At 36.8% G+C, this 72,089-nt stretch overlaps 1 protein-coding gene and 1 long non-coding RNA gene across 2 annotated transcripts in view; both read right to left on the bottom strand.

Annotated features, from left to right (window-relative positions):
• adamts3 (ADAM metallopeptidase with thrombospondin type 1 motif, 3) overlaps positions 1–5,905 on the bottom strand; it is a 270,315-nt gene extending 264,410 nt beyond the window's left edge. The window contains exons 1-2 of the mRNA XM_059338163.1: positions 5,611–5,905; positions 5,205–5,226 (exon numbers count right to left, since the gene is read on the bottom strand). Coding sequence (XP_059194146.1) covers positions 5,205–5,226; positions 5,611–5,670 — 82 coding nt within the window. The 5' untranslated portion in view covers positions 5,671–5,905. The remainder of the gene's footprint in view (positions 1–5,204; positions 5,227–5,610) is intronic.
• Positions 5,906–18,041: 12,136 nt separating this feature from the next.
• Positions 18,042–43,002, bottom strand: LOC131975044 (uncharacterized). The gene is made up of 4 exons (XR_009394689.1): positions 42,876–43,002; positions 21,336–21,426; positions 19,572–19,643; positions 18,042–18,650 (listed from the first exon to the last, which is right to left on the bottom strand). It is a non-coding gene; the product is annotated as an uncharacterized LOC131975044 (long non-coding RNA).
• Between the last annotated feature and the right edge of the window lie 29,087 nt (positions 43,003–72,089).

Genomic DNA, 72,089 nt, shown 5'->3' with positions numbered 1-72,089 from the left:
TAAAATAAAATGGCTAAAATGAAAGATGGAGTCATATTTATCTCCTTAAAGGTTATCAGTCCTTAAAGTTCATGTTTGTTTGTTTTCTTGTCTGTTTGTTAGAGAAGTTTCTGTTCAATTTAAGAAAGGAATATATGATTAGTTTTCGGTGCTGACAGCGCCACCATGTGGCCATTTATCAAGAATATTGGCTATAATGACTCCAAAACTATAAAGTGTGGATGCAAAACTTTTTTTCCCTGGATTCTTTGTAAAGAGACACATTTTATCATCAATTCTGGCCTGATTAGATTCTATAACATAAACCACAAAAACCATTGTTGAGGTAACCTAGTCTAGCCATTAGTATTATATATTAATCCTAATTTAGGATTAATATCTCTGGATTTCATTTCAGCCATTGTCATCCACTCAAGGGTCTTATACATTTTTTGGTAACACTTTACAATAACCATCACTTATAAATGGTAAACAGATAGTTTATTAATGTTTAATCATCATTTATAAACCGTATATAGGCCATTTAGAATGGTAAACACATAATTTATCAATGTTTAACTTACTAAATCATTTATAAATGGCTAATAGATGGTATATTAATGTACGGTTATAGTTACTCTACCAATAACAAACAATTAAATTATAATTAATAGTTCATTAATAGTTTTAGTTGCACTCATAACATTTTTAACACCATATTTAGTATTTTAATGATTTTGAAATGATTCATATACCTTCAAGAAATTGGTTGAAAACATTTAACGATTAAATATATATAGCACTTTGTAATAATTGGTTTATAAACCATCTATAAACATTACTTAGTTGGTTATTGTAAAGTGTTTTTACCCTTTTTTTTTTAAATATGGACCAAAAAATTGCTTAATTACAGACTAGAGATCCAGATACTGGCATGGAAGACTGGGTTCATTACAGGGAACTGGAAGACTATTTATAGACAGTGAATTAACATATTGGATTAATTGTACCTGTCTTGGACTTCTTATGTACTTATTTTTATTTTATTGTTTTATTTATTTATTTATTTTTATCTATGTTTTATTATCATAACATTGTGTATCTTAATTTTGCCCCTTTTTTCCCCCTTTTCTTAATTGGTTGTTAGTGCGGTCTTGTAAAAAATTGTAAAAACCCAATAAAAGTTGAATCATAAAAAAAAAAAAAGTGTTCCACATCAAAGTAATTAATGATATGATACTGACAATTAAAAGTATCAAACCAAACCATCTAGGGGGGTCCGGGGGCATGCCCCTCCAGGAGAAAATGTGTACATTTTTAAGTAAAATACATCTATTTTGTGCACTTTGAGAGCGAAATAATGGGTGATACCGTATTATAGAATCTCTAGAGGGCACATTATCATAATTTATTGTCTAAAGGGGAACCCTAGAGGGCAATCAATACGTTTTTTCATGTGTAAAGGGCAGCCAATAAGGCACTTTCTCTCGTTTTCACCACTCTAGAGGGCACTTTCGTGTGCTTTTTCAACAACGGAGGCACCAAACAGGAAAAAGGCCACTAGAAGGGCACTCATTAAGACACGTTATCGAATTTTCTTGCACTAGAGGGCACATCATCATAATTTATTGTATGGTCAATGGTAAATGGACCTGCACTTATATAGTGCTTTTCTAGTCGCTTTGTGACCACTCAAAGCGATTTACACTACAGACTGGGCTCATTCACCCATTCACACACACATTCATACTAAACGCTGCCACCTGCCACCATTGGGAATTCATTCTCACACCCATGAACGCAGCATCAGGAGCAATTTGGGGTTCAGTATCTTGCTCAAGGATACTTCAACATGTAGGCTGCGATGGTCAAGGATCGAACCACCAACCCTTTGGTTTGGGGGGCGACCCGCTCTACCAACTGAGCCACAGTATGAAGGGGAACCCTAGAGCAGTAGTTCTCAACCTTTTTGAGTCGCGACCCCCGATTTAACATGCATGTTGTCCGCGACCCCCACTCACGCACATGCACAGTTCAGATCACCCAAAAAAGAAACAAAATGACCAAAAAGAGTAAACAAATGACCAAAAAAGACACAAAATGACCAGAAAAGACACAAAATGACCAAAAAAAAGACACAAAATGAACAAACAAGGACACAAAATGACCAAAAAAAGACACAAAATGACCAAAAAAAGACACAAAATGACCAAAAAAAAGACACAAAATGAACAAACAAGGACACAAAATGACCAAAAAAAGACACAAAATGACCAAAAAAGACACAAATTGACCAAAAAGGAAACAAAATGACCAAAAAAGACACAAATTGACCACAAAATGACAAAAACAAGACACAAAATGACTAAAGAAAGACACAAAATGACTAAAAAGAACACAAAATGACCAAAAAAAGACGAAAACACATGAACACTTTAACACTGTGGAGACAGAGCTGACTTCCAAAATGATTTGGCGACCCCCAGAAATCATCTCGCGACCCCAATTGGGGTCCCGACCCCAAGGTTGAGAACAGCTGCCCTAGAGGGCACCAAATCATTTTTTGCACGTGTAAAGGGCAGACAATAAGGCACTTCCTCTCGTTTTCACCACTCTAGAGGGCACTTTAGCGTGCTTTTTCACCCCCCACAACAATTTCTCACATATACCATATATTGTAGACATTTGGTTGATGGATAGATGCCTGAGGCAGACGGAAGAGATCCTGACAAGTGACAAATTAACCTAGATAACCTTTAGAAAGCTCCATATAGAGAATGAAGGCTAACAGAAAGGTTTGAGGAGTAAAAAATGATTTGAATCATATTTTTCAGCCTTCACAGTCACTTCATCTCAACACATTTTGGAGTGACATGTGATAGCACCTTCATGAAAACACTAAATGAGGGAAAATGTCTTGGTGGAGTGCTGTTCATCCCTCCAGTAGAGCTCAGAAACCAACAGGTTGAGAGAACAGACCGACCACTTTCACGCCACCATGAACATGATTACTGAGGCTCCTCACAGGCTTAAGGTGTACAATGTGTCGCCTGAACGGTCTCAAGGCAAAAGTGTTCCCAGTGTGGACATTTGAAGGAGTGACAGAGAGAGAGAGAGCTGTCAGAGACGGATAGGGACACAAGAATTGTGCTTACAGTGATAACTGCTCACACTTCCTGACAGTCTGTCCTTGGGCGATTCATATTGGATTTTAAGCACCAAAAGTGATGGAAGCAGAAGGTATAAAAAAAAAAAGAGAGAGCTGGTGTTTAAAGCTGCCTTTCTTCCACACCTCTGCACAGCTTGGATTTTTGATTTGTGAAAATTGGGCTATAAAAATAAAATTGATTTAACATGACATGGCTAGTCTCTGTGGCTCTGTGGTTGTGTTTTTCAGGTTGTTAGTTTTTAGAAAATTGCACAAATTGACTGACTCTGCTTCTTCAGTTAAAGTTGTTGGATGAGCGGGACATTAAACACTAATCAATCATCTGACTAGTGCACTGACGTCTTCTGAACCCCCTGAAACACCAAACTTTAGAAAACAACTTCAGCTAACGACCAGCGGACCACCAGGACGGATGAAGGAGACGTGTTTGTGTGAGAGGGAAAAACTCCTCTGTGTTTCTTACTTTAAAATAGGGCTGGGCGACATGGAGCAGAAGTCATATCCTGATATATTTAGGCTGAATATCGAGATATATTTCACGATATTTTTATCACAAAGTGAGACCAAATGTTCAAAGTCAAAGCCAATATGACATAATCACAAGTAGTTTTATTGATTTATTTAAGTCAACATAAATACTGTATAACAACAGGAGTACATTTTCTTTAAATCAAAGCTCCATAAAGTGCACATTTAAATAAAAAAAATATCTTAAATAAAAGCTGCAGCTTGCCTGGAGCAAGGATCACAGTGCAAATTTGAACTATATCGATATATAGAAACCTGTAATTTAGAATGAATAATAAGTTATTTCTAGGGCAATTGTGTCTTTGTGACATTATGGTATTTCTCCATTAATTTTATATACATTTTTAAAATATTTTTACAGTTTAAGTTTTGTACTATTTCTTGATTTACGGTAATTAAGTGTCTACTACGGGGATATACAGTTGGGGTTTTTTTACGCCCTATTTCTCGATATATCTTTTATATCGATACATCGCCCAGCCCTACTTTAAAACATAAAAATCTGACTTATTTCATGTGGTTAACGGCAAAACAAAAGGTATAACGGTGATATACAGGGGGGTTTTTACGCCTAATTTCTGATACTATTTGATAGTGTTTTACTGTAATTTCTACAAACATTTTTTACAGTGTGATCAATAACCTCATTACCTCTCTATGTGGGAAGGTTTTTACCACTGTACTGTGACTGATATAAACAGGGAGCAGTTTGACATCAAGTTGCAAATTACTTAACCATATAAATAACCATGTAAATTCTCATGCCAAAATAATGCTAAAATCACAATCATAAACTCATTCAGAATATCTACTCATGATGTTCATTCTGTTTCATATCCAAGAGGAAAACTCAACATGTGAGAAAACTGTCGAAAGCGACATGTTCTCGTAAAAGCACTTGGGAACAAATTTCTGTTTGTACAAGTGGTTCCTGCGTGAGCCTCTTTGACTTTAACTTGTAAAAAGAAGGAAAGTTGGGGCTGGAAATTTAAAGAGAAACCGCACTAAATGGGTTAAATAACGGCTTTACAAGGCTGATAATGGGCCTGAGGAGAGCCAACGGTGGCAGACTACGAGCTGAAGTGCACCACGGTGCAACTGGCAGCTGTCATCTTGCTGTGTGAGGGCCCTGGAGGTGCTCAGAAGATAACGGCGGGTGTAAAAGGATCCTACGTGGACGCTGCTGCAGCTCACTTGTTTCTTAACCTCAGAATGGATAACAGATGTGCAGGATTTAGAAGTGGAATTTTCTTTCCTGTATAACAAAGCCCTTGAAGCAGTTTGCTCATGTAATATAACTGTGTGTGGAGGACAGTGTGTGCATGTGTGTGGTTGTGTGTGTGTGTAGGGGGAATAGTGGGGTGGTGTATAAGCAGGGGGGGGGGTATTACAGAGCTCCTCACACAAACTCCCCTCCCACTTTGATCTCAGTGCACCAAGGTTGCTGTGCTGTGCCGAGTTTCTTTTTCCTGCTTTCTCACAACTTAAATCTAGTTATTAAGATGAAGAGGAAATAAACAGGACTTACCCTCTTTATCTACTACACCAGCCTGTAAGAGGGAGAGAAAGAGGTCGTTAAATGCGGTAAAAGCAAGAAGGAAATCATTCTTTGACAGTGTGGGATGTGCAGCAGCAGCAGCAGCAGCAGCAACTTTACTGTGAGCTGCTTGTAAAAATTTAACAAAAATGCCTCTCTTTTACATGTCTTATGTAACAGGCTACAGTCATGCGTGTGCAGTGTCAACATGTATTTCACAGAGGAAGCAGTGTGCGCGTTCACAGCCAAATGTGAAAGTTTGGAGACTTTTTTAAAAACCTGTTGCAGTGTCGGAGGCACTTCTCCGCTGCGTTTATTTCACATTAACGGGAGAGGGAAAAGATTTCAGCGACAGAATGAGGCGACTGTGAAGCGGTGCAGACACTCAGACACTTACCTTGTCAGCTGAAGTCAATACAAATCCTACAAGTAGTACCGCTAGTGACAGGAGAGCCATCACGAGTCTTTAAATGATAAAGAAAAAATAAAAGCTTTATCCCCAACGTCAAATTAAAATAAAAGACAAAAAATCGGGAGGAAAAAAAAACTCTCTCTACGCAAGCGGCTCATTCAAAAGTTACCAAAGTGGATGTGCAGCTTCTGTTTGAGCTCAAAAGATAAAAGACATGAAGGTTCATTAAAACAGGAGTGAGGCGAGTTGCGACACTTTGTCAGTCAGTCAGTGTTTTGTTTCTGTTTGACTGAAAGTTTCTAGAAAGTTTTCTTTTTTTTTTTTTGTTGGTGGAAGTTAGTAGGACATCCCCTCTGCCGCTGGCCGGACAGAGCTGCAGTGTGAAGCTCTTGCAACCTGGCACTTGGCTCCCCTGGCTAATAAACGGCAAGACCAGCCCTGCGTGACGTCACCGCACCCTGTCCTCCAGCCCCAAACACATGGGAGGACAGAGGAGGAGGAGGAGGAGGAGAGGAGGAGATGAGGAGAGGAGGAGGAGGAACCCCCTCTGCCCCCAAACCTCATCCCAGGACAGGTCAGGATAAGACAGCATGTTAATACTTTATGTCAGGGGGCTCAAACTCTAATTACCTGGGGGCTGCTGGAGGGAAGACACTAAATTACTAAAAGAAGACACAAAATGACAGAAAAAAACCTAAATTACTTTAAAAGACAAAAAAATTACAACAAAAACAGACACAAAATGACAAAATAAGACACAAAATGACCAAAGAAAGACACAAAATAACCAAAATAAGACACAAAGACTTAAAAAAAGACACAAAATGACCAAAAATTACACAGAATTACCAAAAAGGACACAAAATGACTTAAAAAAGACACAAAATGACCAAAAAATACACAGAATTACCAAAAAAAAAGGACACAGAATTATTGAAAAAGACACAATTATTAGAAAAAGACACAACATTATATAAAAAGACACGTTACCAACAAAAAAACCCTCAAAAAAAAATACCAAAAAAGTAATTAAAGGGACCTTCCACACACAACACTGTAAAGTGCCATTCATATAAAACTCACATTAAACTTTCATATCAAGGTGGGGGCCACAAAATATCGTCACAAGGGCCACAATTGGTCCGCGGGCCGCAAGTTTGAGACCTATGCTTTATATGATAACTTTATTTTAAGTACTATATACCATTTATAAGCAGGGGTGCATCTACTCAAGTACTATACTAAAAGAGACAGTTATGACTTTTTGAAGTGGGGTTGTATGAGGTACTTATCCATAGTCAGTATATTACAGACAGTAGATGACCTGACCCTTAACCCTTTCAGGTTTATACTCTCATCAAAGCTACCAGACTCCATTGACTAAACCAGTCACTTTATCTGGCAGGACACAGGAGTTCATGGTTTACCTCTGCCTTAATTGTTTAGACTAGTGCAGGGTTTGGCAACCTTTACTAAGTAATTTTAGGCTTTTAAAACTGCCTTAAACCGAGTCTAAATTAGCCTACCATAATTACTAATAGGTCCTAATGAGCATTTATTAATATGTTTTTGTCAGAAGTGCAAATGAGAAGATTTGAATTAAAAGATATCCTAGCTAGGGAAACTCAAAACTAGACTTGAAGTTGGCATAATTTAGAGACGACAGATTGCTTTAGGCATACACCAATGATTAATGATCATTTAAATGTCAAGAAATTAAAGTTACAGCTACAGGGAGCCACTGCAAATGGCCTGAAGGGCCACAGGTTGCCTACCCCTGGACTAGTGCAGTGCCCGTAGGAAGTATGTATTCGTATAGTCGTCTGCAACTCCATAAAACACTTACTTTTCATAAGGTACCACACCATCCAGCACATACACATTGAACATTGATATTCACTGGAAACTATTTGAATATAATTGTAAAATTGAACCTTGTAGCCATTTTTAAAACTCCTAAAGATAGGTAGGCTAAATAGACTTGTGAATTGTGTTACTGACCAGGTGTAGGCCTATCACACAATGGGGCGGCGCTCCACTAAAAGGGGGCGGGGCTCCCCTAAAAAGGCGTCCGATCGGAAACAGTGCAAAGCCGCAACACGTCCATCATAAATAATGATAGCTAGCTTTAGTTTAGTATTTATTTATTTTTCAAATGCTTTAGTTTTAGTTTAGTTTTTATTAGTTTTCGTTTCTTGTAATGGGGTATTTGTTGGGTGGGAGATTAAAAGAGGTCACAGTAAATTTTGCCTTTATTTCCTTTGTCTTATTCATCTTCATTATGTATGAAAAAAGTTGACAAAGACGAAAACGAAGGACATTTCCACTATAATTTGTTAGTTTTGTAACCACACAATACAGTTTCAGTTAATTATCATTATCATGTAACCTTTAACCCTTAAAACAAATCCTTTCTTCTTGCTTTTATAGATGGATTCTTGGTGTTATTGTGTGATTTTATTGAATCTAAACCGACCCTGTAAAACACCAAGTAAAGCAATAACTCAAACAAACTCAATTATTTTGGCAGCTGTAGACCAGCAACTGCTGTTCTACGAGACAAAATGACTGTTTTCATCATTGGAGTGTGGTAGCTTTAACGAGAGCATTAATAACAGCTTCTGTTCCCCACAATAACTTAAACATGGCTGTCTGACAGCAAAGTAAAGTGGTGAAAACATTCTCTACTCCACTGCAGTAGATACTCCCAGCTGCTTCTCCAAACTAGGGGCGAGGATCTTGTTGTGAACAGGTTCATGTAGGAACTATTTTCTTCTAAAAGGTTTGGTGAAACGTTTTCATCTCTTCCTGTGAACCATCTATAACTTTTAATCAACCAATACATATTTGACAACACTGTATAGCTTCAATATTGTAGCTTTAATCATGAAGAAATCCTACAAAATATGAGTTGTTCTGTTAAAGCAGGATTTTTATTTCTCAGGTTTTTTCATGTAATGGGCTTTTAGAAGCCTGAAGAGGTCAAAGTATTTAATATTTTACTAGTAAAATACAAAAATAAATAAATAACAGCCAAAATAAACATAATATTGTGGAACAGATCTTGTTTTTTTCCTTATTTGTTCAAAGATCTTGTCGCCCCTGGGTGGCGTCCCGATCCTTGTACATGTCAAAACTGATGAACTAGCAGTAATAATGATGATGCCTACCCTTCCTCATCTGAACACATGGTGGGACAGGAGAACAAGGAGAGGCACTCAGCGTCCACAGCTCAAACTGATAAGGAAAAGAGGAGCAGATACTGGCAATAATAATTTATATACTCTGACTAACTGAGAAAAACTGCTTTAAAGTTTTTTTTTTTAACGTTTTTTAATTGGCCAGCCAAATGAGTTACAGGTAGATAAGTGATATACTTATTCCTACATGTATTGATGATGTCATTTTTAGGCTCAAAAATCATTTAAAATTACTTGAAGACACAAAATTACCACAAAAAAAGAAACAAAATGACTAAAAAAAAAGACACAAAATGACAAAAAAGACACAAAATAACCAAAATAAGACACGAAATGACCCAAAAAAGACACAAAATGACCCAAAAAAGACACAAAATGACCAAAAAAGACACAAAATTACAAAAAAAAAGACAAAAATGACTAAAAAAAGAAACAAAATGACCAAAAAAAAACAAGGAGAGGCACTCAGCATCTACAGCCCAAACTGATGAGGAAAAGAGGAGCAGATACTGGGAATAATAAGGCCATTTATACACTCTGTGAAATATACATTCATCTTTATTAAAATCAAACTGTTTTATTCTGCCCTACAAAGTCTAACTGCAGTAACTACACAAAGGGTAAAACTGAGAATAACTGCTTTAAAGTTTTTTTTAACGTTTTTTAATTGGCCAGCCAAATGAGTTACAGGTAGGTAAGTGATATTATACTTATTTCTACATGTATTGATGATGTAATTTTTAGGCTCAAAAATCATGATTTATTTGACCTTTGACCCCAAAAATGTAGTTACTGCACTCTGGTTTTGCTGTCAAAGGATCTAATAGTGATGCACAAACAGAATGTTGTCTTCTTTCAGCTTTTATATTTTGTTTTCAGTGAATAAAACATTTTCAAATTGATTTTATCAGTGTATTTAAAAATGTTTAACAACTCAATTTAAAGATTTGTGTAAGATTTGATAAATGTTATATTTTAGTCTTAATATTATTTTATCTCACTTTTTCCACTTCATCACTATCTAGATAATAATTTCCCTATCAAATAAACTTATAATTTCTATTATTTTTGTGTTTAAATTAGTATATATATCCAAAGCAGACTGAGGTAACTGCAATCACTGCTTGGTTTTGAGTTAGATTTTGTGGTTTTTATAGCATTATTTCTCTGAAATAAAGCAAAATTGAAATCTAAAACTTTGTCACAAGATAAAACAGACATCAAGGAGTTAATTTTTAGTTATAACTCAATTTCAACCAAAAATGTATTTACTGCAGTTCAGCTTTGTAGGACAGTATACTGATGCACACGTTTCATAAGAGGTGCCTTTTGTTTCATTCTACAGTTTTCTCCTCTGCTGAATTTCTCAGGTATCTTGACTGTCATAAAATATTCCAAAAAACTGAATCCATTTCACATGAACTGTGTGTGAGAGCAGCAGTCAGAGTTCCTCTGTCAGCTGAGTGAAAAGCTCCAGAGGGCAAGAACTGCATGTAAAATCAGGTTACGGGTTGGTTGGTGTAGCAATCATTTGCAATAGTCTGCACATCATCATCATCATTATTTCTCTCTCTTTTTTTCCTTGTCACTGCTCTCTCAGGTAGAAATGCCATGACTTTATAAGAACGGTTCAGTGGGAGCATTTGAATATTAATAGAGAAACTCTGCGAGACTGTCGGCCGGAGTAAGAAAGAGATGTGAGAAACTTCGGGGGGGAATACATTAGCTTAAATGTCTCCTCTGAATGTCAGCTTAACAAGCAGGAGAATGCTTCAAACCCACACTTTTTGAATGGCAATGGCTTTTATAAATATTGATGACTTGACAAGAACATGTGTAAAACATCTCCTACCTGCAAACTGAGATTCAGATGACAGCAGAGAGGTGCAGCGTGATCCGGTTTGATTTCCCAGCAGCAGGAACCCAGAGAGGTACTTAGGTCCTTTACAGGAAAAGTACCAGCTGAACAACTTAAAACACCCCACTGCAAGTAAAAGTACTCTGCTGCAGAAAATTGCCCCCTATTACTGACATTTGGTTATTTAATATGTTACTACTGGATCAGTGTTAAATCAGAACTGGACTATTGTACCTGAGAAGGAGTTTAAACTACATTAAATACAGTTAAATCATAAAGCCCAAATGCATTGTAATATATGTACTGTCTTACTTATTTACTGTACAGTAGGGCTGGGTGATATGGGCCAAAAGTCATATCCCGATATATTCAGACTGAATATCGATATACGATAAATATGACATGTCACAGGTAGTTTTATTGAAACCGTTTATTTAAGTGAACATAAATAGTGTATAGCACTGCTTATACTGTATGTATACATCAAACTGTATTATTGCACATGTATATTTGCACACTTGCTGTAACTGTTATCTATGAGTAACAGCTACTAATGCACATGGACCATCCATTCCACTTTTTTTATCCTAGGCTATGTATTGTGGGCTCATGTTTTGTATGAGTGGAATATGTATTTATACATGTGTTGTGTTGTGTTGTGTTGTTGGCTGCTGGAACACCTAAATTTCTCTGCTGGGATGAATAAAGTATATCGTATCTTATCTTTATCTTATCTTAACAACAGGAGTACCTTTTTTAAAAATCAAAGCTCCGTTAAGTGCACATTTAAATAAAATCTTAAATAAAAATAGCCTATGAAATAAAATAGGCCAATCTTTTTCTGAAATAAATGTATTTATATGAGAAAAGAATAACGAACATTAAAAAATAACTAAATATGACAAACCCTAGTAAGGGCAGCATTTATATAGAAAGACAGATATAAAATGTGATTGATCGATATACGCAATATGGTCTAATTCCATATCACATTTAAAAATAAATCAATATATTTTTTATATCGATATATCGCCCAGCTCTACTGTACAGTTACTTTGTCCAGAGGGGTTGTGAGATGATTAATTAGATGCTAAAGAGGGAAAATAACAATTTACAAAATACATCAACGCATGCATGTTGTTGTTTTGTTGTGCAATATTGGATAATTTGACTGCTTTACCTCTCAAACAAAACAAACAAATATAATAGGTTTAATGGTAAAATAAAAAAAGTGAGTTGCCAAGCTTATATTTGTTAATGTAAAATGTTTGTAAATAAAAAAAGGAAAATAAATGTAGTATAAAAAGTGCAATATGTAGACAGATTATAGAAATACAAATTAGCATAAAATGAAGGCAAAGTACTCTAAAAGTGTACTTGTGTGTATGTAAATGTTCTCGTCACTTTCCACCAATGCTCGGAGGAATCCTTGAGTAAAATGTAGGCCATCACAAATGCCTGCAAAGAACCAGCCGACCCGTCACCCCACCAGAGAGTAACAGCAGTATTGACCTTTCTGGAGGCTGAATAAAATATCATCATATATAGAAATGCTCCTGGTAATCAGGGCGGTTTGACCTTTCACCCATGCACTTTGAATGGAGGAGAGCAGATATACATTCAGGGGAAATTATATGTTTGGGGAGAGAAAAAAGAAGCTAAGGAAAATATGGCTCATATTATGGAAAAGTGTAACAATGAATAAATATAATGGATAAAACTAGAAGTGAATTTAAGTGAAAGATATAAAATATGGGTAACACTTTATATTAGGGAACACATATTCAGCATTAATTAGTTGCGTATTAGCATGCAAATAAGTAACATATTGGCTCTTAATGAGCCATTATTAAGTAGTTATTAATGCCTTATTATTATGCATGGCCTTATTATACAACCAGTAAGACATTAACTAAGAGTTTTTCCTCAATATTATATATTATATATATATTATATATAATTATTGATTATCTTCTGTGGGTTTTTTTTGGTTATTCTGTCTCCTCATTTTGTGTCTTTTTTGGTCATTTCTGTCTTTTTTGGTAATTTTGTGTCTGTTGTCTTTTTTTTTGTTATTTTGTGTCTTTTTTTGTCATTTTGTGTCTTTTTTTTTGGTCATTTTGTGTCTTTTTTGGTCATTTTGTGTCTTTTTTGGTCATTTGTGTCTTTTTTTTTTTTTTTTTGTCCTTTTGTGTCTTTTTTTTGTCATTTTGTGTCTTCTGTGGGGTTTTTTTGTGGTTATTCTGTCTTCTCATCTTGTGTCTTTTTTTTTTAAGTCATTTTAAGTCACCTTATTATACAACCAGTAAGCCATTCACTAAGAGTTTTCGCTTAATAATCTCAGAATTATTGCTTATTAGTAGTAAGTAAGGAAGTTGTTGTATATGAGTTATGATCTTAATATGCTTTACTATGTATGGAAGTGGGTCACTTTGTGCCATTGTTAGTCTACCAGTGACCCACTTTGTAGAGTAATAATTGACATTACAATCTACCAATCCTCATCCAAAAGGAGCCACCAATCACGTCAAAGGTCTGGAAAAGGTTTTTATTCCGTTTCCATGGTTTCGTTCACCGCTATGTAGAGATTATAAAGTCCATACAAAGAAAAGCATATTAAGATCATAACTCATATACAACAACTTACTTACTTACTTACTACTAATAAGCAATAATTCTGAGGTTATTGAGGGAAAACTCTTAGTTAATGTCTTACTGGTTGTATAATAAGGCCATGCAGAATAAGGCATTAATAACTACTTAATGACTAATTAAGAGCCAATATTACTTATTTACATGCTAATAAGCAACTAATGTTGAATATGTGTTCCCTAATCTAAAGTGTTACCAAAATATGTGATCAACACTGAGAAATGACCAACGTCTCTGATTCATAATGTTGTTTCTTGATTATATTTGTGTGTCTTTATTATGTTCATTTGGACATTTTTCTCATTTCTGCTTGTGGTTTATGATGTTTGTTTTGTTTCTGCTTGTATTATTAGGGCTGTGCTTTTTTTTGTGTAAGCACAATCAACAAATTCCATTGAATTCTGTTAACTAACTTATTAACGTCTCACTGTTGATGCTAATGTCTGATCTGGAGCTTTTCACTGTCTATAACTCCGGGGCATTGGCCAAAAAATCTTGCCACAGCTCTGATGCCCCCTGGAAAGATTTGACCTCCATTCTAAAAGAAATATCTTACATTTCTTAACACTGACAGAAAGATTTAGTTGTACTTCACTGACTTTTGTGCAACTTTGATGAGAGGCAATTTTGTGCAGCATAAATGGGGGAAAACATGAAATAAAAAGAGATCAAACCAGTCTTACATCAGTCCTGCAGAAAGAACCAGATGATGATTATGGCACTTCTTTTTACTCGTATATGCTCAATATTTCTGTTCAAAGTAAAAGAGCCAGACAAGAGAATCAAAATGATGTGAATCTTATCTTCTAATCAGACTTCATTATACATCAGTTTTATCTCCTTGTTATTGAGTGCTTTACAAATTGGGTAAAGATAACAAAACAAGTAGTAAAAATGTATGAAACAGAAAAGTTATGAAGTGTATAAACCACAAAATATATGGTTTTTAAGCTTGGGAAGACAGATAGCTCCAATAGGACCAGTTGGGTTATAAACCGTTCACAGTTCTCTGACTGATGTTTGTGCTTATACACAGAACAGCAGCTTGGAGTACCAGCTGACTGGAGACTCTGTAGTTCTGCTGGGTGACTTCAACACTCTTGTGAGTAATGATGGATGAACCTGACGGCCTTATCTTCTGAACCCAAGCGGTGTCTTGTTATTGGATTTCTGTGCTATTCATTATTTGGCCAAAAGTAACACCATGTTGGAGCATGTGCAGATGGAGGACAGAGCACATGAAGTGGTTCCCATCTTGTGTGCTGCAGTTAATGGGGAGTGACACTACTCAGCCTCCCTGGGAAGGTTTACTCTGTGGCTCTAGAAAGGAGGTTCGGACTGATAATCGAACCTCCCATTAAGGAGACTTGACTAATTTACTTGACTTAAGCCCTTTGCTCCTCTTGGATGCATAGACCGCTAATAATATCCTCCATTTCACTCTGTTTAGGGCTTTTCGCTCAAGTTTTCCCCAGTTGAGCCCACTCTCTGACTTCTCCAGCTGTTCCTGGGGCGACCTCTTTTCCTCTTCCCTTGTCTGTTCCATTTCAGGTCTTGTTGGGTGATGTTTGTGGCTTTCTGAGGGTCTGAGGGCCAATCCAACTCCACTTTCTCTTCCGGATTTGTAGGTCTGTGGGGTCTTGGCTTGTTCTTTTCCATAGGTCCAGATTGTTGACTTTGTCTGTCCGTGGAACAGTTGACCAGTTCTTGACCCTTGCAAGGCCACTGGAGGACTCATGGGAGTTTGCGCATACAGTCCTTGTGTGTTTTGGCAACGTGGTGCCCTGTGAGGGGTACTGCAGGAGTATGGGGTACCAGAGTCATTGCTATGAGCTGTTTCCTTTTATTTGACACAATGTGAAACCATATCATCAATGTTGTTTCTGGTATTCATGGATAGGATCTCAAAATGCAGGAAAGGATGTTGTTCGGTTCGGTTCTTTGCAGATGATGTGGTTCTGTTGGCTTTATCAAGCCAGGACCTTCAGCATGGACTGGAGCAGAATGTGAGGTGGTCTACAATCCTACAAATGAGATGTAATATAACACAAGCAAAGATGAAGTTAAGAAACATAGCAAGAGTAAGTGCCGTGGGTTAAATTTGAGTCCGTTAGGATGTAAGTGCTTTTAGGTTGTACGAGCGGTCAGTGCGATACTTATCGTTGTCATTTTTGTAGATCAAGTGTCAAGGTGTTCAGTAAAGAGTTGGTCTTCAGTCTCTTCTTAAAGATTGATGAGGACTCAGCAGATCGGATGGATTTTGGAAGTTTGTTGCACCACTGGGGCACTACAGAGGAGAAGAGTCTGGTTGGAGACTAGGAGCTGCTGCCCAAAGCAAAGAAGTTCAAGTATCTTAGAGTCTTGTTCATGAGTGAGGGTAGAATGGAGCTGGAGATGGATGGGCAGTTTGTTGCGGCGTCAGCAGTGATGAAGAGGGAGCTGAGCCGAGCCAAATAAGATTCCTCCGTAGGGCGTCTGGGCTAAGCTTCAGAGATCAGGTGAGGAAGTCAGAGTTCCAAAAGGAGCTCAGAATAGACCGATTCTCCTTCAGAAGGAGCCAGCTGAGGTGGTTCGGGCATCTCGTAACGATGCCTCCTGGCCGCCTCCCATTAGAGGTGCTCCTGTAATGTCCCAGTGCTGAGGGGCCGTGGGGCTGGCCCAGAAAATGCTGGCAGGATCAAACTCATCTGGTCTGGGAACATCTTGGGGTCCCCAAGTATGAGCAGGGAAACATTGCTGGAGAGAGGGGCATCTGGAATATCGGTAGTCAAGTTTTTTTTACATGTCCAAGTTACATATTTCTAGAGCTGTAGACTTGGACTTGATTTAAGGCCCATACACACTCTGCAATAACAGCAAGGGTGCGAGATGCATGCAAAAAGAATATCTTTGTTGCAATCTGTGTCAAGAAACAGTTGAAAATCCAACTTGACTTTGGATCTGTAAGTAAACAAAGAAGTTTAACATGAAGTTAAACTCCTCAAAGCTGAAATATTTAATCCTTAGGCCATTCCAATGTTTTGACAGATTGATTGGATTTAAGAAGAAGAAGATTACTTTATTAATCCCACAATGGACTTGGACCTATAATTTAATTCTGGATTTTGGACATAAATGCAGCTCTGCAATCATCTTCATTTTTAAAAAGCTCTGGCCAAGTTTGGACCCAGATGTCTCGACATAAGTTTTACTGACAAGCGGCAGATTCACCTGTTCACTGTTGAAAATCTAAAACCAGAAAATGAAACATTCATTTTCAGGTTTGAGGGGTGTCCTCCTGTGGTTTGGAGCATGAGAATAAACTGTCAGATCGATGGACCCCCGAGACGCTGAGCGAGTCTGCATCACACATGGGAGACACATGATCATATATCACTGCCTTTATTGGGCACAAGGAAAGGGCTGTTATAGGTCTGTGTCAAGACATTCTGTTCGTTTTCCTCCCTCTCCCTCTCTGTGTCTGCACTGGGATGACATCAAGCTGCCTCCTCATCCCGCCTGCAGGATTCATAGAATGACCTGATAAGTTTGAGGGAAAAATAACAAGCCTTGCTGTCCTTTGTGTTTGTGTCTGTGATTGAGTCTGCTTCATGGGCGCCCAGATACAGCTCTGTTGGACTGGAGGTGAGCTGCCTGCAGATAAGGAAACCTCATTAACTGGCACATCTGCACGCCTCATGGCTTTACTGCCGTGGGAGAGAAACAGACAGTGAAGCAGGGAAAGGTGAGAGGAACTAGGTGACGGGGTTGGGTCGAGGCGAGAGGAGGGGAAATAAATGAGGAGCCAGGAGGTCTGGGCTGAGAAGTAAGGGATAGAAAATAAGAGAGATATGAGGGCAGCTGGGAGAAGAGCAGGGTTTTTTTTTTAAGGAGTCAAGGTTTGTTAGTTTATCAACATCCTGTTCATCCTTGACCCGCCGCGGAGACACAGACCCTCCGACTTCCTTCATCTGGCCTCAGAGTCCAACATCTGGTCTTCCTCGCAACCACAGATCCAGACAAATAAGTTGCTGTTACAATTGGCAGTGAGTCACGAGAGGCAAATCCAAAACAGGCCTCTGAGGCAAAACTGGATTTCTATGCAGATAGTGCGATATGAGATTTTACTCAAGAGGTTACAAGGAAAGATTTTGAATGTTTCTTTTTCACGTAGGTTATTGGGAAGAAGTGTACCACTTGAGAGAACAGATGTGTTCTGCTTACACAGGTGTGGTAACAACTACACTTTCACTCACGTCTATCACTCAAGCACCATGCACACTAGAGTGGGACAAATTAAATTACTCCTGCTGTTGTATCGTTAAAAAAAACAAAAAAAAAACACCCCCCCATCTATTTCCTGTCCTCCATGCTGTTTCTATAAAACCTTTCCTTCTCTCATGAACTTTTTAATGTGTCACATTCAGTTTGAGTTACTTATTTAAATTTTTTCTTCTTAATATTTCTACTCAACGTTATTGCAGAGACAATGTTGCACTTTTTGGACTTTGTCCTTTTACTTTGTACGGTTTTGACTGTATAATTACTTTTTCTTGTAATGGAGTATTGGTGCTTTTTTTGGGTAATTTCACTGAAGGAAGGATCTGAATATTTCTTCCACTAGTTTTTATATTAATATTAATTTATTATTATATAAAATTTTAGGTGTTAAACAAAGCCACAAAAGAAATCTTGTAAATCTTCTTTTATAAATCTAATATTATAATATTATAATAGAGAATAGAGAATAGTCTTTATTGTCATAGCACCGTAGTATAAAAAAATATGTTAGCACAACAAAATTGAGGCACAGCTCTCTCGTCAGTGCAAAAAATAAATAAATAAATAAATAAACAAGGCATGCACCCATCAAACAAACAAACAAAAAAAGAACACCACACACAAATCACAAAGTAAGGGACTGTAAACAGGACTGCAAACAGAGACACATGGCAAAGCTGCAAATTATTGCAAACACTGCACACATACATTGCGCACAAGACATCGCACTTCTTTTCAGGAAAAAAAGAGAAAAGGAAAAGCCTATTACACATGTCACACAGAAAAAATAGCTTATTGCACATGTTATACAGAAAAAAAAAAGCCTATTGCACATATCATACATGAATGTGAAACGACGTGGCTGAAACGACACAATTGTTGTAGAAACTATAAATATATATGTCACTGTATATGTGATTTATAAAACCAAATTAAGCAATTGATCCTCATGATAATACTTTCGTTTCCAATGTAATAAAATACATCTGGACATCTGGAAATGTCTTTAAAGACAATCAGTCCTCATTGGCTTTGTGTGTTCTTCAGCGGTTTTTCTGTCATAGAAGCAGCACAGAAGATTTTGCCAGATATTTACAAGAAGCAGACAAGAAAAACAAAAATGATGTTAGTGGTGAGAACCCATTGTTTCAAAAGTCGGTAATTGCAGCCTGTGTGTGCTTTGTGTTTGGGCAACTGCTACTCAGTCAAGGAAAATGAATGCATAGCTCCAACACGTGAGGGTAATTTGTATAATTTTGCAGAGTGAGAGTAATCCTCATGAGAGGACAGAGCCATCACTGAGTCCAGACAGAGGGGGGGCGGCGGAGCTAATTACAAGACGTAGGTATGCGCTTTGAAAGTCGGTTTCTCTAACACGACAACTATCAGCGCATTCGAACAAAGCTGACCCCCACTTGCATTATAAAAGGGGGCAAGCTGGGCCATTTCAGAGAAGGCATCTGGATTGTTTTCTTTTCTCTCTTTCACGCTTTGTCCTTAGACACAAAAACGCCCCGACACAATGACTCGTGACGTCTAACAGCGAAGTTATGCCAGAGTCACAATGTTCATCTAGGTGGTTAGCGCCGCAGATGCCCCCATGGGGTCAGCGCTGGTTTTTGTCCCCCAGTGTCCCCACAACAGAGGGAAGGTAGGGCAATAAAATTCCTCCAGTGCTAAAAGGAGACATTCCAGCAGAGGGAGGGGATCGCAGGGATCTGACATTATTTAAAACATGGTTGTCATATTCTGAATGGGAGCCCCCCGCCCCCTCCTCCTGAGTGGAAACCATTTATTTTTTGTCTGTTTTGTCCTCCACGGCCTTTACGTAAGCATGAATGCTGCTAAATAGATTTGTTTGGGAACAGGAGAAAAACAATTAAAGTGAGGGCACAAGGGCGACTGTAGTGTGTAACAATATCCATATGAATGGAGGGGATTGATGGAAATAAAATTAGCAAGGATCAAGTACTCACCTACTCAGGGGAGCCAGGTTCATGATAAAAAAAAAAGGAAGAAAAAAAGAGATTTTCTCTCTGGTCCACTGTCTAAAACAAACACAGGGAGAGAAAAGACCATACACTTTATTTCCCATTTGACCTTTACTCTACCATATAATAAAAGGTTGAGCTGGAGGTAAAAGAAATAAAGATAACATACATCTAAAAACATTACATTGTTTCATCATTTAAAATCAGATTCAATAATTACGTCAGGTTTCATTGTGAGCGCTGCAGATCACTGAAGGTTTGTGGTGCACGGCTTCAGAAAGCTTTCAAAGGTCAGTGGAAATGGCAAGACTCCTGCACAAATTACAGAGGACGACCTAACTGCTGTGATAGTCGTCCCAACATGGTATAAATCTAATTTTGTCATCTTCTACAATGCAAACATGTTTGCCATGTTACTGCTCATCTTCAGTGTCCCCAAAGGGAAATCTATAGAGGAGCCAGGGGCCGGATTCACAAAGCATTCTTAAGAAAAAAATGCTTCTTATGTGTCATTTTTTTCTTAACTTTGCTCTTAAGACAAAATTTAAGAAGATTTGGTATTCATGAAGAAATTCTGATCTTTTCTTCAGTTGTTTTCTTAACTTTCTTCTGAAGTTTTTTCCTAAGATAGAAATTGAGAACAAATTGGATTCTTGAAAACAAAATTCTTAGATTTCTTCTCATATTTCTTCACAACTTTAACCCATTAAAGCCTGGAAAGCGGATATGTCGTTTTGTAGTATTTGGAGTTTTTTTCCTTCTATTTTCGGTCTCTTGGCCAATGAAATGCATCAGAATACATGTGGGAGTGTTGCAATGCAACATGAGACTTTTCCAGAACTTTGAAATCATCACCACAAAATTAGCAAAAAAAGACACAAATTCTTTAAAAAAGACACAGTATTACCCAAAAAAGACACAAAATTACCAAAAAAAAGACACAAATTATTTTAAAAAAGACACAGAATTACCCAAAAAAGACACAGAATTACCTAAAAAGACATACAATTACTAAAAAAAAAACTTGAAAACATGTTTTAGGGGCTTATTTTAAAAAAATTTTTTTGCAAAGGTTTTGCAGGCATTTTTTCCAGGCGTTTTAGGCCTAAATGGGTTAAGAGAAGCCCTCAGCAGTCTGAAAACAGCTACAGTGGAAAGATAAGTCTTGATTTGTATTTACTTGAACACATTTGTATGACATTTATTTAATTTCTCTAATATATAGTTCAGCCCTAGACAATGTGTTAACAAGTTTTGTTCACTGAAGTTGGCCAAAGTAGTTTTTTTGTGAATGTATCACATAAATCTTATTTTGGCAGTTGATTACACTACCTACACTCCCTAGATTACACTACAATGTGCTCTTAGTAAACCACAGAGGCAGTTGTTTTGTTTAATACTACTTAATTAATCACTATAAACTTATTATTTAGGTAGGCCACATTACTGAAACCAGCAAGTGATCTTAAGTTAAAAATCTAAGAACGTCCTAAGTGAGAAAACTAAGAAGTTCCTAAGACAAACGACAATTCTTAAGAAAAAAATGGTGAATAGCATTTAAGAACATTGTGAGGAACATCCTATTGTTTTTTCTTAAGAATTTTCTTAAGTTTTATCTTAAGAACAATTTTGTGAATCCGGCTCCAGGTGCACAAACTAAACACTTGATGCTAAAAACATGATAAGATCTGTAAAACATAAGTATGTAACACACATTACTTGCAGTAGATACACTGAAAAGTGACTTACCCAAATCCTGGAGTAAATCCAGCACAATCACAGCACCGTTAGCAGATAAAAGACTCATCAACTGCAGTTACATAATGGGGATTTACTTGTTCTATAATAAAGGGAAAACAAAGAGCGAAATATTATTAAAACAAGGAAATGGAAAAAAGAAACTGAAGACAAGATGTCGCAATTTAGCCCAGACTGTTTGATTGACAGGTGATAACTGGGAACGTGTGACTAGTGAAGAAATAACAGTTTTCGTCAATTGAAACATATAAAATCTTGTCAAAACAAACGCTGAGTCCACTGTGGAGGAATCCTGTTGTGGATCCTGGTGTTTCAGAATGTCAACGTGAAAGCATGTGTTTATTTCAGCTCTCTCCTCTGTATTTATATGTAGTTTAGAGCACTCTAAATGCACCAAATTGGCCATTGGGCTAATGCATCATTTTCTGTCTGCAGTGGCACTTTAAAGCAGCCGTGTGAAGAGTTACCTCTGATAGCAGGCATTAGACAATTATCCACTGAACAGCAGTAATTCTTCTCCGACATCTATAATTTCTATCTCTATGTTCTATTCTTTTCTCTTTATTTCCTACTTCTGTTTGCTTTTTGGTAATTTGCACATTTAGGTTTATTGTAGGGCTGCGACTAACCATTATTTTCATTATGGATTAATCTGTCGATTATTTAAACGATTAATCGATTAGTTGTTTGGTCGATAAAATGTTGAAAACTGGATCAACATTTTTGTACCAAAAAGAAACAAAGAAATACCAACATGAATGTGATCTTGTGATTGTGTGTGATTCTGTCATCAACTCTGTTTTCTATTCTAGTGGGACTCTATTTTATTTGTGTCTTGTGTGTTTAGCGTAACAATTTTGGTCATTTTGTGTCTTTTGTTGTGTCTTTTTTTAGTTATTTTGTGTATTTTGTTGTGTCTTTTTTTAGTTATTTTGTGTCTTTTTTGTGGTCATTTTGTGTCTTTTAGTCATTTTGTGTCTTTTTTTGGTCATTTTGTGTCTTTTTTAGTCATTTTGTCTTTTGTTGTGTATTTTTTTGGTAATTTTGTCTTCTCATTTTGTGTCTTTTTTGGTAATTTTGTGTCTTTTTTTAGTCCTTTATTCCAACATAAAATGTGATTTTGAATCTTTTTTTTTACTTTCAAAACACTATCACGCTCAATAAAAAAATGTAAATGTTGCAAATGTGAACAAAGGTGTCAAATCTAACATATAAGAGGGTTCCATCCAGTTCTATCATTTTATACTAAATCTATTTGAGCTTGTCTCCAGTTTTACTTGGTATATCATCATCAAACTGAAACTGGCCTCATGGAATTTACAGCCAGAACTTTAGAGGTAAATTTACAGTAGGGCTCCACGCTGCTTTGTTTTCTATCTGGATGGAGTCAACAAGTCTGGATTATTTGGAGCTTTTGGAGACTCCACAGGGTTAAAAACAAAAGCTTAAAACCAGTTTAATTCATTACGATTTTGAATGCAGGACTTCTATTTATAACAGTATTTGTACTTTCTTTTATTAACCCTTTTACTGAAGTAAACTAAGTTTGGTATATAGGAGTGGTGGAAGAGTAGTGAAAACTTTCCCATCAACAGTTCTAACTGAGTCAGAGCCTCAGCAGGTGATTCTCAACAGTTTTCTGCTTTTTCCCCCTTTAAATTATTAAATGAACGGATCTCTCAGCACATGGGAATGCAACCACTGGTGTCCTGCATTCCTTGATTCCCACCATCCCTCTGCAGTTTCTAAGGAAACAGAACCAGCAGAGCCTCTGACAGTCTGTGAATGTCAACGACCCTCAGCAGCAGCAGCAGCACAGGATTTCATGCAACCCTGGCAGAGGCAGCAGCCACAAGCACTCGCTGAGCAGGAACATCCTCACACGGGACTCAATTTAGCTCAAAAACAAAACGGCACTTTGCTACTTTTTTCTTGTAGAATTCACACTTTTTTCTCATAAATCTGCTACTTTTTTCTTGTAGATTTGCCACTTTTTTCTCATGAATTTCCTACTTTTTTCTTGTAGATTTGCCAATTTTTTTTCTTATGAATTTGCCACTTTTTTCTCATAAATTTGCTACTTTTTTCTTGTAGATTTGCCACTTTTTCTCATAAATTTGCTCCTTTTTTCTTGTAGATTTGCCACTTTTTTCTCATGAATTTGCTACTTTTTTCTTGTAGATTTGCCTTTTTTTTTTCTCATGAATTTGCCACTTTTTTCTTGTAGATTTGCCATTTTTTTCTCATGAATTTGCTACTTTTTTCTTGTAGATTTGCCACTTTTTTCTCATGAATTTGCTACTTTTTTCTTGTAGATTTGCCACTTTTTTCTCATGAATTCCATACTTTTTTCTTGTAGATTTGCACTGGTTTTTGCCTATTTACACATTTACACTACACTGATTAAACCTCTGAAGTCCAGGAGATTTTGGTTCAAATTTGTCAACTTCCTCTGCATTAATTTCTGTCTCTGTTTAGCTTCTTTCAGTCTGTCCTTACATCACATGCATGGCTCATTTTTCTCCACACAAACGCCACACACAGGTGTCTTTGGAAATGTACCAATTTTTTTTTTACCATTTATACACACAAAAACAGCAGAAAAAATAATAAATAATAAATCTATAAGAGTCTATTTGCACGTAAATTAAAAACAGTAATAGTTTTCATTGAAGAAAGAAAATTCACATTTTAACCCTCTGGAGTCCATCTATTTATTAAAAATACACGTTTTATTTACAGTAATAACTTTATTTATATATGATATGTAGACAAGCTGAGAAAGCCAGTTGAAAGCTCAATCATAGGAGCTTTCACAGTGTGACATTTATGTTTCTAGACCATTTTTAAAATGTGAATTTTCTTTCTACAATGAAAACTATTACTATTTTTAATTAACATGCAAATAGACTGTGTTGTAGTTTTATTATTTATTATTTTTTCTACTGTTTTTGTGTGTATAAATGGATTTTAAAAAAGGTACATTTCGATAGACACCTGTGTCTTTTGTTTGTATTTTGGTTTCCTGGCAGCTTTTATACTTTAATTAAAATAAAATGAAAAATTTGACTGATAGCCAAGTTTGTGTGGAGAAAAGGGAGCCATGCATGTGATGTAAGGACAGACTGAAAGATGCTAAACAGAGACAGAAATTAATGCAGAGGAAGAAATTTGAATCAAAATCTCCTGGACTTGAGAGGTTTAAAAATGGTCCAGAAACATAAATTACACACTGTGAAAGCTCCTATGATTGAACTTTAACTGGCTTTCTCAGCGTGTCTACATATAAATACAGTTATTACTGTAAATAAAACATGTGTATTTTCAATAAATAGATGGACTCCAGAGGGTTAATGCAAGTTGGGTTCAGTGCAGCTAGGTTGTCAGGTCAGGGAGGTGTTTCCTTTGAGGACATTTTTATCAAATTGAAGCCAGAATGACGTCAAGTTGCCTCCAAAGACCGACTACAGAGGCCTGGAGAAACTAAGCTACTGTCATTATGCCTGTTAAGCTTCCAAAGCTAGCACTAATCTATGCAGTTTATGATATTTGGCAGGATTAACACTTGAATTTAGTTATTTTTGGAACAATGAATCTGTGATTACAGTCAAACACTTAACAAAAGGATAATTGTGTGGTGGTTTAGTCTTGTGCTGCTTCAAGGTTGGACGTGTTGTGCGTTCAGAGATCTTCTGCAGACCTACAATCTACAATCTACAATGTCATTTAGCACAGTAGTTCTCAACCTTTTTGAGTGGCGACCCCCAATTTAACATGCATGTTGTCCGCGACCCCCACTCACTGAACAGAATCTCCACGCACAGTTCAGATCATACAAACTCAGTTCATATGACGCATTTTGGACAAATAATGAAGCAGACAACAAATAAAAACAGTCAGCTTCAAGCCAGAGACTCCTTGTAAAGTAATAACTTGCTACTACTTGGCATTTGTCAGAAAAGACACAAAATTACCCAAAAAAGAATCAAATTGACCACAAAATGACACAAAATGATCAAAAAAAAGACACAAATTGACCGAAAAAGACACAAAATTTTCAAAAAATACACAAAATGGCCCAAAAAAGACACAAACTGACCACAAAATGGTAAAAAAAAAAAAAAAAAGACAAAATGACCAAAAAAGACACAAAATGACCAAAAAAAGAAACAAAATGACAAAAAAAAGACACAAAATGACAAAAAAGACACAAACTGACCACAAAATGGTTAAAAAAAAAAAAAAAAAGACAAAATGACCAAAAAAGACACAAAATGGCCCAAAAAAAGAAACAAAATGACAAAAAAAGACACAAACTGACCACAAAATGGTAAAAAAAAAAAAAAGACAAAATGACCAAAAAAGACACAAAATGACCAAAAAAAGACACGAAATGACAAAAAAAAGACACAAAATGACTAAAAAAAACCCCCACAAAGACAAAAAAGACACAAAATGACAAAAAAAGACACAAAATGACAAAAAAAGATACAAAATGACAAAAAAAAGACACAAAATTACAAAAAAGACACAAAATGAAAAAAAAAGACACAAAATGACAAAAAAAGATACAAAATGACAAAAAAAAGACACAAAATGACAAAAAAAGGACATTAAATGACCAAAAGACTAAAACACGTGAACACTTTAACACAGTGGAGACAGAGCTGACTTCCAAAATGATTTGCCGACCCCCAGAATTCATCTGGGGGCCCCAAGGTTGAGAATAGCTGATTTAGCAGATGCTTTTATCCAAAGCGACGTACATTTGAGAGATCATACAACACATACAAGGATGAAGTCAAGAAACAACACAAGAATAAGAGGCATATATTATGTTGAGTCCTGTTAGGACGTAAGTGTTTTTAGTTTTGTTTTAATTGCTTGCAGCTGTGAGCATCTCCTCCATTTCCTTCATACATTACAGTGTTTGACAGCAGTCTTCATCAACAGAGCATGAAAAAAAATCAAGTGTTTTTTATTATACATAATGACCTTTTGGATTTCCAGCATGAACACACATTAGTATGGCGAATGTGGAGAAATGTAAAATAAAGGGGGCCAGTTTCTTTGATGGGGTTAAAAACTAGTTTTAGATCAAAGGGCTCTTTAAACTGAGCTGTCTGTTTCAGACATGGTTTGGAATAATACAAATATCAGCCCAGTTTTGAATTAATTTACCCAATTTACTGAAGGATGATAAGACTGCTGATCAGTTTCAGGTTGTTTTTTTTATATTCTCTTTATAAAAAGGTTATTTTTCTCTGCTTATATTGGTATGTCTGTTTTCATTCCTCTGATTCCACCAAATTATGGGGTTTTGTGATGCGCTCCAGTTTTTACAGGCAGCCTCAGGCCACTACCATGTGCATGTTGATACTCTCACTAATGAGGACTAACACAGGTGGTTGAAATTTAACCCGTTTTAACACAGAGCAGGACAACTCCAAACTGCAATTAGGCTTTTTTTTACCCATTTTTCCCTGCTGCACGTAATTTGAATAATTGCTGAAATAATGGAAACAATTAATATTTCATTGTGTGGTGGCATAGTAAAATGTGTAGCGCTTACAGGGAAACAAAAACAGATCTAGGTCAGTCTTAAAAGGCATTCTTTGTTTGTTTGTACCAAAGGAAGTATGTGAAGTCAGAATTATTTAGTATAATCATCCCATAGAGCGCAATGCAGAATTATTTTTAGCATTCTCCTGCCACCATTAATGTTTGCATCAGAAGCTCCAGCTTTTTATTCAGCTGCAGGGTTGCATCCTTGGACAATAGGCTACATTCAGATTACTGAGACAGAAAGCTGCATTATGAAACACAATACGTCACGATCCTCCCTCTTAATTTACACAGTTTTACATGAAGTTGGAATGATTATTTGTTAATATTGAATTAAATTACTACAGTTGTTGTTTATAGCGAGAATTAAGCTTTCAGCATGGCAGATACAAAATGCTTAAAATGGGTCAATTATACTCTGTTGATACATATTAGAGCATTATATGGCCAGAAATTACAGAAAAACACCATATTATGGGATGTGCAAGAATGACCCCCTCAAAATAAAAAGTCATGTTATAGCATGTCGATTTTTTTCAAAAATATTCAAATTACAAATTGCCAAAAAATGCTTATAATAGGTCAATTATAGTCTGTTGATACAAGTGGTAGTATAGTTTGTCCACAAATAATGAAAAAACACCATATTATGGGATGTCCAAAAATGACCCCGTCAAAATAAAAAGTCATATTATAGCATGTCAATGCAGAAAAATGCTTAAAATGGGTAATTATAGTCTGTTGATTCATACTAGAGAATAATATGGCTAGAAATTACAGAAAAACGCCAAATTATGGGATGTCCAAAAATGACCCCCTGAAAAAAATACTATAGCATGTCGATTTTTGTCAAAAATTAGAATTAAGCTTTCAGCATGGCAGATACAAAATGCTTAAAATGGTTCAACTATACTCTGTTGATGCTAGTGGAAGTAGTTTGTCCAAAAATACCGAAAAAACACCATATTATGGGATGTCCAAAAGTGACCCCCCCCCTCAAAAAAAGTCATACGATAGCATGTCGATTTTTGTCAAAAATGCTCAAATTACAAAAAATTACTAAAAATGCTTAAAATGGATCAACTATAGTCTGTTGATACATATTAGCTCTGAAAAATCTTTTAGCCTCTTTTCACTTCTTGGCTTCCATCAATCAGTTTCTCTCCACATTTTGAAATTTGCATAAAAGTTTTTACACTCGCTCAAGATCTTTTTTGTCTTTTTTCGAAAAATATATTATTGCGCTAAACACAAGTTTTATTTACATCCCAGAAAAACACAAAAATAAGCAACATCGTTCTATTCCTTCACTCATTTGCAGTATTATGGAGCTGCACACCGTCATATCCATCAAAGTCACTCCCTCTCCCTCACTCACTCTACCATTGTGTCTTCTGGATGAGTAAATAACCAACATGTTTGCCAACATCATTAGCCATGGGAAGTTTTTTAAGGCAATATGTCAGAGCAGTTTGCCTGTCAGCTTGGTGTGTTGTTCTTCTGCCACCAAGTGGCCAAAAACAAATGAATGCAGCTTTAATGTAAGTTAGGTGTGTGCGTTCGCCGATCAATTAGCCCATTTCACTGAGCCAACAGGCAAGGCTCGGTGCAACATCTGCCATTCTCTGGTGAGCTGCTGCTGATACCAGAAAAATTAAAAACGCATCAAATATGTGGATCATTTGAGGCGCCACCACCTCCAGGCCTAGAACAACATACACATTGTTCGCTATCCAACTGTTAATATGTTTTGTTTGTTTTGTTAATAAATGTTTTTTTTTTGTTTAAATTGAGACTTGTGTTACATTTGTAAATGGAGGGAGAAAAGGCAATATCGGCTTCAAGAATCGGCCCAAAAAAATTGGCAGCACATATCGGGGATCGGTTTAGACTGATATCAAAATAATCGGTATCGGCCTTAAAAAATCCATATCGGTCGACCACTAATGTAAGTATGATGTTTCAAAGAAGTGCTAGAAACAATAAAAAATGTAAAAAAAACAGCATACTTAACTTGAGCATTGTCGATATAAATGTGTTATCTCAGTCTGTCGCTGCTTCAACAAACATATACACTACTGGTCAAAAGTTTTAGAACACACCAACTTTTCCAATTTTTAATTGAAAATTATGCAGTTTAATGTCTCAGTGTACTATGAAATGAATGCACATTTGCAACATTTAAAATTCTTTATTGAGCATGATAGTGTTTTGAAAGTAAAAAAAAGATTCAAAATCACATTTTATGTTGGACTAAAGGACTAAAAAAAAGACACAAAATGACCAAAAAAAAAAGACACAAAATGACAAAAAAAAGACACAAAATGACTTACAAAGACATGAAAAGAATTAAAAAATGGACAAAATAGCCCAAGACTCCATAGAGTTAAGTTGTTAACCCACTTCTTGTTCCCTGAAAAAGGCCTACTTGTATAATTTTGAAATGTACATTATTTTCCAATTTTGGTTAAGCTTACCTTTTTTTATTTACCTCTGGCAGTTCACCACTTACCTTTGTACCCTTTCAAGCTGTTCACTTGACTTGAACTGCTTGAATTTCAATAAAAAACTGGAAAAATTGGGGTGTTCTAAAACTTTTGACCGGTAGTGTACATCACATCTGTTGTGAAAATGTTTATCGCTTATAAACAAAACAAAAAAAACACTTAATAATTGTTCCATATTGAGAAAGCGGGTTTTATCTTGCTTGACTATTTGTGAACAATAATTCCAGTCAACTCTTGCATCTGTTAAACCATTCATGTGTCATGTTTCATGTTAAGTCAAGCTACATTTCCTAATGTTTTTTTAAATGTTTTTGACACACACACATCTCAGACGGACCTCCTGCAGTGAATCAGTGGTTGTGCACAGTCATCTCTTACTTCCTCTCCTGTGCCACACAAACCACTGAGACAATGGTGCAGAATGAGAGTGGAGCAGCCCACTCTCTCCCCCCCGGCTCCTCTCTGCTTTCATGGCTCTCCCTCCAACACAAGAAGCCCTGTGGAAACACCCATAAACTGTGCCCAAACTGTGAAGGAGGTGAATTAGTGGCCCCCATATGGAGTTGGAACTAGGTCATGTTGCCTTGTCAGGTCGTTTTACACGTCACCTTGTAAACAAAAGATGAAAAAGACTACCACCCAAGCATTAGTCATGTCCTTAAGCTGCTGTGTTGTGCGTTTTCTCTCCTGCTGTACAACACGTCTACAGATAAGGTGGACAAGGCAGATTTTGTTGTGTCAGAAAGTCTTATAGGGTCGGGTAAGCGTATTTTAAGGCTGCACCACTATAATAATGCTCCTGCTGCACACGTGGACTGTGCTCTGAAGCAGAATAGAGAACATAATAATCCCTTTTCCATGGTGAATTAATCAGGTTGTCACTTATGAACACTTGAATCTCTCATCTCTTATTAGTTCTGTTTTCTTCTGCATTTTGTGTTTGTGTGTGTCTAATTCCTGTTATGTTAAGAGACTTTGAGTACCTTTAAAAGTGCTATAAAAATTAAATGTATTAATATTATTATTTTTATTATTACTTGAATGGAAGATGTTGTAGTCAGTGCAGAGAAATTGAGGAAAAAGTGGCATTTGAGAAGGTGGAACCGGCTCATTTCTAGTATTTTTACTTGATGGATCAAACCATAATTTATAATTGTTTGTTATTGGGGATTGCAATACTATGCATTTGTGCAGCAAATATAAACAGCAGACTACTGGGGCTGAAATATTGATGGGATATGGGAGTCAGGGTTTGTACACTTTAGCAGTGGTCAAATTCAAGCATTTTTCAAGGACTTTTAAGGTCCATTTACAGGCTTTTCCAGTATCTTACACCTGTTGTAAGTTGCATGTTTTAGATGAGTACTTACATACTAAAAGGGGGAGATTTCACTGAACCACACCAACAGCGATGCTATTACACTTTTAGGAGGAACGCTCTTCATTTCAGATAGGTTACTCATTATTTTTTACATTGAACATGTGATTATCTATATCATGGGTCTCAAACTCGCGGCCCACGGGCCAATTGCAGCCCTCGTGACGATATTTTGTGGCCCCCACCTTGATATGAAAGTTTAATGTGAGTTTTATATGAATGGCACTTTACAGTGTTGTGTATGGAAGGTCCTTTTAATTACTTTTTTTGGTAATTTTGTGTCTTTTTAAAATAATTTTGTGTCTTATTTTTGGTAAATAATGTTATGTCTTTTTTGGTAATTCTGTGTCTTTTTTGGTATTTTTTTTTTAAGTAATGTAATTTTTTTCTGTCATTTTGTGTCTTTTTTGGGTCATTTTGTCTTTTTTGGTAATTCAGTTTAATTTTTTGGTCATTTTGTGTCTTTTTCAAAGTAATTTAGTGTTTTTTCAGTCATTTTGTGTCTTTTTTGGTCATTTTGTGTCTTTTTTTGGTCATTTTGATACTGCCTCCAGCTGCCCCCAAGTAATTTGAGTTTGAGACCCCTGTTCTATAGTCTATAGATGGATATAGTCAGATTGCAAGAGAAATACAGGAATAATTCCAAGCATTTACAAGCACTTCATCCAAAATCAAAGCACTTTGTAAACCTTGAAAATACAACATTTAAATTGAAGAATTTCCAAGTATTTCAACCACTCGTACAAACTCCGGGGAGAGAAAAGTTACACATATGTAACCATATATATATCTGCTGAAAAGTTTGTGAGATGCCATGCCAACTAACGGACGTGACTCACATCACAACAACCTCAACAGAGGAGAGAAGACACGGTCACATGGGGAGACAAACAGAGTCCTAAAACAAAAAGGAAAGACGTGACGTCAGTGATGTTGAGATCATCATGACTCATGGAAGACCTCTTCCCAGCTGACTTAAGTGTTTCATGTCTTTGTTCTTCCTCATCTCTGTGTCTGCATATAGAATCAGAGTCTCTCTCTCTGATATTGTCCGCTGTGTGGCCTCTGGTGTCCCTTTATATCCCTGGTCAGGGAAACTTCCCACACAGTTAACCTTTGAGAAACAACCACCTCCAGCAGGCCTGCCCACCTTCCACCCAAAACTGCATATTTACCAAAAGCAAGGAACATTTTTACATATAACCAGCCCGGGGCAGGGTATTTAGAGAAATGTTTATGCATACATTAATAATGTCCAAGAAACAAGGACATTATTCATTCCTTAACTGCGAGACAGTGCAAATGTAAAACAAGGCTCCTGTCATGAAAGGCTAAATCGAGTAAAGGCCACTGCTTTTATACATAAACATATCACGGAATCAGACACAGAGCAGGAAATGCAGTCTGAGTTAAAGGGCAGCCACCTCTGTTATTATAGCTGGAACTCAGCTCAGTGATGATGCAAGGTCACTGGGTTTTTGTTTTAGTTTTTAAGTTTTTTGGAAGATTTACTGGTAACGCTTTATAATAAGGTCCTTAATAACCATTAATTAAAAAGTAATAAGGCATTGTTCTCGCTTTAGATCCGGTAGTTGCAAAAAGCATAGTTAACTTATAATAGATGATAGGGGTGGGCGATATGGCCCAAAAATAATATCACGATGTTGCAGGCATTTTTTGCGAAAACGATATTCTTGAAGATATTAGGAGATACCTAAAAAGATATAGAAAATGTATAAATAAATAAAAATCTAAAATGTAGTGTGAAGTGCAAATCTCAACAGTTGCCAAATACAAAAAATTTACTCTCAACTCTTGAGTATGAGCAAATAATAAAAATAACCATTTAGGGATTTCGGGGGCATATTTTAACGAAATATTGTAAAGGCCAATAAAGGTTCTTATACGTTTTATTTAAGGCATCTTATTTTGACAGTATTCTTGTAAATTCTGTGGTGGATTCTCTTAACACACTGTGCTCTTATTTTGAAAGCTGCATGTATTTAGCGACAGAGAGTAAGTAGCTTTTTGTGATTAAAACAACTTTAACCACTACATCAAGAAGTAGGAATGTTGCCGATATCATGATATGCATTTTTTTTAACCATAAAAAAAAATACCGATATTATCGTGAACGATACGATATGGCACACCCCTAATAGATGAGCAATAAAGTATATTTTAATATCAATAAGCATACAAAATAAGATTAATAAAGGCATGGCAAAGACATAATGGGTGGGTCATGGGTGTTTGTAATGCCATTATTAACACTTATAAAAGCTTATAAACACACAATAATGTTAATAAGCATCTTGTAAGGACTTACAAGGGCCTTATTACTTGTTAATTAATGGTTATTACAAGGACCTTAATATAAAGCGTTACCGATTGACTTCTACAGGGAGTGGACATCATAGAAGAACACCTTTACTAACAGGACAACAACCTTATTTTCATCTTAACAAACTGGGTTTCATTAGATTGCAGCATATAAAGTAGCTTTTTTGCATTTGATTAGAAAAGTGCCCTCTTATATTCCCCTATGGTGGATAAAACAAGTGAATGCAGGTTCAATCAAACGATTTATTATCTCCACGCTCCACCCTGATATTTTTCTAATTTGTGGTTCACGACTGAACCTAAAATGGGCTTGAAACATGCCTTCGTATTCTGTAACAGTCCTTCCAATTAGCCTCGAGGCCAACACACATCTGCCTAGTCATGAATATAAATAAAACTCATGAAAATTCAGAATATTGACAAAGCAAGCTACCATGAACCATGCAAGTCATTTTAGTCTGCATAGTCACTCTAAATTAGTTATTTGTGTGTGTGAAAATGTAAAAAGACAGCAGACTGCTTTGCAGACCCTGAACGCCTGCTGGAAATAGGAAATCTTTCATGGAAACCTTATTTATCAGACAAAAAGGCACATGTTGCACCCTTCAAATTATGAAATACAATCACAAACAAGTAATAAGGAAAGAAATTAAGAAGGTCCCCTCAAGTGTCATTTTTGAAAATGCTTCAAATGAGCAATGAAATAATACATGAATTCAAAATGTATCTAATCAAATCCGGTTCCTGGTGTTCTAGAGCTTGGACATCAGTAATTAGATTTAGAGACAAACAGACAGATGGGTGAAGAGAGAGAGGCTGAGCCAGGCTCCTCCTCTGGTTTCACTGCTAGATGAGATTAGTTGGAAGGAACCTTCAGGCTTTTCTCTTTTATAACAATGTTAAAATGTTAATTTAACATACTGCACTATCTTTCATTGCAGTGTAAAGCCAACTAGCCCTAATATTACACCTACAATAAGGAAACTTGTAACACAGACCAGTTATTCCAGTTTTAAAAAAGAAACAACAAAAAACTGGCTGCTGAGCTCACATACTTATGATTTATGTTTTATAATCTCTATTTTTAGAAAGTAACTCTCAATGCTAACAAAGGGCAGGCTTTCAGAATAAGGACTTACCAACAGAATAATAATCCATTCCTTGATTCCCTGTTTGGTAATACAAACACAATCATTAAACCTCTGAAGTCCAGGAGATTTTGGTTCAAATTAGTCAGCTTCCTCTGCATTAATTTCTGTCTGTGTTTAGCATCTTTCAGTCTGTCCTTACATCACATGCATGGCTCCTTTTTCTCCACACAAATTGGCTATCAGTCAGATTTTTCATTTTATTTTAATTAACAAAGTATAAAGCTGCCAGGAACCCAAAATACAAACAAAAGACACAGGTGTCTATGGAAATGTACCTTTTTTAAACCGTTCATACACACAAAAACAGCAGAAAAAATAACAAATAATAAAACTACAAAAGTCTATTTGCATGTAAATTGAAAATAGTAATAGTTTTCATTGTAGAAAGAAAATTCACATTTTAAAAATGGTCTAGAAACATAAATGTCACACTGTGACAGCTCCTATGATTGAACTTTAACTGGCTTTCTCAGCTTGTCTACATATCATATATAAATAAAGTTATTACTGTAAATAAAACATGTGTATTTTCAATAAATAGATTGTCTCCAGAGGGTTAAAGTGTATATTACGTGACACCCAGCAGTGCTGGATGTGTGTGACAAAACTGTACTATCAACCCTTTAACCTCCATCTTTGGTGTGCCTGAAGAATTCACACACTTCACCAACAGGAAAACAACTGTATTGCTTTTGCAAAAGGTAAGATAAGAATCCTCCCTCCCCTAACTCTCGGCTAAAGGATCTAATGTCATTTATACGCTTATTATTATTATCATTATTATTATTAAACTTAGAAAAAAATCAAGTACAGTATTAGGGGGTGCTCCGACAACTTTTATAAAACTCCAACCCCATTCTTTCCTTAAGCGAGTCCATTCCATCAATAGATGATTAAGATAGATGGTTCTAATTAAGATAAATTAATATAACTTTTAAATGGCCAGTAATTGTTTTTAGTATGTTGATTTGGTGGTCAAACTCTAGGCACCACATACAAAATTATTACAAATTGTTACAGCTAATTTTTGTTTGTTTTTTCCAAGTGTTCTGGATCCTTCCTCTAAATGTCCCTTTTTATTTTATTTATTTATTTATAATTGTTATTTTTTTGGGGTTATTGTTTATGTGGCTACTGTTCACCCCTCCTGTTTTTCTTTGAGGGGGAGAGAGCTGTATTTGCTAATTATCATGACTATTTATTGTTTTTTGCTTATTTTATGCGAATGTGATTCTCTAGTTCAGGTTCTAAAAGGGGGAGAAATGGATGAATTGTACCCTTATCGATTGAATATGTCTTGACAATAAAATAAAGATATATATGGGGGAAAAAAAACCTATATTATCATGGCTGAGCTTCCTTACAGTGTGAATCTGTCCTCCGGTTAACACCCCTCTCACTTTATTAGCACATAAATCACCTGCTGTAACTAACAGCCAGACCTCTGGTGAATCACTTGTTAATTGGACTTTATTTAAATGTGTAAATATAAGCGATTAATGGCGATCGCATCAGCAAGTCTCGAGGGTTAAATTCTCACTTTCAACTCCCAAGTTGTTGAGGGTTTGTTTGGGCAGGACGGGCAGTGTGTGTGTGAGTGTGTTTGAGGAAGAAACACATTAAATGTGGAGCCAGAACCACGTACATTATACAAAACATGAGCCGTCGCTCACAATAATAACAATAACACTGACAGGGACTTATGAATTTGCATGTGAAAAGCTACACAGAGGATCAGAGCCTCACTCTGGTGTTGCTTCTCCATCTCAAACAGACTCACCACAGACTGGGCAGAGCCTCTCGCTGCCCTCGTCCCTTTGTGCTGATGTTGGCACAAGGCAGCCGTCGCCAAACCAGCTTCACAGGAAAGTCCAATATTTGAACTTTTCACTCCACTCTCCACTGCAGAGTGGGTTGGCTGAGAGTGAGACTCGACTACCAGACAGAAGGAATACAGACAGCAGTAACTCCCTGTACTGCTGAGGGAAACAACGCACCAAAAGAACATTGTTTCTTTCCAATATTATTGGCATCAAAACTCTACTGCATTAGCATTCAATCGAGAGATGACAGGAAATTGATGGGGTAACATGCAACAAAAGGGCTAGATAGGACCCAGCTCAAAAAAAAATGCAGATTTTTAAATTACATTGTCACCTCTGACACAAAGATATCTTAGAATTTGAGAATATTTCAGGAGAAAGTCATATTATTGTGCACTGCAAAAAGGTGTATCTAAAAACTAGATAAAACACTAAATCTGAGGGAAATTATCTTGCTGCATGGACAGATAATTTCACTTGACAAGATTTTTTTAACACTTCTAAATCTAAAGTTTTTTTTAAACTTAAACAAATAATTGTCAGGTCACTCTGCTTGGGCCAGTTCATCGCTGATTGCAGCTTTTATTTATCTTGTTTTAAAAGTTGATTTCTTATTTTAAGCATACGACATGCTTGTTTCTAGATTTAATAATCTTAATTTAAGAAATCTTGTCAAGTGAAATTATCTGTCCATGCAGCAAGATCATTTCCCTCAGATTTACTGTTTTTATCTTGTTTTTAGACACACCTTTTTTGCAGAATAAGACAAGAAAGTGCAAGTCGGAATGTGAGAAAAAAAGACATAATTGTAAAATGTACCACCACCAAGGAGGTTATGTTTGCAGAGTGGTTTTATTTTTGCTGTCGTTGTGAGATAGGGAATTCATGCTGCATTTATCTGGTGTCAAAATAACTGGAAAAAATTGGTTCCCAACTGGGAAATTTCACATAAACGCCCCTACAAGTAGAAACGAAGCCATGCCTTGGCAGAAGTCTGCCGCTCCCAAAAAAAAAAGAAAAAAAAGTTGAAATATTATGAGAATAAAGTTTTTTGTAGCAAAACCACAACCAGTGCTAGCAGCACTCAAACAGTTCGGTACTTCCTGTCTTTAAAATTCACTTTGCCCAGCAGCTTTGCTGTATTTTGGTGCACAAGTGGGAGGAGAGGAGCAAAATTCAAAATAGGCAAATCTGTCTCAGAGTTTATGGTGAGAATATATGTCTCAGGATTATATATCTGTTGAAGATGGTTTTATCATCAAGGACTAACTAAGCCAACTAAAAACCGGCAGCATATGCACACAAATAACAGAGTGATGCTTCAGATGTTAATTAATTATCTGAATCAAACTCTCCCCCGCCAGTAGATCCTTTAAAAACAACATTTAATGTGGATTCAGCAGCATGTTAGTAAATCAGTCTGCATTTATAAAGTATGATCAGTGATTTTTTACAATAATACTCTACAGCCGCATCATTAAACCACTGCAGGTATCTAAAAGCAGCAGGACAGATACATGGACAAATCTCTCAGAGCACAGTGCCTGAACCCAGCCATCCTCTGTGTTTACTTTCATTAAATCATGTGCAAACAACACCACACTGCAACAAAACAACCACACACACCTCCACACACATCACACTGGTCAGATATAACTCAGTTTTTGGTAGGAGCCACTTCATCAAGATTGCAGATCGGAGATGGCAGCCATATAAAGTCTATGAGAACCAGTATATCTTCCAAGCCACTTAGAAGATCAATCTTGGTGTCAAAATCTACACTTTCTGTTCGGAAAAATGTATATACAAGATCTGACATGAGATGAAAGCGTTCCCTTGATTTGTTTGAGCAGTGTACATGGCAGCTAATCCTCACTCTCCTGTGAACATAGATTCCAAACATTTTCAGCTTAGAATTCCCTGCTGCAGCACTTGAAGCGAGTTGCCTACCAGTCTGGGTGAAAATGAACATATCTATTTAATTAAATAATCATCTAGTGATATTCTCAATAACTTTAAATGATTCCTTGACCCAGAAAATGTATATTTTGACACCAAGATTGACCTTCTAAGTGGCTTGGAAGATATATTAGTTCTCATAGACTTTATATGGCTGCCATCTCCAATCTGCAGTCTTGATGAAGTGGCTCCGACCAAAAATTTAAACCTATGGTGATAGACAGCAAGTGGAAAAAAATGTGGTGAGTCAGATATAACCATAACCCTATTTTTTATTATTTGCTTCTGTCATCATTGCAGTAATTAATCTAAAAAATGACCCACACCATCTGTGTCTGGCTGGAGATCAGTGCTTCTGTGAACATTGTAATAATACTAATTCTTCATTCATTAAGCAGCTGTCGTCATGCGTCACTGTTATTGGCTCAGCTGTTTCTGAGTGAGGAGGCCTTGTGATGTGAGTGTCTAAGGACGTCTATATGGATTCAATCTATATTCCACCTCATACAGGCATTTTGCACTTAGCACTGCTGCTCATATATGAACCAAAATAGCAGGTGCATTGGTAGACGACCAGCCAGACCAAATAGATCTGCAGCCTCTGGCCGTCTGTCTGAGGTAAGTGGTTGCATAGCCTGAGCTATTGTTAGCCGTTTTATTGAGTTTCCTTATAGCAAAATGCTCTGGTTGAATTTGAGTTCCCTGTAGTTACATTTACAGTACATAGTGTACATGGCTGGGGCTTTTATTTTGAAAGTAAACACAGAGGGAGTGGGTCTGGTGGTTGGAAGGAGTAATAAATTTGCCATCTTTGTTAGGAAACAACCTTCGCTCTGTGTTGTTATTTAATAATCCTTATAAGTATACAACACAGAGGAATTGGTTGCAGCCTTTATTGTGAAAGGTCGGAAAAATGCACCTTGTTCTTGCTGCATGGACGGATAATTTCACTTGACAAGATTTCTTAAATTAAGATTATTAAATCTAGAAATAAGCATTTGTACACTTAAAATAAAATATTAAATCTTAAATCAAGATAAATTATCAAACACTTCTAAATCTAAAGTTTTTTTTATCTTGATAAGAAACAAATAATCATCAGGTCACTCTGCTCGGGCCAGTTCATCACTGCTGGCAGCTTTAATTTATCTTGTTTTAAGAGTTAATTTCTTATTTTAAGCGTACAACATGCTTATTTCTAGATTTAATAATCTTAATTTAAAAAATCTTGTCAAGTGAAATTATCTGTCCATGCAGCAAGATCATTTCCCTCAGATTTACTGTTTTTATCTTGTTTTTAGACACACCTTTTTTGCAGTGTAAAAGCTGTAAAGATTGTGGGTTTAGATGGCCATATGTCTCTAACGAAGAGCTTATGAAGAGGCATGTCATTGGTTGAGTCGAGCTCAAGAGTGATTAAGAATTGTTTGTTCGGGAAAATTGCCCGTAACAAAATAAAAAGCCTTTGGATTTGCACGCTTGCATTCATACTCAACTTAAAATTCAACATAAAGAGGATTTTTTTCTCGAGGGAGCTGTTACACAACAGCACATCCTGTCATAATCAGACTAATCCTTGCTTGAATCTGCTCTTCACTGACAATCGATTCTGATCACATAATGATCTTGTGTCCTGCGGTGCTGAATCTAAAAGGGAAAGATCCCTGTCGTTACACCGCCTCCCTGCTGCTGCAATGTTGTGGCGAATTTCTGTGCCATGTTGTGTTGAAAATGGAAAATAATCCGTTTTTTGGATCATGTTTGCAAAGGAAATTCAGTTCTGGCTGCAAACGGTTGTTTTGCGCTCAATCAGAGCACCAAACACACAAACACACACACACACACACACACACACACAGAGAGCCAGAGTGTGTAGTTACTGTTTCATGGCTGTAACTAGGGTTTTATCCATTTGCTTTCATTGTTTTTAACACATTTTTTACTTTTGCTTTGCATTTCATTACAGAAGAAAAATATTGGACTCATCAGTGGCAAATTTACATGCACAAAATATTCAGTTTTTTGCCCTTTTCCATGAAAAAACAACACTGCCACTAAGCTGTAAGCGAATAAAAACAAACATTAAGTTTACTCGGCTGTGACATGTTGTCAGTTACATCATACCTGAATAAGCTATTTGACTGAAGTGCTAATTGGAAACATTATGAAGCAAATGTATAGCTGTTTTTCCCATCATGATTGACAGTTTGCACATAGCACTTATCTCTAGTGTTAAAACATCTTGGCTGGAAAGTATTTATGACTTATTGAAAAATAATGACTTAATGTGACACCGTGACAATGTGAACAAACACAAATATTGTCCTGCTGAACCCACTATTATTGTCTCCTGTCACCTCTACAGCTCTGAGGTGATGTATCATAATTATGCATTAATTCTAATAATTAACCTGTTGCTTTTTGCACATCCCAGTAAACAAACTACTCAAGGTTTTCCTTCACACTGCTCCATTAGAATAAATATATATATATACCAACCTTTCAATCTTTCTTTTTGTTCCAAAACGTTTTTCTCGCATTTTGTCTTTCTTCTCCTCAAAGTTTTGTATGAATAACATGCTCAAGCCTTTTATTAGTGAACAATGACTTGTTTTTTGTTGCCTAGCAATGCAGATGCTGCAGAGATGTCATTATTTAGGTAATTTTGTCTCATCAACAAGTGATGAAAATGAAACGGTGGCAGCAGCTCTGTCATCAAGGAAAGCCTCATAACGGGATGTGACTGTGAATTGTATTTCACCTACAGAGACGCTTCATTTCCCTTCATTTCAGCAAACCTCATGGTATGAATTACATTGACTTTTAGTGAGAGACAATTAAAAATAAATATATACAGTTCCTACACCTAAAGGGAAATTAATTTAACTGTAGGAGTATCTCAGTCTCCAGAGGGGCCAAGATTGTCTGTATGAATAAAAAAATGTATTCATATTGAAAATTAAAAAGTGTGGGGAGCTCTTTGTTACATCTTTTGTATTTCGTTTTAGTTCAGACGTTTGCTTATTTGCTTTTCCACAGGTGTGTACAGAGTTTCTCTGGAAAACTACACTGCAAAAAATGTGTGTCTAAAAACAAGGTAAAACAGTAAATCTGAGGGAAATGATCTTGCTGCATGGACAGATAATTTACCTTGAAGATTTCTTGATTTAAGATGTTAAATCTAGAAATAAGCATATTGAACACATAAAATAAGAAATTAACTCTTTAAACAAGATAAATTATCTAACAGTTCTAAATCTATGCTTTTTTATTATCTTGGTAAGAACCAAATAACGTGCAGTGTAATCTGTAGCTTGCCTAAATTAAAAACAACTGAGAAGAGAGCTATAGTACTGTGAACCTGTAATAAAGTCATAATGTAATGCTCTTGAAAGTAGTTTAGAAAACCTCCATCAGAAGGTAAAAACAAAATAAGCAGAAAGCAGTTCACTGTTTAGCTTCCGAGCCAAAAACCTGCTCTGGTTGACTCTCAGTGCTACTGCCATGCAGGCAGCTGTCCTCACATTGTTTCACACTGTCAATTATCTTCTCCTGGATAATATTTGTTAACAATTGGATACAACTCCAATTAGATTTCACCGTTTCTACTGCTGAAGTTATTCTTGTGTGATTAGTGATCTCACATGGCTTCATAGATCTGGTACAGGTTTTTATAATCTTGTGAATCCAGCTGCCTGCAAGTAACGAGATTAGGACTGACGTAGTAAAGTTATAAAAAGGGGAGTCAAATGATCGCGTTAATTGCGATTAATTAATTACAGTCATATTTAGCGAGTTATGTTTTTTGATCGCGTTATTCTAATTTTTAATCTCCAACTTTACCGTTTTTGTAAAGCACTCAGTCACGAGTGCAGCCACAGCTAATGTTAGCAGCGAAAACATTAGCAATTTAGCGAGCCATAGCAAAGCTCTTCGCCAAACTAAACTCGAGGAGAACACGTCAGTGGCGGTTCTACACAGGGGCCTAGAGGGGCCCCTGCCCCTGTGAAGAGGGCCTTGGTCCCCTGTTTCAAATTAATAATGAAATTAACAATTTATAGTGATGAACGACGGAACAATTCTCACTTATTTTTTGTTAATGGTAATAATGTCTCATTATACACAAAAGGAACCCAGAATATATACATTGTATAATAGTTTAATTGTGCAATAAATGCACAAAAAAATAAGAATAATCATTATCTTTTTTCTTTAGCCACTTTTTTTGTTATTTATCAATCGTTTGATCTGCCACTATAATGTAATGCATTTCAATGGAAATACCTCAAGTTGAGGGCTTTTCTCAGCTATTTTTAGGTGAGATTAAAAAAGAGATTAATTAGATCAAGTAATTACAGATCATAATTAATTAATCTCTCAATTTTTTTTAATCTCTTGACAGCACTAGTTATAAATACGGACCAGATGGAGGTCAATTGATTTTTTTTGCTCACAGGAACTTCAAAGCCTCCAACTGAAGGTATTTTAGTTTTGTTTTGAGTGATTTATTTTGACCCTAAATAATGTCTCATTTGAGGCAGTTGTTTTTTATTTTTAGCCTATGGAACTTCCAAATAAGAAAATAATGGTTATTATTTCCAATTTTGGTAGCTTTTACGCCCCCTAGTGGACAAAAACCCCACTATCTAGCTTTAAATAATAAAAGCCAATAGGATCATGAGGTGCCTTAACATTGGCTCATTATACTTCAAAGACATTTCTATTTGCATTTAATAGCTTGCAGATATTTCCAGTTGTGCAAAATGCCAGAGAATTCTATTTAATGGTGTATAAATTGCTGCTACCTGCATTAGTGTGAAGCCTCCCTCCGCTCTAACACAACACTGTGTAGATTTCCTTCTTGTTAAGCTTGCAGTTGAACTCTGTCTCATCCTGCACACAGTCGTCCATCAAACGCTTGTTATGAGAACTGCAAGGAAACAGAAGACGAGCAGATTTAAATGCAGAGATGAAAGAGATTTGTGCGAGCCAAGTGGAGAGTAGCAGAGATGCGATATATAAAATTCACTGTGAAGATGATAATGCTTCTCAATCTCAAGAGTCTCCTCGTGAAGAGAGAGAAAGACTGACATGAGTGACACTTTTTTAGCCTTTGAAGATGATGCTTCTTGGCACAAACAAGGAGGGAAACTGATGGGTATTGACTGTGTGTATGAATACATACATTGTAATGTACATACATTGTGTTGCAGAAAAAACGGTCTCTAGTTTTTTGTGCAGTTTGTTATTTCAGCACAAGACATTTTTCTTGCTCAGAACGAACTGCAGTTCTTATGAGAGAATATATCTATTATTATGTTATGGTTCGTTAGCATGTTAAATGTGAATGTACAGTACAGGCCAAAAGTTTGGACACACCTTCTCATTCAATGTTTTTCCTAAATTCATCAAAACTATTAATGAACACATGTGGAATTATGTATTTAACAAAAAAGTGTGAAATAACTGAAAACATGTCTTATGTTCTAGTAAGCAAAGGGTGGCTACTTTGAGGAATCTAAAATACAAGACATGTTTTCAGTTATTTCACACTTTTTTTGTTAAGTACATAATTCCATATGTGTTCATTCATAGTTTTGATGCGTTCAGTGAGAATCTACAATGTAAATAGTCATGAAAATAAAGAAAAACGCATTGAATGAGATGCCTGTACTGTAAATGTACATAAGTTGTGAAATTGCACTAATGCATGGGGTATTTTGACCTGTTTAGTTTGGCTGCCCTGTCAGAAAATGATTGTTGTTGGGTTATTCCATGATGAGTGGATAATTATGACAACAAACCCTCTGAGAAGTTAATTATGGAAGCAGTTTGGATTTGAATTCAGTGGGAGGCCCAGCGAGATTTAGCTGCTGTACTCTAGCATTAACCTTTCATGTTCATTCCAATTCTTTTTTATCCCTTATGTAAATGTTTGATGCTACATTAAAGGTTGTTTCAGCACTTTTTGTTTACTCATTGCTTGCATTGGCTGTAGTTGCATCAGGTCTACAAGGATCTAAATGTGATGCTTAATATGGTTTGATTATGGAGAGATACATGGCTCTACCCTGCTTTTAGCCATTCGAGACAACATATTTTACTGCTTTATAGAGGTGGGGGAAAAAAATCGATACAGCATGGAAACGCCCGCAAATGTAATAATGCCCACAAACATAATAAACCTCAAACGTAATAAAAATCTGCAGCTTTTAATGCAATAATCCCACAAACGTAATACATTTTCCACAAAGGTCGCTGCCTACTACAAACGTGACATGTGATTTCCCACAAATGTAATAACTGAGGTTTAGAGGGACTTATTATGTTTGTAGGGAAGTGGAAATCTTCAACTTTCAATATTGTAATAAGTTCCCACAAATGTAATAACACAATGAATAATGGTCGTTGTGGTTGTTTCTTTGTTTATACACACACTACTGTCTGTGGGTGAATGAATTGTGCTATTTACATCACAAAATGATAACTTAATTGTGATAATGTTAGTTATTATTTAGATACATGTAACACACTTAAATCAGATGCTGTTGTTTCAGTTGTTATGGGGTTTGTTTTGATGCAACACATGTATCTGTAAACACACAAACAGATAAACACACTAATAAAGTAACAAGTATCCTGTTAAACTGTAGCGACTTTGTGACTCAAGTATCAGGATAAAATCATATCGTGGGCCTCTGGGGATTCACACCTCTAATTTACATACATTTAGTCCAAACAACAAATGACTACTTTGCAGAAAAAAGTTTTCCTTTTAGAACAAAGTTGAAAGAAGCAAAGTATGAAACCTTGCAGAACTGAAAATTGATATTCATAGTGTTGACCTTCATGATCCATAATCCGACAAGTCATGCAGTCCATTGTATAACTTGAATTAATGTCTATTTTTTAATGCAAGAAGGGGTAAAAACCCACTCTTATCATATAACTGCATTATCTTTGCATAATGCAGGACACCCAATGACCTGAATGACTTTAAAAAGACTTGTCTGTATATAATTTCTTTCCATTACATTGACAGCAATGTAACTGAGAAATCATTTGTATCAAACTCGCTTTTCCTGGAAGCAAAAGCAATAATGAGTTCTGCCGCCTAATGTTTCATGAGAACATTTATGAGTCCAGAGGATTAAAATCAACCTGCTTCAGTGTCGGAGCATTTGCTCCTTGTGCATACTGAACTTATATGACTGCAAGAGACAGTTTGCATAATATAATGTATTGTATAATTCATGAATTTAAATATGATTTGGTGTGGGGTGGTTCTGGATCTGATCATGCATTTAATGTTTCTCTTATAAGCCTGAACTGATTGTAATGAATCTTACAGGTAGAATGCCTCTTCTGCATCTTTTGTCCCAAATACAAATCACCAAATACAAAGAAAAATATTTAATTTGAATATTTATAATTACTTCCGAAACTGCTTATCTGAACTCTGACATTGGACCAGAGGCGGGACACACCCTGGACAGGTCTCCAGACTATCACAGGACTGACACATAGAGACAGACAACCATTGACAGTCTTGTTCACACCTACAGGCAATCTAGAGTCACTAATTAAACCTGAGCTGCATGTTTTTGGACTGTGGGAGGAAGCCGGAGGACCCAAAGAGAACCCACACTGACACAGGGAGAACATGCAAATTCCACACAGAAGAGTCTCGGGCTGAATTCAAATCCTGCTAATTACTACACAACTGTGCGGCCTTTAAATATATATATATATATACACACCCTGGACAGACTATCACAGGGCTGACACATAGACAGACAATCACGCTCTCATTCACTCCTACGGGAGGAAGCCGGAGTACCCGGTGAGAACCCACGCTGACACGGGGAGAACATGCAAACTCCACACAGAAGAGCTGCAGGCCAGAGTCGAACCGGCAACCCTCTTGCTGTGAGGCAAGAGTGCTGATATAAAACATAATTTACAAATTGTTTGACACTGACAAAACATTGCAAAAGTTGATTCCGGCTCTTTTTTGTGTGCGTTTTATTAGAACTAGTGAAGTGCCCGTAGCAAGTATGTATTCGTACATTACATGCCGCACTACAACGTCTGCAACTCCATAAAACACCATCCAGCACATACACATTGAACATTGATATTTGCTGGAAACTATTAGAATATTATTGGAAAATGGAACCTTGTAGCGTCTTTAAAACTCCTAAAGATAGGTAGGCTAAATAGACTTCCAGATGAGATGAGTCAGGGTGGAAATCCAGAGTGAATTGTGTTACTGACCAGGTGTAGGCCTATCACACAATGGGGCGGAGCTCCCCTAAAAGGGGGCGGAGCTCCACTAAAAGGCGTCCGATCAGAAACAGTGCAATGCTGCAACACTTCCCAAGTAAATAATGACATTTTGAAAAATGAATTCAAAAATCTTCAAAATCGAGGATGCACACATACGAAATCTGAGGTCAGTCTGACTAACAGCAGAGATATGCCCTAGACACATACACACACACTCACACACATTTTGGGTTTATAGATAGATTTATTGAAGGATAAGTTGTGAACAAATGTACAGAACCACAAAGAAACAGAATTTCACATTATTTAATAAGTTGTTGTGTTAACCTTGATGTCTTGTTAAATGATGTGTATGTGTATTGTGACTTTAAAGCACATGTATATAGGGGATGGATTTATACATCCATTTGACTAATGTATTGATAGTAATGGCAATGTCCATCAGTGAGTCCACCACATTTCCCCCCCCAAACTCAGTGAAATATAATATGCATATTATCATATTATCATTACAAACAAATATGTTCAGGACCATTTCCTCAAGCAGCACCAATAAGCCCCTGCAGCATCATGAAAAAAACAGGGAAGCTGACCTCAGAAATGCATACAGTTAGAATCAAGACACAAACACACATACATTCACTCATCGACAAATCGATATAGAGATATGAGATGTTCTAAAAGAAGAGCAAACAAGCCAAAACCTAGTGACTGGGACACTTGCTGGACGAAGATTTGAATTTACAGACGAAGAATGTGCATAATGGTCAGTCTCTAGTTTTCTCTCTCGGAGCAAAATCGTTGACGCACACAAACCTCAAGTCAAAATCAAATATCATCAGCAGGACACATGCATGATATGTCAGGAAATACATCTAAACACCAGTAAAAACAAGCTCAACAAACATTAAGATCCTTATACGTGCTTTCAAAACAAGCTCGACTGAAAATATCCCACAGCACTTCGCTTTATATCGGCAGGATTTAGCAGTTTTACAGGTTAAAAAAAATTATTCTGTTGAGGAATTATGTGTTTCCCAGGCGTGTTCTAGACTGACACAATGCCTCGGGGCAGGAAGCTTTTTCAGACAGCTGATGGTGAAACTACCAAGTGACATTTAAAAGAAGCTGGGAAGCGATTCATCCTTCATATCCTCCAGTCAGGCTGTCACCCTCAAGTTGAGGCCTCGGCTGAAAACATAACAATTTTCCTTTAAATAACTGTAATTCACAGCTGTGTGCAGAGCGTTTTGGACATTGAGCTTAATGTATTTATTTATAGCCAGTGTGTCTTCTAAAATAAACCCATTTGATGGTAAGTTGTGCTCCCCCCTCCCCTTCATTTGCTTTCAGAAAGTCTTCTTTCACAGTCCTCATGTGATCTCCATGAAACTCTTCTTTCTGCAGACCCCTGAGGATTGCAGGAATGCAGATAGATGGTTTGCCTACATGCCTGCTGAATATTTGGTCAGGAGGGTATGTGTGGGCAGACTGCAAAATGAACTTCTGTCTCCTGTTCGGAGGCATCCAGACAGTCCATTTAGCTTTTTTCTTCATCACTGTACCTTTTTTTTCCTAAATTGTCCCCCTGTGTCACTGAGATAAAGAATGTGTCTGTTTAAAGCACAATGGAAAACTCAAATGGAAGTTGAATATAAAGTTCAATACATCCACAGCATCACAGGCTTTCAAAATGTGACCAATTTCACATGGAATATATCATCCTTTTGAAGTTTAGTAAAGGCACATATTCAATGTTGTTCTAAGCTTAGAGAGTCACTGCATAATAGATGTGTTTCAGATAGGACAATGACAGCACCATGGCACAGACCTGGTGTCTGCCTGCACACATATTGTATTGTGTACATTGTCTATATTGCCTAATATAAATTCCACTGATAGAAAGAGAACTGTGCTAGACTTTCCTTCAGCATCGGTTATTAGCCGTGTTTCCTTTAGGGGGAATAGTGGCCACCGGGAAAGTCTCAGGCCACGCCCTCTCTAATGTCCGCTCACTCTGCGTGTCTCCATTACAAAAAGGCCCACAGAGGGATTTAGAGACTCTGGAGGTGACGTATGGTTTTCCATCGTTCCGATGGATTAAACACGGGAGATGCAACTGTGGCCGCCATCGCTAACTATGCACAAAGTCAGCAGCTGCTCATAAACAAACCAGCATGGCTAATTATGCACAGCTTCTCTGCTGATTATAAACAGTGATTGTGAATTAACCGGCATCGCTAACTGTGCACAGAGTGTCCGGTGCTTGTTGTAAACAAACAGAGATGACTAAGTGAACATCTCCTGTAGCAGCAGCACATACACACTGTACTGATACAGAGCTAACTGTTAGCTGGCTCTGTAACTGCAGCTGGGAGAGACTGCTGCAGGAGGAATGTGCCACTTCGACTCATTCTTACTCTTCTTAACGAGCCGCCGGCCTCCACAGCTCGTTAAGAAGAGCCCAAAAGTTGCTAATTATAGTAACAAAGTCGCTAAGTTGGCAACACTGATTCACCGGCTTTTACAAATGGCGTGTGTAGTTCTGGCGTCGAGATCTACGTCACATCCTGCTTTGCGATATATCCAATCAGTAACCAGGCTTTTTTCAGGGGAGAAAAAAGACCCTGCTCTTCGACAGGAATGAAAAAAGTCCCGACAAAAGCCAGCGCCGGACGGCTCATATTCAAATTAGAGGCGTTTCGGTGAGTGAGACCCGCCTCATTCCAGGTATTGCCCGGTAGTGGAAACAGCCCGATTGAGCCTCTTGTCCTGATCTCAACTGTAAAAGTTAAAGTAGGGTCTACAGTCTGTGAATGCACTTGATGACAGACTGAAAACTTTTCCCACATTTATCATTTAACTGATATGATGAAAAGTAGTATCAGTTGCAGGGAAGTGGCAAGAATCGAAGAGACAAAACTTTGGCACTCACAGAAAACAGTCTTCTGATTCATTGTTTTTAAGAACAAACCCCTTTCAGCTAGACGCCATTATCAGCATGAAACTATCACACTGATGATGGCTTCGAAATAAAAAGACTATTTATCTGCGATTGCCGGTGTTTTGTCTCTTCAATCATTGAGTTGAAGCAGCAGGCTGCACACCCTCTGCTTTTCAAACTCAGGTAAACACTTAAATGAACACTGAATGAGCCCGCTGACTCACTCCTTATTGCCAGAATTCACCTGCATCTAATATGTAGAGAGTATCACTAAACCTTTTTATTTATTTTCTGCATTTTTTATTCCTTTCCCAGGGAGTTATTTTTGTGTCTTGTGTCTGAGGTTTGAGAGAAAAACTTATCATGCAATCAAAAAATAGATTTTTAGAGCAAAACTATAAACACTGCAATCAATATATCAGTATGACAAGAAAACAAAATTGTCTGTCACATCAATCAAAACTGCCAGTTCAATTCAGACTGGCCAATAGAGACCACCCCCCGAGATTCAGCTCAACAGCAACTTTAATTCAGGACTTGCAAATTTAAGCTTTTGACCCACAATACTAGATTTTTATGAGCTATTCATTCCTCCATCATTGTCCATAACCACTCCTACGCGCAATTTAGAGTCACCAATGAACCAAATTAAACCGAAGCCGCATGTCTTTAGACTGTGGGAGGAAGCTGGAAGACCTTGAGAGAACCAGGCGGCAACCTCCTGGTCTGAGTAGGGAGGCTAACCAGGAAGTGCCTTAAGCTGCATACTACTGAAAATTCCAGCAGGGGGGGGAATTTCAATGCAAAATGAGAAAACTTCTCACTTGATGTACAACCTCGGAATTTTTTTTTATGACAACACTATGGTCTCAATCACTAGTAAAAAATCTTCAAGACAATTTGATGACAATAGTTCTAATAATGGCCCCATTTACAAGAAAATAAAAGATAAAGAATCGTATGATTTGAGGCGTGGCTACCTTTGATTGACAGGTCACTAACAAGGCGAGCCGTCATCAGGAGAAAAGCAGAACAATGCGTATCCATGGCAACGTGTCAATAAAGTTATATATAACGTTATATAGATATAAAAAGGACGTATAGTGGTTTGGTCTCATAACTTTGACCCTTTCACTGTATTTTCACTTAATGACAGTTTATTTGAACATTTTGTTAATTAAATGTCTTGTTCAGTGTTTGGTACAGACACTCACAGAGTCGCTGTTCAGTTTTCTGAGGTAAGTAACAAACATTTTGTTTTTGTTTTTTTATATACAGTCTATGGAGAGAACCCACACTGACACTGGGAGAACATGCAAACTCATCTCGAATTCGAACCTACAACCTTCTTGCTGTGAGGCGAAGGTGCTAACCACTACTCCACCAAATCACAAACTTACTTTTAAAATATTTGCTCTGAAACCTTGAATACATTGTGGTGACCTTGATTTAATATTGTAGGAGTCGTATTGTTGTTGTCTTGACTGAGACGGCACTGTGATGAGACCATACTGTCTGCATCTTCCAGCCATCTGTGGCTCCATATGGATTTTCTTTTGTTCTTACTTTTCATTCAAAGTACAAAAGATTTGCATACATACTGCTGCATTTTTAGGTTTATCAACATTGTGAAGGACGACACCGCTAGCTCATTCTCGTCTACTATAAGGCAAGTGTCTATTCAAAAGTCATACATTCAGAATAACACAAGGCAGCATTTATGTTTTATTCATACGTCATGTTTAATAGGCTGCAAGTGAACTTCTGTTGTCAAAAAGGTTGTTGATCTCTGCCTCCGCCTACTAAAGTTGAACTTGAACAGAAAATGACTCTGCAGCTGCATTTTAAATCACTCTGCAGCTGCATTTTAAAAGACAAACTACTGTACTTTACAATAGATTTGTTTGGATTGTAAATGTCATTGGGACAATAAATCTGCATTCAAATTCCATTTTCATAAAACACAAAGGAATGTTAACATGGATTCTTTGGCAAAGCAGCATATTGTCCTTTCAAAAGAAAGACATACCTTCACTTTTTGCGGTTATTTGCTTTCTGGGATGGAATAACATGTCATTTTACTTTCTCAGGTCTCACCATTACTTCAAGGGGGAATCGTTTCTGAAGAATCACTTTTTGAGAAACATATCACACAGTGGTAGATTTCACATTGGGACAGATGACCTCTTATCTTTTCCATTACTCTTCCACCTTTTTGTGAATGTTATTCAATATAATTCACCATTTGCCGTTCCCTACTCCTCCATTTTCTGCTGGAGGTTGAAAAATATTGTTAAATTGCTTAATGCCACTTGAAGCAATTCTCCTCGTGTGGGATTTTAATGCAGGTTCAGTTTATAATTGAGTCACTGATCAGAGCTCTTTTTAGGAGTCAGCCTCCTCAGGTTTATGCTAAAGTCGATTGAGCATAATGGTATTTTGCTTTGCTCTGCCTCTCATCTCTAAACATAAAAGTAATTCTTGCCCCACACTGAATGTGCTTCATTTCAACAATATAAAACAGCACTTACATCTATTAATCTTTTATATCTATTATTCAGCTTTCAGCAGTATTAGTTGATTTTTTTGTCCACTTAAGGGCAGCAACTATCCTTTTAAGTTGTTGTTGCATTTCAACAGCCAGCAGAAACGGAGCAACATTAGTATTAATTCAGTCATATCAAATATTCACTCTCCGTTTAGTTGTTTTTCTCCCCTCTCCTGGGGACAAGTTCTTCATCTTCAGCGGCTAAATGTTCAGCTATGTTTTCCAGCTATTTGCCTATTTGTTGGTCTGCTGTTTGATGCTGGACGGGTAGTTCATGATGGGGATATGAGAGCTTTTGTTTTTTACTTCAGCTGGAAACAAGTTGATAAAAGCAGTAAGAATGATCCAAAACAGTTGAGATGGTAACAAGTATTTTATAGGAAGAGCTGGTTTATGAACCTTTTCACATTTTAAATAGTAAATATGAACTATGATTTTACATGTCAAAGTCTGTTTAGGGGTATTGGGAATAACTTAAATATGTATAAGGCCTTTAGTGCGTCCAGTGAGGGCTGGATGCAGTCTGATAAACAGCCTCAAGTGATGTAATTTAGGTAATAATAATAATAATAATAATACATTTTATTTGTAAAGAAATCTCAAAGTGCTCCAGAAACAAAAAACAAAAGACTAAGAGAAAACTCAGAAACATTAAAATCAGCAGTAGATTTAAAAAAAAAAAGACACAGGTAATAAAGTACATTATTAAGAGATTAAGGTGCAGAGACAATAATAAAAACATCTAGGGACAACCTAAGTTAAGTCAGCTGATTCTGAAAGCACTTCCAGGGTGTGGAGTTAGAAAGAAGTAAGCTAAGACTGCATCAGACTACATCATCTACTACTAGCATGACACAATCAGGTTGCATCGTGGGTAACCCTGCACCCTGCGTGCGCACCTCGAAATATGCTTTGCCGATTTTGATCTATTATCTTTTAAAACTGTCAATCAAAAATCTAATCAAAATTACTTTATTCCAGAGGGTGAATTCAGTGAGTGTGTTATCTCTGTAAGAGTGAGACAGCCTGATGGCTGTAGGAGAGAAGGATCTTTTGAATCTCTCCGTCCTGCAACAGAGAGAGAGGAGTCATCCACTGCTGTTTTTTTGGTCCATAAAGGTTTTGTGTAGCGGATGATCTGGGTATTTCAGGATGGCCTTGAACATGTTGACAGGTCATCTCTCCACCACCTCCTCCAGTGTGTCCAACCTGGCTCCAACCACAGAACCAGCTCTTTAGACCAGTCTGTCCAATCACCTTCATCTCTGTGTGTGATGCTGCCTCCCCAGCAGACTGCAGCATAAAACAACACACTACCACCACAGACTGATAAAACATCTGCAGCATCTTACAGATGTCAAGAGATCTGAGCTTCAAGAAGAAAAAGAGGCGGCTCTGCCCCTTTTTGTAGAGAGCGTTTGTGTTTAGGGACCAGTCCAACTTATTATCCAGGTATACACCTAGATACTTAGAACTAGGCACCACCTCCATGTCCACCCCACAGGTATTCACTGGCTGAAGGGGGGCTTGAACCTGCGGAAATCTCTGATCATTTCCTTAGTCTTTGAGGTGTTCAGTAGGAGATAGTTCTTGTGACTCCAGTCACTGAAGGCTTTTATCAGATCCCTATATTCAGATTCCTGTCCATTCCTGATACACGCCACAATATCAGTGTCGTCTGAGTACTTCTGGATGTGGCAGGACTCAGAGTTGTATTTGAAGTCCGCTGTGTACAGTGTGAACAGGAATGGAGCCAGAACAGTGCCTTGTGGAGCCCCTGTGCTGCTCATTAATGTCCCAGAAACACAGTTCCCCAACCTGACATACTGTGGTCTCCCTGTCAGGTAATCTGGGATCCAGGAGATGAAAGAAAGATCCACCTCAGTCTCTGTGAGCTTGTTTTTGAGTATGTTGGGTTGGATGGTGTTGAATGCGCTTGAAAAATCAAAGAACATGATTCTTACATAAGCACCAGTTTCCTCCAGATGAGCAAGGGCACGGTTAAGCATGTAGAGGACAGCATCGTTCACTCCCATGTGTTGTTGTGTTGTGTTGTGTTGTGTTGGGGGTCGAGTTTGTCTTTGGCCTCAACTCTCAGTAGGCGTAGAATCAGCCACTCCAAGGTCTTCATGTTGTGAGAAGAGAGGGCTACTGGTCTGAGTCAGAAAATGTTATTGGTGTACAATGCTAAATTAGTGAGGCACTCTTTTTAAATATAAAAGTAGTAAAAAAGTATTAATATACAAGATTTCACTCATTACATTTCACCAAGTGTACCGCTGAAATAGCACGTACACATTTTGTGTTGGCAGTGTGACATTTGTTTGAACATTGAGGGTTACTGGCTCGTACTACTGGGATTTTCGTGGCAGCATTGTTAACTAACTGAAATGAAGAAAAAAAAAATCAAAGCCCAGATGGTGCAGCTGCAGAGAAAATGTTATCAGAAGAAGCTTGAATGGCTGAGCCAACAGGCTGTGATAGTCTTTTTCTACAATGCAGCCACCTGCTCCAGCACCCACTTCTCTTTCAGATGTTGAATTCCTCCTGGGCACATCAGGGTCAAACGGCTGAAAGTAGAAGTGTCTTGAACTCTACTAGACGGCAGTCCTTCTTATTCTTATCACCACTTTTCCTTCTACCATTTCTCTATTTGAATTCTCTTTAAAGGTCTGACCTCAGCCACCAAACATACTGCAAGCTGAATGATTCTTATTGTTATCACTCTGTGCATCCACACAAAAGCTTCTTTCAGAGAGCCACCTTCACTCAACCTTTCTTAGATAAGCTCAGGGAGATCTGGATTTTTTTAGGCAAAAAGCGAAAGCAATACTTTTTTTTTCTCTGTCCTCAGATTGAAAGATTGTTCTTGAACTTGGGAAACAGCAGTTGCTGTTTTGAAGCTTTGGATCACATGTGCAGATGCTGCAGATGTTCACACTTCCCGGCACTTTAAGGGATTTTTTAAACCGCTACTAAATTAAACCGTAAACTCAACCCAAGCACTGTCAAGAGCATTCCAAACCAACAAGTGGTGAGATAATATTGGTAGCAGGGTCTGTGTCTTGGGAGTGATGAAAGGAGTATTAGTGTCCACTGAAGCACAGACATCTCTGTTCTTCAGTATAGTGGGAGCGTAGTTGTACATTTATAGGGCTGTTTCCACTACCGGGCAATACCCGGAACGAGGCGGGTCTCACTCGCCGAAACGCCCCTAATTTGAATATGAGCAGTCCGGAGCCAGCTTTTGTCGTTTTTTTGGTCCCTGTAGAAGAGCAGGGTCTTTTTTCTCCCGCCCGAAAAAAGCCTGGTTACTGATTGGATAGATCGCTAAGCGTGATGTGACATAGTACTCTACACGACAACAACACGCGCCATTTGTAAAAGCCAGCAAAGCAGTGTTCCCAACTTAGCGACTTTGTTGCTAAATTTAGTGACTTTTCAGACCCTCTTAGTGACTATTTTTCAAGAAAGCGACTGGAGACAAATCCAGCAACTCCTTCTTACTCTTACTCGGAGGCCGGCTCGTTAAGAATAGCCGCCGTTAGCTGCAGTTAGCTCTGTAGCAATACAGTGTGTATGTACTGCTGCTACAGGAGGTGTTCATTTAGTGACCTCTGTTTGTTTACAACAAGCACTCTGTGCATAGTTAGCGATGCCGTTAATTCACAATCGCTACGTTTATGATCAGCGGTGCATAATTAGCCATGCTGCTTTCAACCCCTCTGGGGGCTAACTTGTGATGGAGACACGCAGAGTAAGCAGACTTTTGAGAGGGTGTGGCCTGAGACTTTCCGGCCACTTTTCGCCCTAGATGAAACACGGCTTATAAATAAACATTTAAAAGGTTGCTTAGAACCAGCGCTTTTTTGGACACGTCCACCACTGCTCAAAATGATGGGAGTTTTCTTTCACTACAAGTCTGAAACTGAAAACAGCATTTCTGAAAATATTCACCCTGGAAAGAGTTTTCCAAAACCCCGTTTTCAGAGAACTACAATGTAGTTTGTGTTCGAACAACAAACATGTACGTGTGGCCTCGGCCTCAGACTGATGTATTTTAACCATTATTATTAAGAAATGTTATTTTTGAATAACAATTAGGAACGTCACAAGTGCCGACACTATAATTACTAAGTACTAAGTAGTGACAGCACAATTTAGTGTACTGCCGAGTTGTCACTGTACCTTTCCCTCCGCTCTGCACTGCATGAAATAAAAGCAATTACAGATATATGGTCCCATGAATTGCACGGTATAAAATGCTGAATGACATTGAACTCTGGTGGTCAGCAAGAAAGAAATACAGTGAAAGTTACAGATAAAACACGGTTTTATGAACGATAGATGACGACAAGAGTCCTTTGTCCTCCAGATATAGCATACCGGCTCTCTCAGTTGGGAAGAATGAAATGAAATGTATGTATTTTTGTTTTGCCGTGGAATTAAACTGGGTACTGTAACTCATGGAATTTTAATGGTACTGGTATTGACAACTAAACTTCTGGTATGGTAACATAATTAATGTATCAAATGAAAATAGTGCAGGATGTGTAAAAAAGCAACACTTAAAGGTGATGACACATCAGCATTGTGTTCACAACTTGTTTCTGATGCTCCTAAGTGTCAAATATAGTATAAAGTATAAAGTGTTCAGAAAAATGGAAACTGAGAAAAACTACTGAAGATTGTTCCCACACTGTGATAATTGAACACTGTTTTGGATGGACGCCCAAACCATATTTCTTTCATGATTTTGTCTCAGTCAGCCCAAACATTGCAGTGTGATTGGACCTTAGTTGGACACGTTTGAAGCTTGAACTTTTCATAACCTGCGTGGGTGCAAAACACAGGGAAGATTACTTACAATCTGATAAGTTTTGTAATTTATATTACTTGCTTGGCTGGTTACATTTGGTTTGCATGTAATATTACAAGCTGCTGTGTACTCTCTGCAGTTCTCAGTTTATGTATGCAGTCTCTTCACACCATGTCATGGGAACACTGTTCATGGACATTAAAGCCTGCAGCATGATGTAAAACCAAATATTGAATCGTTAGAGTGTTTCATTTCACCATGTTAATATTCGCATTATCTGTCAGTTTCATGGAATTGACTCATTTCAGATTAAAATAATGCACACGGGACAGTTATCCTTCAGGCAAGGGAAGGATAAACCAACATAATCATACGAGAGAAAATTGCCTATATTTAATTATTGCGGTTGAGAAGCATCACATAACATCAAAGTGAAAAATATTTAATGACACACAGCCAGAAGTTGTTTTTTGATATCCAGATGAAACAAATTCTAATAACTTAATAACTCTAATAACTTCTAATAACTATTGATACTCTGACATTTCATCTGGTATAAAATACTAATATGCTATCCTAGAATAATTGAATTATTTAAACAAATAAACAAAAGCAGGGGCTACATGGTGGTGTCGTGGTTAGCACTTCTCCCCATGTCAGCGTGGGTTCTCACCGGGTACTCCGGCTTCCTCCCACAGTCCAAACATGCAGGTGTTAGGTGTTATGGTTGCTATTGGTTTCCAGTGGTATACAGTGTTGCTGTGCTGTTAATTCCCCGTCCCCCATTGAGGTTGAGATCCCCTGAGTCCTGCCTTCACCGCTGCCGCTGTTTGAGTCAAGTACCCCGTTTCTGCTGGTGGAGCGGTTATTTACATGCAAGTACCCGAGCCCTTGTTTCGCCTCCCAAATCTGCATCCGCAGGTTGTTAGCAGGTTCAGGTGGTAACTCTAAATTCCCCGTAGGTGTGAATGAGAGCGTGATTGTCTATGTGTCAGCCCTGTAATAGTCTGGAGACCTGCGTCTGTACCCCGCCTCTCGCCTAATGTTAGCTAGGATCGGCTCCAGCCCCCCGCGTCCCGAGTGTGGATAAGCGGTTAAGGATAATGAATGAATGAATGAATGAATGAATGAAATAAACATGTTCAGATTGACATTCATACCCCCAAAAAATCTGTTATGTATTTGCTGAAGTGAGCCATATTATGTAACTGCTTTGTTTGAAATTGTCAATCATCTGAATGAGAAACTTTCCAACACCTTTGTTGTAGTTGTTCTACACTGCAAAAACCAACTGACAAAAAATGACAAAAAAAAAACAACTACAATTAAACAAATACATGTTTGAAACAAGTAAAATTATCTGCAAGTGCAGTAAGTACATTTTTCTTTGTAAGAATTATTTAAATAAGTACAAATATCTCAGCACCGGAAAAAACAGTGATCAGTCTTAAAATAAGACCAAAAATACTAATTTTGAGCAATTATAGCCTGAAAAGCCCAACTGTAGTAACATTAAAATTAGCCAGCAACACTTGAAACTAGCACATTTTTTTTTGGGTGTAGAAAATGCTTTTGAAATAGCATTCAAACTACATGCAACTAAAACTCTGTTGGAACCAATATTTCCAGTTACAACTCACCATATTCAACTGCTGAATAGACTGAAAAGCACGAAAAAGCTAACAATTTCAATCCTTAAGAGAAATATTTAAACAAGACTGAATTCCCTGTGAAGGGTTATTCACTCATTTTTGTTACAAAATGACTTTAGGTTTTATCAACTATACAAGAAAAAAAAAAGATGTTCTTAAAATAAGCACATGAAGCTATGGTCAGTAGGTAAATTATACTCAAAACAAGATCATTAAGTTATTATTGCTAGATAGAACAACAAAATACTTGATAAGCTTCATGTTTTTTGCAGTGTAGTTGTTGTAGACACCATCTCTGTTGCCTCTCACTGCACTGACAGATGTCAACAGACTTGTGGATTTCAGGTTGGATGTAACCATGATAAAGCCTGTTTTTCTCTGTAATCTCCCATTCCATCAGCAGATAGCACACTGCAGGTTTATTACATTGTTCCTCTCTCCTGGCCAAATGTCCTAGCCTTCAGGCGTAATTATCTAACGTACTCCTACACATGGCAGCCTCATACCATCATGATGATGGAATGGATGTGGGCAGCTTTCACACTCTGAGACACCAGGTGAAGGTTAGCGCAATGTGCTGTATGAAGCCTAATGTACATTAATGCTCCAGTGTCTGTGGGGTGAGGGGTGGAAGGGTACTGGAGTCCTTTCTGCTGGTCAGGTTCAACATGAAATTTCTTCCCCTGTCAATCCCCTGCAGCAGAGAGGCCAGCAGAGCTCTGAATCACTGATTCACTTCTGCAGCTGCCGGTTTAGTTTAAACCACTGCAGCACATCAACAGCCTCTGTTGTCTTTCTGTTCTTTTCTATGAAGCTGATGTGGATGCAGGGATGTAAATGTCAAAAAATTCAGAAAAATAAACAAAAAAAAGTGTTACAGAAGTGATTTTTCCAGCATTTTAAACTTTAATAGAAAAAAAATTGCTTCTTTGCTCTGATTAGTCAATTCATCCATTCTGATCTGTGTTCTTTGATAACTCATGGAAATTAAAGATGCACTGAGAGGTTTAATATGTACGGAAGCCCTGAACCGCAAGTGAAGAAATTTTTTTTTTAGATGTTATCTTGTTATTTCGAGATCATATCTCGTTATTTCAAGATAATATCTCATTATTTCGAGATAATACACATATGTAAAAAAAAAAAAAAGAATAAAAAAAAAAAATCTTCCAAAATTTTTTTTTTCTTCAGATATTATCTCATTATTTCGAGATAATATCTCGTAATTACGAGATAATATCTCGTTATTTCAAGATAATATCTCGTTATTTAGAGATAACACACCTATGTAAAAAAAAAATTTTTTTTTTTTTTTTTTACATAGGTGTGTTATCTCGAAATAATGAGATATTATCTTGAAATAACGAGATATGATCTCGAAATAACAAGATAACATCTCAAAAAAAAATTTCTTCACTTGCGGTTCAGGGCTTCCGTAAATATGCATTGGCAAATTATGATTATTAAAAGTTAATATCACATACAGCATAAATCATGGTAGGCAGGAAGGTAATGTTGTGATCTGCAGATGAGATTCTACTTGAAATATTGTGTAAAACTATAGAGACAAAGCTCACTTAAATTCTTCACTGCTACATTGCTGTTTATTAGCAGGCAACTGAAAAACTGTTTGTTTACAGTACGTGTACACTCATTAATGAGAGACGAATGATTCAAAGCGGGTGCAATAAAGCTTTACATACCCAGAGGGGCAATTTGGCTTACAGACAGCAGTCAGTAGCAATAAATACAAAGACGTACATGTTGCTCTTGTCATTGGCAGGCCAAATTACTTTGGCACCAATCTGGATGTAAATCCTCGTCCTGACGGAGGCTAATAAATCCTAATGTACTTTATGTACAGTCACTGTGGATGTAGCCCAACTGACCCACAGTTTTGTAGTGTGTGAAAACAAAGCTGCAGAAATAAATCCCCTCCCCAAACAACTGACAAAACAAAACAAACTGGTATATGAATGCACGTATCTGAACAAAGTGAAAACAGTCAAAGTTCCTCTGGACTCATGGTGGATGCAGTGTCCATGAAAATCCCACAAGAAAACTTCTTCAGCTAAATCCCACTCTGGAAGCCCTCCACTGTTTATTCTGACCTGCTGTTATTTACCATCACGGTAGGACAGACGAGGGTTTGAAGCATGCAAATTTGTAAATCTCAAGCAGAAGATTATCATCGGAGTGGAACATCGGAGTCAAAATCCAAGTATCAGAGTGTGAAATACAATCGAAAATGCTGTATTTTTCTGGAATGTATCACACTCAGGCCAAATGATCAACTTTTAGAGTTTTGCAAGAATATTTTTGATAATCGAGATTAAAAGTTAAATTTCAAATTTAAAAAGGGGGCACCCTTAATAGCGATAACTTTTTCAGATCAGCTAAGAGTAAAACGTTTTTGCTATACTTTTTTACAAACAAATTGAAATTACACATAAAGAGGGGTGGGTGAACATGCACTTCCTGGCTCACATTCCCAGAACAGATAACATTGAGGGGAAAATAACTTAATTGCTGCATTCCAAATCGTTCTAAATGGTTTCTTTTCCTTTTAGTACATATTGCAGCTGCTCTTACATAGTACATACTTTTGCATGCAGTGTGCATATAACTGGGATATATTTAACGCGTCCTAACATTGTGCCTTGAACTTTGACCCTTTGGCTAACCCTTTCAGTGAGCTGTCATCAGACTGTCATCTGTCTGCGCCTTTCAGTTGATGTGATGTTTCTTAAGCTGCAGAGAGGATTGTGGGTCAGAATAGATCAGACTAGATACTGGAGGACCTCCTCTTTTTGATTTTTTTCATATTGCATAAAGACTTACTAAATGTTTTCTTGGCATACTGAATAGTATTCACTGTAAAAAATGATTGTAGAATTTGCAGTAAAACACTGTCAAATTGCATCAGAAATAAAGTGTCAAATTTAAAATTGAGTATTATCATAGTAGACACTTAATTACTGTAAATCAAGGAATAGTACACAACTTAAAATGTAAGAATATTTTTAAAAATGCATGTAAAATTAATGGAGAAATACCATAATGTCACAAAGACACAATTACCCTGAAAAAAACAGGATTATTCAGTCGAAATAACAGTTTTTTCCCTGATATTTACATTTAATTTTACAGTAGAATATCCAATCACTGTATTTTTTATGGTGAAGTTCTGGCAACCACAGCTGCCAGTATTTTACCGTAAATTAAATAGATTTTTTTTTTTACAGTGTAGGAGGCTAATAATTAGAATATTTGGATGGAATAAGACGTTTCTCCAGGTCTTAAATCTACTTAAGTGAAGTGAAATGGTGTGACGGGGTTAAGGGTTTTTTTTTTATTTAAGCTCCCTGCTCTGTTTACTTGTTACCTTTTTATTTAGAGCCTAGGCCATGCAGTTTAGCAAGAACAACAACTGAATGAGCTTGTTCAATATGTTTACATCAAACCAGACGATTATGCTGTCTGAGGAGCAGCTCTGCCTCCAAACAAAACTGTGAAAGCAAACACTGATTGGCCGACTTTAGCACATCTGCTTTCTCCATCCTATCTGTGTTTGTGTGTACTAAGATGACCTCCAGTTCAGAGTCTGTAGGATGAACTTCAATATCCCCCACTATCAGTTAGGTCCAATATAAATAAACTTTGACCGCTTGTCTCTCTGATTTCATTATGTAATATCAGAATAACTGACGACTAATCCACAACTTCAGACAACATGAAAAATCAATATATTAAAGATAAAGGGAAACTAATTCAACACTGCAGAGAGCAGCTAATCTTCTCTAGACTCAATGAGAATATTAGTCAGTGCAGTTGTAAGTCAGACCAGCCACGCAGAACCATATAGTCTACTTCAGGGATTCCCAAAGTGTGGTGCGTGGACCCCTGGGGGTGCGCGAGATGAAAAATGTAATGGCGGTCTGATAATTACACAATTACATTTTCCCCCACACAATAAAGAAGTGTAAATAAACATGTCCTTTGTAAAATGTAAAATCAAAAACTGTAATATTAATTAATTAATAAATGCAGGCTATTCAAAATGCACTTCATCTTAAAATAAAGCGTCGTCCATTTTTTCAACATGTGTTATGATGACGGGTTGTTTAGCTCCACGCTCATTTAAACTTGCTGCAATTTTTGTTCAACGCGGCTCAAAATATTATAACATTTCCCGACTTATCTGCTGTCTGCCTCTGATCCTGAGCCTGTCATCATCCTCTTTGATATTAAAAGTGGAAGCTTGCGCATAACTTTGTTGCATTATATTGAAACTTTGTTTCAGATTAATTCAAATACGAGAGCTCATTGTTGTGATTGTGATTATTTTATTATATGTGTGTGTTCTGGTCATTTCAGCATGATTAAACATGTCGCCTTTAATATGGCGATTAAAAAAGCTTATTGCTGAAATTTGCAATTCTGAAATTCAGGTTTATGCCAGTTATTATTTCAGTTTCTGTCTGGCAACATCCCACAGCTGTGAGGGGTCTGACCTTGATGAACCTGCAGAGCACCCGTCAGCTTCAGCTTCAGTCTTCATCAATTCTGAGAGACACAAGTGCTGTCAGATCGATTTCACCACAACCTGCATAGAGCTCACTTTGGATTGGAAGGTAATCAAGTTGAAGTCAGAGAAAGGGATGTGCAGCCAGGGTCAAGCTGGCAATCAGATGGAGTTGACTTAAACTCTCGTCCAAATAAATCAAAGTGAAAAATAGGGTGCTTGTTCTGGAGCATGACCCCTCTTCACATCTTTCAAGCTTTTAAAGTTACCAACGACCACTACGTACTAGGCTCAATACTTTTTGGGTGCAGGCTGAAATGTGTCTGCTTATCACAAAGTATGGAAATCTGTCAAGTTCAAAAATCAGTTGTTTGGTCAAATTCATATTCTTGTTTCACAATCGAGTGGACACTTTAACTCTGAGAATCTTGTTCTATCTCAAGTTCTACAAAATAATATGATAGTTTGCTGTTAACCAGGGTTAAATCAACATACTTTTTTGTACTTTTTAATACTTTTCTCTCATCAACCACTATTTAAGCATCCTTGATCAAGTTCAAACCACAATAATTCATGTGTACTGCATAACAACTGTCTGGGGGCCTAGATCCACACATTTGTTAACATGTACTGTAAAGAACTATATTAAGTCATATGATAAGGGCATTAAGGTGACACATCCGTCCTATTAAACTCTTATCATTTCAGTTGACACTATATGTACTCGACATATATTCCAAAGTAAACCTATTTAATCAAATGACGACACACTAAATGACACATAGCAAACATGGGGCCATGTATAATTCACGCTAAAGAGAACAGGTCAATTATAGCTGGTAAAAAAGAGCTGTGATGTTCCATCTCCTGTGTGCTCTGCATGTGATAGCTAGTGGAAGGTGACACGACAGAAACAAGGCAAAGAGAGGAGGAGAAACAGGAGTTGCTCTTGTTGTACAAAAATATCACGATATGTTGCCCAGGATAATGACGGCATCATGATACAGTGATTCTACAAGACATCATCAACGATATATCACGATATCTTGAACTGAAGAGGAAAACATACTCCTAAAAATGTATAAAGCACAAATTATGTGTTGATTCAGTTTAACAGGTTCTGATAACTGAGATGAAACAATGAACAACAAAGTGTAAAGAGCTCAGTGCCACTTTAACCCTCTATGGTACGCATTATGATGCCAGTTAGGAAAAAAAAAAGTTTTCTGCCTTAAAATAGTAACTAATAGAACATAATCTGAAGAAATGTTATAATTATTATTATTATTATTTTTTTTACATTTTTGGGGTTTGTTGCCCATAGGCGACATTGTACCATAACAGTGCAAAAGTGAAAAAGAAAGTTTTTATATTAATTTTAACATAATTTATTTAATAAACATGTGTAAAAGATTCAGTAGCTTCAACAGGAAACAATACATAACATTTTAAATGTAAAAAAGATTATAAAAGGAACTTTTTTTAACGTTTTTTTTAACGTCTGAATGTTGCCTGTCGGAAACATTGAACCATTGAACCAACGACCCATTGAAATGAATGTCTTCAACAGTCGAAGTGTGTGAAACTATCAAAAATGAAGGTTTACTCACCTACCAATAGGAATATATTTTTCCCAGATGGAAAAGGGCCAGAAAATTACATTTTGATTGATTTTTTGTGGCGCAAAATTGTAAAGCTGTTTCCTTTGGAAAAGTCTGAAAAAAGGGTTTCAACATGGCCTCCTGGAGGTCATGTGACAAATTAAAGCATTGCTATTGGTTCCCTATACTCTTCCCTCTTTTTTAAAGTATTGCATCACTCAAAAACATGCATTGTAGAAATGTAACAGGCACATAATGGGGCAACACCGTACCATAGAGGGTTAACACAATAGACTGACTACAACTTGTCCATGTCCACATGGGCCATTATTCCTATGTCAAATAAATAACAAGTTACAAAGGTTACATTCCTGGCCAAGACATTTAGCATGTTTTAATATAAATATCGATATTTAGCACCAGTGTTTCAATAATGTGTCACTGGAGGAAATGATACGATATATTCCTGTATCAATATTCTGTACCATCCCGGATTCAAATCTTTATATCAAAGTCAAATTTATTTATATAGCGCATTTACAGACGGCTGAGCCACACCAAAGTGCTTCACATAAAAGTGCAAAAAGTGCAATAAAATACAGAATCGACAAAGGTAAAAGAAACAAACAAAAAAAAAAAAAAATATATATATATATATATATATATATATATATATATATATATATATATATTTTTTTTTTTTTTTTTGAGAAGAGCTCCAAACCAAACAAACATGAATAAACATTTAGTTTTTATAGCATCGAATTGCAGTAACTGTGTTGTTGTTTGTGGTGGTATATGTGCATATATTCTCTATATTAGTGCTTCAAAGGTCTATATCATAAACTCTAACACAGTTCTTTAACACTGATGTAATATATATATATATATATATATATATATATTTATTTATTACATCAGTGTATACCACCACAAACAACATCACAGTTACTGCAATTCGATGCTATAAAAACTAAAAGTTTATTCATGTTTGTTTGGTTTGGAGCTCTTCAGAACAAATAAATGAACAAGCCAATATTTCAACCAAATTATCAGGGGTGAATATGAGTGTCTGTTTATCCCAACTTGTGTATAAATAAACATTGTTTTGTGACTCAGAGGTGCAGCCTGGGATGCTTTTCAGCAGAGGATTTATTCCTGGGTTCTTATGAGGCGACAGTTTAAAGATGTTATGAAATCTGTTTGTCTATTGATGCAAATTAGCTTTCATATTGCTCAGCTGCTGCCAGAGCTCATCAGATGACAAAACACCCAGCGCCTCAAGCACTTTTTCCCATTTTTATTCATATCATCACTGGTGAAATCTTCCACATCAGGGGAGTTTAAAAAAAAATGTTGTGCTTCATTTTTCATTTCCTTTAGGAAGTACAATTTCTGATATATTCAAGTTAATATTGTTATTAATTCATCAGTCGTGAAATTGCATAATAATCATTAATTTTCTACCCTGGGAAAATGACTGATTTGTCATCTTTGATTATTATAGGGAAGTTAGTATTAAATTCCTTCTGGCTTTTTTATTCTCTATGTACAAATTAATTTATTTTAGGGCTGCAACTAACGATTATTTTCATTATCGATTAATCTGTTTATTATTTAAATGTTTAATCAATTATTAACGTTAATTAACATTATATCAATATTTGACCTTCCATTAAAAATAACACACAATATAATGAAAGAATAAAAATGTAGTAAAAATTAAATAACTTGAAATTGAACAGGGACAACCTCAAACAGAACCCACTTGAAATTATGTTTTATGCATGATTCTCTTATTTCATGCACTTGACTTGTTTTTCCATTGGCACATTTCTTATTTATTTGGTTGTCTGTGTGTGTGTGCATGTGTGTGTGTGTGTGCGCTTAGCTCTGCAAAGACAGAACAAACTCATTAACATAAAGCAAAACATCTCAACAGATACTGTGCGATAATGAGGTAAGTCAAAGTGTTAAATGAGTGATTTAACACACAGGATGCACACATCATGCTGAGGTCAAACAGGGAGGGAGGAAGTGATTGCATTGGAGGGATGCTGTTCCTTTTCAGGCAGGAGTGTTTAGTTTATCTTCGCTGCCTTAGTGGGGTCATGTGATTTCTTTCTGGGGACTTTTGACAATGACAGTTCAAATATGATGAATATCCATCCATTCCACCTATGCAGGTCCGGGTCACAGGGGCAGCAGACTAAGCTCAATATTCCAGACCCCTGAGGAGTTCCCAGGCCAGATGAGTTAAAAAGCCTGTTCTGGGTCTACCTCAGGGCCTCTTACCAATTGGATATACCAAAATCATTTTAAAGGTTAAGGGCCCAGGAGGCATCCTGATCAGATGCCCAAACTGGCCCGTGTCAAAGCGAAGGAGCGGTATCTCTATTCCCTCTGGATGTCTGAGATCCTCACCCTATCTCTGAGGCTGAACCCAGCCACCCTACAGAGGAAACCAACTATGGCAGCTCAGATCCATGTTCTCATCCTTTGTCTTTTTTAGGGCCACGGGGCAATCGCACCGAGCACTATTATATTGTTATACTGTTATACTTTTTTCTTGTTCCTCTTCCGGACACAATTTCGTCCCGGTACTCGGTACAGATTTGACAAATTATATATCAAAACGTGCAGTCTGATCGGGATCGGTGTGCTATTACTTTTCTCTACGGAATACAAATTTTTCACGACGTAAGTCACACTCCTCCAGATACACATGCTTCACACACACACACACACACACACACACACACATTGAGGTTAAAGGGCATAGGTTGCTGTATAAATACATTATTGAAAAGGAATGTTTGTTGTAGGTGTGCTCCTTGTATACAATATGGTATCATAGCATTACTACACTGTAAAAAAAGATTAGTTGACTCAACTTAACTAAGTCAAGTCATCTTGTTGCTTTGACTGAGTTAATTTGAGTCAATTTATAGTGTCAAGTTTATTACACTACAAAATATGAGTTGATGCAACATGTAGTCTGTTGACTGAACTTCCTTTATCAAGTTAGTTGGACTACAAAATAGTATTTGAGCTAACTGTAAGAGATGTTGGTTGAATGTATTTTATCAAGTTCCTACAAATGTGAATCAAGTTGGCTCAACATGAAATACATAATTGATACAACAAGCAGTTTGTTGACTCTACTTTCTTTATCAAGTTATGTGGACTTGAAAACATTACTTAAGATAACTTAAAAAAGATGTTGGTTGAACTTATTTTATCAAGTTAGCGCAACATATATATTTTTTCTCAACCTCTATTGCCAAGTTACTTGAGTTTAAGCAAACTAATATTTACAAAGAATCTACATGATAATTAGCCAGTCAAACTTCAATATTAATACATGGAAAAAATAGTTAATAGTTAGTACTATAGTATTAATTGTTTGAAATCTGTATGTACAGCACTTTGGAGGCGTTTTTGTTGTTTGAATGTGGATTTAGTGGATAAAAGTGGATTGGATAGGAAACAGTAACATTTGGAGCTCCCTTTATAAAAGTGCGGGTCTTTTATTCATGCTTTATGGCCGCTCCACGCACCCGTACCGTAATTCCAAGAATAGACGAGCATCAAAACGACGACTCACTTGAACGCAGTTTAAACCTGCCGCTTTATTACAAGTATTACGGTTTGTGACCCTACTACACATGATGCAGAGCTCGTGCGCTACTTCTCTTTCCACACACATAAACAGGTGATAGTCCGACTACGTACCTGTTGCTCCTCTCAAGTTGCAGTTGTCCGTTTGGGTTACTATGTTTGCCCAGTTTCCTGCTGCTTTCATGTCTGGTAATCCTCTCAGAAAGATGTGGAAAGGCCCTCCGAACAGCACACACGGTAAGCACTTAAAAATTTCTTTTTTTTGACGAGTTAAAGTAGCCGTTAAATTACCGTTAGCCATTTTCGTTCTGGAGAAACTTCACTTCCACTTTATGCTTTAAACGTTAAATACGAGTTTGTTTACCGGCGGTTTGGTTTTTAACAGCTTCCCACAGACACGGAATTGTCTAATTTCTATTTTTTTTATTAAAAAAAAAAGACTTTTAAAAGTCTTGTGTGAAAATAACCCGCTTGGTTGACGGTGACGTCAGTTACTAACTAACGTCTCCTGGTAGAAACACTAACGGCTGACAGCTTCGAGGCCAATCACGTAACAGCTGTGCAACCGGCAATCAACTTCTCTGCGCATGCGTAATGTAGTTTTACCTCTGTCGGTGCAATTCTAATTATGAGCGTTGAAACACCATTAAAATGAGTTCATATAATAATACATTTGTTCCCTTCCTAATGTTTTTTTTTTTTTTTAAACATGTGTTTATTAGATTTTTGTTTGCAGATTACAGCTAGTCAAACAAGACATTATTACATGCAACAAAGCAAACTTTTTCTCCCTATTTTCCCTCCCATCCCCTCCTAAATAAACCTATATAAATTTTTTTTTAAAAAAGATGTAAATAAAGCAAAAATTAAATACAAATAAATAAATGAAAACAATAAATAAAAGTAAATAAAAAATAAAAAACATACATACATAACAATAAAGAAAAAACAACAACAAAACATATATATATATATATATACACATTTAAATTTAGTTATATAGACAAATACTATAACTAAAATAGTTATAACACTGACAGATTTCAAGGGTGTCACTCAAAGTATCATCACCAAATAAACATTCTACTCCCTCAGAGCCTCCTGCCGAAGCAAGTTACCAACATTAGCATCATGTCTTATAAAACTCATAAAAGGTCTCCAGATGTTATCAAAAACATGTTGTTTCCGTCTAATAATGTATGTTTTTTTTTCCATTGTCATGTTTGATGCCATCTCTTTGATCCATCTTCCAATTCTTGGTCCATCAACATCTTTCCAATTAAGAGAAATGATACGTTTAGCTTGTAATATACACATATCCACAAATCTAGATTCTTTATTTTGTAAGTGTGGGATAGTTGGATATATGCCCAGAAGAAAAAGCTTGGGGTCCAGTGGCAACTTCTTAGCTAATATTTGATCAATCATATTAATAATATCTTGCCAGAAGGATTTCACTTCTCCCTAATGTTTGGTAGTTTTCAACAAGTCTGAAGTTGTTTAAGAGATTTATGGGAAAAAAATCTGAAAACAATATTGATGTATGGTGATTTTATAGCAGTTTTAGTGTGCGTGGCCTTTTTTGGCCACAAGGGTCAGGAGAGGGTAGTAAATGTGATAAGGGTTAAATTACATTTATTATACATCCACTTAAACTGTATAGTGCCATTAAAATCACACTTTTCTGCTGCCACCAGGGGCAGCTATATGTGGACTTGTAGCTACATTTATCTTTTAAAATAAATAAATACATGCAACATGTTTATTATATTTTTAAAAATCCATTTATTGCATTTACATTTTTTGCTCTTATGTAATTTGTAATATACTATAAGCTGTGATAGGTAGTTGCCGTCTATGGAGAGTGATCTATATTAGTTCGAAATGTTTTTTATTAGCATTATAACCTTATTAACCCTCCTGTGGTCATGGGGTCCTATTTGGGTGTGATTCTTTTTTAAATTATTGCTGACATCCAAAAATTGAACAATGCTTTCAAAAAATAACTTTCACTAAAAGTTGACATAACCTACTCTGTGCATTCCCATCAAGAAATTATAATTTCACTATAACTATTGATAAAAATATTCAGGTTTTATTACTTTTTTTTCTCTTGAAATGATGCCTAATTTTGTATATTTGACTAAAATTGACCAATAATAATGAAAAAAAAAAAATGAAAATTATATATAAAATTTTTGGTCACGAGTTGCCTTAAAAGGTGAAAAAAAAGTTGGAAATAATTTTTTTCTACATATCCTAAAACCAATCTTGTGTCATGGGGTCCTTTTTGACCCCATAGGACGTTGTATATAGTCGACGGGAGGACTAACAAGGGTTAAAAAGTGAGGTAAAGTTATATTATATTGGTTTTAGGTTATAAACATGGAAAATACAACACATCTTCATTGTAGTGTCCATGTTATTTCCACAAAATGACGCTCATGAACACACTGAAGTCAGAATAATGACTTCCCGACTCTGGAATGGGACAATCCGATGACTATTGCCATTTTGGGAATGTTGATGTTAGTATTTAGCTGGAAACACAGCTGAGCCTCACACAGCTGCTGGCACGGCTCTTCACTCACTGCTATTTATAGATGATTACATTCACTGTTATATTTTATAGTACAAATGTCCTCTTCAGTGTAAGCCATCAACCATCAGCTGTGAATGGTACTCTAGAAGTCATAAAGCATTACACCGTATAAAGAATAGATTAGACATGACATAGTACCATGCTGCCAGATAATTTAATATCCCATTAAAGGATGATATGTGTCTAAACCCACCAACCCAGCTCACCTGCTGCCAGCAGAGACACCGCTTCCTGCTGAACCTGTGAACTCCCGATTATATCAGGAGTTATCAGCAGAGTGAGTCACAGGAAGCTCATCTCTGCCTCTTTGTATCTGTGTGATTTCATGCTCTCAGTCTCCACGCTGAGCTGTGCCACAGGCTCAGGGTCGGGATAAAGACTGAGATAATCACAGTAAATAGGAGGAGGTGTGTAATTACACACAGGATGTAATTCAGGTTCAGTGTCAGAGGTCTCAAACGTTGTCTGTTAATGCCGACGTGCTATTAAAATTAGCAAAAAATGTGACAAATGTAGGTCCAAAGGGCAGACATGTATGCAATCTGAAGACATCACTCGGGGCTTTAGGAATGGAAATTGCTTTAAAGGTGATGGAAATGATTCACTGTTTTCTGACATTTAATGGGCATATTAATGCTTTTAGTGTATATATCATGTTTCTCCCTGTCCTTGCTGGTAAATTCATTATTAATTACACTTTAGTTAACAGTTATTTATCTGTTAACAGAAGGGTTGAACTCGATACTCAGGAAAATATTCGATACTCCATACCATTTTCGATACCACAAGGATAAAAACAAAGACCCCAAAATTTAACAGAAATGTTTTTATGAACAAGAAAAATGCAACATGTAAAAATGAACAGAAACACAGGTTAAATATTTATAATAAAAAACAGTTGTGCAAAAAGAAACTGCAACTATGATAACAAGCTTCAGATACTCGATACTTTTGAAAATGAGTATCGTATCCGGATACAAGGTTTTAGTATCGATACTTTTTTGAGTATCGATACTTTTGACAACCCTAGTTAACAGACAATTAAATGATCCTGTATATTTACTTACCATAAATAAACAAGTCAAGATGCCTTTAAATACAGCCAAAAACACCATGTTGTCTTTAAATACAGCCATGATGCCTTTAAACAAGTCAAGATGCCTTTAAATATGTAAAAAAGTATTTCTCGTAAGAAATGCTGTTGGTCCAACACCCAAAGTTATGGTGTTTCTTTTGTCCAACCCATAGTACAAAATTCAAAATAAACACAAATAAATTGAAAAATTTCAAAGTAAAGGCGGCAAATTAAATATTTTTGCATGAAAATTTCAAAGGATTACCAAGACACAGGGCCAAATCATTCTCTATCAGGGAAATAAGCACCTTATTGTTTCAGCTGTACTTTTCATATGTTTTGT

This window comes from Centropristis striata, chromosome 7 (assembly GCF_030273125.1).
Source record: "Centropristis striata isolate RG_2023a ecotype Rhode Island chromosome 7, C.striata_1.0, whole genome shotgun sequence".
Classification (NCBI taxonomy): Eukaryota; Metazoa; Chordata; class Actinopteri; order Perciformes; family Serranidae; genus Centropristis; species Centropristis striata.
This window is presented reverse-complemented; position numbering and strand designations above follow the sequence as displayed.